The 68862-nt window shown below is 51.3% G+C and overlaps 4 protein-coding genes across 9 annotated transcripts in view; 3 read left to right on the top strand and 1 right to left on the bottom strand.

The window, feature by feature from the left end:
- SNU13 (small nuclear ribonucleoprotein 13) overlaps window positions 1-1159 on the top strand; it is a 6913-nt gene extending 5754 nt beyond the window's left edge. Inside the window, exon 3 of the mRNA XM_002721386.6 lies at window positions 136-1159. Within this exon, the coding sequence (XP_002721432.1) occupies window positions 136-398 (263 nt within the window). The 3' untranslated portion in view covers window positions 399-1159. The remainder of the gene's footprint in view (window positions 1-135) is intronic.
- An 8182-nt stretch (window positions 1160-9341) lies between these two features.
- Window positions 9342-37938, bottom strand: XRCC6 (X-ray repair cross complementing 6). 4 transcript variants are annotated; one of them, XR_016217063.1, is made up of 13 exons: window positions 37884-37938; window positions 37334-37428; window positions 35388-35500; window positions 28801-28939; window positions 28299-28553; window positions 27579-27762; window positions 25875-26061; window positions 22058-22226; window positions 20838-20995; window positions 19377-19506; window positions 13589-13689; window positions 11168-11281; window positions 9342-9726 (listed from the first exon to the last, which is right to left on the bottom strand). XR_016217063.1 is itself a non-coding variant. In XM_051834034.3 (13 exons), the coding sequence occupies exons 2-13, from the start codon at window positions 37410-37412 to the stop codon at window positions 9533-9535; spliced, it is 1827 nt and encodes a 608-aa protein (XP_051689994.1). In that variant the 5' UTR covers window positions 37413-37428; window positions 37884-37938; the 3' UTR covers window positions 9342-9532. The 4 variants fall into 4 exon arrangements, 2 of the variants coding, with proteins under 2 accessions (XP_051689994.1, XP_069909079.1); XM_051834034.3 differs by having other exon boundaries at window positions 20838-20999; XR_016217064.1 differs by lacking the exon at window positions 28801-28939.
- A 169-nt stretch (window positions 37939-38107) lies between these two features.
- On the top strand, window positions 38108-57191 carry DESI1 (desumoylating isopeptidase 1). Of its 2 annotated transcripts, none has more exons than XM_089309015.1 (6): window positions 38108-38462; window positions 49107-49128; window positions 52044-52153; window positions 52224-52230; window positions 53061-53279; window positions 54859-57191. In XM_089309015.1, the coding sequence occupies exons 1-6, from the start codon at window positions 38117-38119 to the stop codon at window positions 54950-54952; spliced, it is 798 nt and encodes a 265-aa protein (XP_089165141.1). In that variant the 5' UTR covers window positions 38108-38116; the 3' UTR covers window positions 54953-57191. The 2 variants fall into 2 exon arrangements, with proteins under 2 accessions (XP_089165141.1, XP_051690001.1); XM_051834041.3 differs by lacking the exon at window positions 52224-52230 and adding an exon at window positions 49940-50009 and having other exon boundaries at window positions 38117-38462; window positions 53157-53279.
- A 10626-nt stretch (window positions 57192-67817) lies between these two features.
- PMM1 (phosphomannomutase 1) overlaps window positions 67818-68862 on the top strand; it is an 11489-nt gene continuing 10444 nt past the window's right edge. The window contains exon 1 of one of the 2 annotated variants that reach the window (XM_070051503.2): window positions 67818-67995. In XM_070051503.2, coding sequence (XP_069907604.1) covers window positions 67909-67995 — 87 coding nt within the window. In that variant the 5' untranslated portion in view covers window positions 67818-67908. The remainder of the gene's footprint in view (window positions 67996-68862) is intronic. The other variant, XM_002721388.6, reaches the window with a different exon arrangement.

Genomic DNA, 68862 nt, shown 5'->3' with positions numbered 1-68862 from the left:
ATCACACCCGGCTGCTCCAGACTTGCTGGTGCCAGGTGCTGTGCCCAGTGTTCTTGGACCTGTCATTCAGTTCCTTGGAGACTGCCCCGCACAAGCCCCACTTCACCCATTCGCCTCTCGTCCCTGTCTCCACAGCCACCAAGACCCTCAACAGGGGCATCTCAGAGTTCATTGTGATGGCAGCAGACGCCGAGCCCCTGGAGATCATCTTGCATCTCCCGCTGCTGTGTGAGGACAAGAACGTGCCCTACGTGTTTGTGCGCTCCAAGCAGGCCCTGGGCCGGGCCTGTGGGGTCTCGAGGCCTGTCATCGCCTGTTCCGTCACCATCAAAGAAGGGTCACAACTGAAGCAGCAGATCCAGTCCATTCAGCAGTCCATCGAGAGGCTCTTGGTGTAACCGCGCCCTCCGGCTGACCGCTCCCCGCGCCTGAGGCCCTGTATCATAGTGTGTGTTAGTGTAGCATTTTCAGCTGCTTTCTATTATAAAATACCGTAGTATGAAACCTGGTCTCTGCATTTTTGTATCTTGTTTACAGGGTTGTTTCTCCCCGTCTCCCTGCCATCCTGTTCCCCCTCGTGAATAATGCAGTGAGGCGGCCCTCAGAGGCCGGAGGGGCAGCGGGGGATCCTGGGAGTGAACACTGGCCACCTTGTGTCCCTGTGCCCGGCATACGGAATCCTTCCATACCTGTTAACATGAGTGAGAAGCCGCCTTTGCTCTCTAGGGGATCGTGTAAGACTGGGAAGAAAGCCTGGATTCTGAGGTTGTTAGGCTCCTGTCCAAGCACTGTGTGCTCATGTACCCCTGGTGTTTGCTCCTGGTGTGACATTGTGTCCTCGACCCTGAGGGTGGCATGGGGCTCCATGTGGCTGGCTGAATGAGACAGGCCTTTGACCTGGGACTTGAAGGAGTCAGGAGTGGCAGAGGGTCAGCTGGTGCTGGAATGAAGGATTCTGGGAACGTCTTGGAGGCGTGGCTGGAAGCCGCAGTGCAGTGGGTGGAATCCCAGGAAACACCCTCTCTGGATGGGCCGTCTTCAGTGGACACGGGGCACTGGCTGAGCGCTCTCCTGCCACCGTGGGCCATGGATTCTTTATCACGACAGCTAACATGTCATTCATTGTGAAATCTTAATAAAAACATGTTCATATTTCCAATTTAAAGTGTGGAAGTGCCTGATTCTTAGTAGATACCCAGTTAATATTTGAATTAAGAAAGGCAGCATCACTAGAGTAAAACTTCAGGCCGGCGCCGCGGCTCACTTGGCTAATCCTCCGCCTTGCGGCGCCGGCACACCAGGTTCTAGTCCCGGTCAGGGCGCCGGATTCTGTCCCGGTTGCCCCTCTTCCAGGCCAGCTCTCTGCTGTGGCCCGGGAGTGCAGTGGAGGATGGCCCAGGTGCTTGGGCCCTGCACCCCATGGGAGACCAGGATAAGTACCTGGCTCCTGCCATCGGATCAGCACGGTGCGCCGGCCGCAGCACACTGGCCGCGGCAGCCATTGGAGGGTGAACCAACGGCAAAAGGAAGACCTTTCTCTCTGTCTCTCTCACTCTCTCACTGTCCACTCTGCCTGTCAAAAAAAAAAAAAAAACTAGAGTAAAACTTCAAACTTTTGCCGAGAGACAACAGAGAAACCACCTCTGAATGTCCTCTCACACAGACTCGGTCACCGCCGTGTGGCCGCCTTTGTAGAACAGGCTCTGCGGCCTCACCACGTGACACCTGGTGCTGGTTAAACCTTTTTATAGGGGCGACCTGTGTTGGGTGTTTAGCAGCGTCCTTGGCCTCTACTCATTAGGTGGCAGTAGAATCACCATTGAAAACGTGTCCAGACATTGCCACATGTTCCCTGGGGGGAGTCACCCACAGTCGAGAACCGGTGTTGCAGATTTCATTCCCAGTAGCCCTTGCACTTGCAGGATTTTTTTTCTTTTTTAAAAATAAATTTATTTGAAAGAGTTAGGTCTTCTATCCACTGATTCACTCCCCAGATGGCCGCAATGGCTGGAGTTGCACTGATCCAAAGCCAGGAGCCAAGAGCTTCTTCCAGGTCTCCCACGTGGGTGCAGGGGTCCAAGGACTTGGGCCTTTCTACTGCTTTCCCAGGCCATAGCAGAGAGCTGGATCAGAAAGGAGCAGCCGGGACTAGAACCAGCGCCCATATGGGATGCGGGTGCTTCTGGCCAGGACTTTAACCCACTGCACCACAGTGCCGGCCCCCATGTGCAGGATTGATATTGACAGCTCCCCTGCCTCTTTTTTTTTATTTTTTACAGACAGAGACAGAGAGAAAGGTCTTCCTTCCATTGGTTCACTCCCCAAATGGCCGCCACGGCCAGAACTGCTTTCTCCGGATCTCCTGTGTGGGTGCAGGGGCCCAAGCACTTGGGCCATCCTCCACTGCTATGCCAGGCCACAGCAGAGCGGGAATGGAAGAGGAGCAACCGGGACTAGAACTGGCACCCATATGGGATGCCGGTGCCGCAGGCGGAGGATTAACCTAGTGCGCCACGGCGCCAGCGCCGGCCCCTGCCTCTTGTTACCTACCTAAGAGCCCGGTAACCTTAGCTGCAGGAATTTCCTTTTACGGTTCAAGTAACAGTACAACAGTGGTCAGATCAGTGAGGATAGATGATATAAATTTGGGCTGTGCACCTGCTCCAGTAGGAAGCACCCTGTCCTGCTGAGGCCTGTGCTGTGCCTACTGGAGCAGTTATATTTACTTGTGGGTGGGGTACCAGGTAGTGTTCTGTTGTGTACATACTTTTATAATCGTAATCCAAAAGACAAATAACTTGGGAGAGGGGAGCTTAAGAATCCATCTTTGGGCCGGCGCCGTGGCTCACTAGGCTAATGCTCCGCCTAGCGGCGCCGGCACACCGGGTTCTAGTCCCGGTCGGGGCGCCGGATTCTGTCCCGGTTGCCCCTCTTCCAGGCCAGCCCTCTGCTGTGGCCAGGGAGTGCAGTGGAGGATGGCCCAGGTGCTTGGGCCCTGCACCCCATGGGAGACCAGGAAAAGCACCTGGCTCCTGGCTCCTGCCATCGGATCAGCGCGGTGCGCCGGCCGCGGCGGCCATTGGAAGGTGAACCAATGGCAAAGGAAGACCTTTCTCTCTGTCTCTCTCTCTCTCACTGTCCACTCTGCCTGTCAAAAAAAAAAAAAAAATACATCTTTGGGGGCCAGCTCTGTGGCACGGGGGGGTTAAAGCCCTGTCCTGAAGCGCCAGCATCCCATATGGGCACTGGTTCAGTCCCGGCTGCTTCACTCCCGATCCAGCTCTCTGCTATGGCCTGGGAAAGCAGTGGAAGATGGCCCAAGTGCTTGGGCCCCTGCACCCACGTAGGAGATCCGAAAGAAGATCCTGGTTCCTGGCTTCGGATCAACTCAGCTCTAGCCGTTGGCAGCTATCTGGGGATTGAACCAGCGGACGGAAGACCTCCACCTCTCTCTCTAACTCTGTCTTTCAAATAAAAAATCTTTAAAAAAAAAAGAATCCATCTTTGGGCCCAGCATTGTGGTGTAGCAGGTTAAGACCAACACCTGCGATGCCGGCATCCCATTTGAACACCAGTTCAACTCCCAGCTGCTTGGCTTCCAATCCAGCTCCCTGCTAATGCATCTGGCAAAGCAGCAGACCCACATGGGAGACCCGGATGACTCTTGGCTTCAGCCTGGCCCAGCGCTGCCTGTTGCAGCCATTTGGGGAGTAAACCAGCAGAAGGAAAATCTGTCTCTTCCTCTCCCTTACTTTCAGATAAAGAAATAAATCCTTAAAAAACGAAGAAAAGAATCTGTCCTACACCTAAATGGAAGCAAGGGCCCACTTATAAGATGTTAGGAGCGGGGGGGGGGGGGGGGGGCAGGGCTCCTGGAATCCGGCCTACTTTTTTTTTTTTTTTAATTTACTTGAAAGAGTTTCATAGAGAAAGGTCTTCCATCCGATGGTTCACTCCCCAGATGGCTGCAACAGCCAAAGCTGTGCTGATCTGAAGCCAGGAGCTTCTTCCGGGTCTCCCACATGGGTACTGGAGCCCAAGGACTTGGGCCATCCTCTACTGCTTTCCCAGGCCATAGCAGGGAGCTGGATCGGAAGTGGAGCAGCCGGGTCTCGAACTGGCACCCACATGGGATGCCAGCACTGCAGGCGGCAGCTTTACCTGCTATGCCACAGCACCGGCCCCCAGCCTACTTTGAGTGTCAGCTCACTTCCCACTGCTCTGGGAGCCTTCAGAGAGGAGGCCATAGATTTGTATTCAGCTCCTGAAGAAACGGCCACAGGGCGCTTTTCCCTGCTTCTAGGGGCCTTCACTGCCTGTCCTGTTGGCCCCCTGCAAGTTCCGTCTTTCAGGGTTTCTTATTTTGTTTGTTAAACCTCCAAACCTGCTGCTGTCTGAAGTTCTTGGTACCTCCCATCCCCTTATTGTACTTGCTTTTCCTCATCCTAGTCTTTTTTTTTTTTTTTTTTTAAGATTTATTTTATTTGAAAGAGTTACAGAGAGGCAGGGGCAGAGAGGGAGGTCTTCCATCTGCTGCTTCACTCCCCACATGGTCGCAACAGCTGGAGCTGGGCCAGCATGAAGCCAGGAGCTTCTTGCGGGTCTCCCATGCAAGTGCAGGGGCCCAAGCACTTGGGCCATCCTCTGTTGCTTTCCCAGGCCACAGCAGAGAGCTGGATCAGAAGTGGAGCAGTCAGGACTCTGAACTGATGACCATATGGAGGCTTTACCTGCTATACCGCAGCTCTGGCCCCTTTCCCCTAGTCTTAATTCAGACATCTAGAATCGCCCATCTCTTTTATCCTAGCCTTGTCACTTTTTTTTTTTTTTTTTTTTTTTTTTATTTAAAAGGCAGAGTTAGGTCTTCCATCTGCTGGTTCACTCAGAGGTTTGCAGTGGGTGGAGCTGGGCCAACCTGAAGCCAGGAGCAGGCAGCTTCTTCCAGGTCTTGCACGTGGGTGCAGGGGCCCAAGCACATGGGCCATCTTCTGCTTTCCCAGGTGCCTTTGCAGGGGGCTGGATTGGAAGTGGAGTAGCTGGGACTTGAACCAGTGCCAATATGGCATGCTGGCACCAAGGGCTGTGGCTTTACCCACTCTGCCACAGCGCCAGCCCCCACATTCTGTTTTTTAGCTTGAACTCACGTCTGACAATTTCTGATCCTTGCCCTTAGCAGAAATGTGTGCAGGGCCCTCGCACCTGTAGCAGTGCTCTGGCACAGAAGGGCAGCCTGAGCCCCTCGACGGCCCAGGCGGGCGGGCGGGCAGGCGGGCAGTCGTTGCGGGCCAGCCCTGGGAAGCATCTGCAAGATTCTGTATTGCTGGAACGGGAGGGACTGCACATTGCGACAGGGATGTGCATGAACTCTGTTGGGGACTCACGAACCAGACGCTTGGCCTGAAGAGCGTTTCTCAGTGGAGTCCTGTGTATCGTGTGTCCTGGCTTTAAGTTTTGGAACGCAGATAAAGTTGGTTTTTTCATTGGAAAAATAAATGATCGCAAGCTGATAGATGGAGAAGGGAGAGTTCTTGGGACTTTGTATCCATTATTCCCTAGTCCCTCTTCTCTGTCAGCGGGGTTGCACTGCACCTATGGCATTAGCAAGTGTATCTGCTTGGGGATAGGCTGGTAGACAAAAGGGGCATCATTGTTCTCTTGGGAAGGAAGGAAGGAAGAAGGGGGCTGGTGCTGTGGTGTAGCGGGTAAAGCTGCCACCTGCAGTGCGGGCATCCTGTACGGGCGCAGGGTTGTCCCCACATCTTCACCCTGCTCTCAGCCCTCCAGGCTGGGTCCTGGGGGCGCAGCTCTGTGGTTAGGGTCGCTCACTCTGGAGCCTGAGTCCAAGCTCCGCCTCCCATTAGCTGAGTGACCTTGAATGACCTGTTTCACCTCTCTCTACCTTAGTGAGGCAGAGTGAGACCACGGAGGAAGAGACGCGACAAGAGTTCCCACGCTCAGAGCTTTGGGGGATAAAAGTTAACACAGATGGTTCTGACTGCAGTGCTACCCATGCAGCATTCTGTCTTTCACTTTCAGTACCGTATTCAAGAAATTACATGAGAGGGGGCTGGCACTGTGGCCTAGCGGGTAAAGCCACCACCTGCAGTGCTGGCATCCCCATATGGGCGCAGGTTTGAGTCCTGGCTGCTCCTCTTCTGATCCAGCTCTCTGCTGTGGCCTGGGAAAGCAGCAGAAGATGGCCCAAGTCCTTGGGCCTCTGCACCCACATGGGAGACCTGGAAGAAGCTCCTGGCTCCTGGCTTTGGATCCACGCAGCTCCGGCCATTGCAGCCAATTGGGGAGTGAACCAGAGGATGGAAGACCTCTCTCTCTCTCCCTGCCTCTCCTTCTCCATGTAACTCTTTCAAATAAATAAATCTTTTTTTTTTTTTTTTTTTTTTTGACAGGCAGGGTGTACAGTGAGAGAGAGAGACAGAGAGAGAGAAAGGTCTTCCTTGGCCATTGGTTCACCATTCAATGGTCGCTGCGGCCGGCGCAACGTGCTGATCTGAAGGCAGGAGCCAGGTGCTTCTCCTGGTCTCCCATGGGGTGCAGGGCCCAAGCACTTGGGCCATCCTCCACTGCACTCCCTGGCCACAGCAGAGAGCTGGCCTGGAAGAGGGGCAACCGGGACAGAATCCGGTGCCTCGACCGGGACTAGAACCCGGTGTGCCGGCGCCACAGGCGAAGGATTAGCCTAGTGAGCCATGGCGCCAGCTCAAATAAATAAATCTTAAAAAAAAAGATTTATACAGCCTGTGGAGAGATGCTAAGACCTCTATCCAACAGCTTGCACCAACTCTGCCAGCTATGGGAATGAGCTGGTCTCAGCTGTACCTGTGGGGTTTTAATTAACAGAGGTAATTAAGGAATGACACTGAGAAGTCAGTGCTACTGAAAGAATATATTAACTGCACTTCCCAAGAGAAGGGGTCGGAGCCACCCAGCGCAGCCTCGGTTTTGAAGGGAAAGACTAGGCAAGACGCCAGACACTTTACAGTTGGTCTGGGTGACTTCAGCAGGCTCCGGGTCATAGGGCTGGTGGGAAATAATGACGGTGTGTGAAGGGAAGTGGATGGCAGCTTGCATGAACTTGAGGCATTCTCCAAGTGAGCGGTTAGCTATTTTTAGGCCTTAGCTGGCCCTGGGAGGGGTTCAGTTGTGGGTCTTAAGGGCCCCTCACAATGTCAAAAAACATCAAGACAGAAAACAAAAAATGGCCAGGGCTGGCATTGTGTGTGAGGCCAACACCCCATGTGGGTACCAGTTTGAGACCCAGCTGCTCCACTTCTGCTCTAGCTCCTTGCTAATGCACCTGGGAAAGCAGCAGAGGATGGCCCAAATGTGTAGGCCCCTGTGCTATGTGGGAGAGCTGAAAGAAGCTCCTCGCTTTGGCCTGGCTCAGCCCGTCACTGGGGCCATTTAGGGAATGAAACAGCAGATGGAAGCTCTGTGTCTCTCCTCTATAACTCTGCCTTTCAAGTAAGTAAAATATGTATTTTTACAAAAAATGGCCAATACAGCGTCCCTGCAAGTGGCTCCTCCGGCCTTAGGTTTTTGGGTGGCCGCAGCCCTGGCCAACGTCTTGACCACATGTGGCAGTTGACTTTACGCCAAAGCAGCCAGCCCGTTAGCTTCCAAATTCGTCATCCAGAGAGGAGGTGAGAATGTATGTTTGAGCTCGTAGTTTTGGGGGGAATGTCACACAGCGATAGGCACTGAGGGGTGGGGACCTTATCCAGATAGCGGCAGTACCTACGGTCCGTGGTTTCCCTAAGAAACCTACGGAAACCACAGGAAAGCAGAGCACCAGGTGCCACTCGCCGACTTCCCAGTGCCCAGGGTGAATCTCGTAGGACTGGCTTTCGTGTATGACGCAGTGAAGCCTGCGAGGGCTGTTCCAAGTTCAGGGGCAGTCTGGGCTCAAGCCAGAAGGGCTGAATATTCCTCCAGCTCCTGCAGCCGTGTGAGGGAGGACGGATCTGAGAATGGAGTCCCTGGACGAGCTGGAGCGAGTGGAAGACCACTTCCTGAGCTGGGGGACCTGCCCTGCCTTCCTTCCAGTTTTTAATAACGTTACAGATGGACACTGCTTGAAAAGTAGAAGGCTCGTCCTCACAGGAAGTCACTAGAGTTGGGCAAGCACCATCCAGACACTCCCTGTGCAGCTGGCCCGGAGGTAAATCCCACAGCCCGGCCTTGCGCAGGTTGGCAGACTGCCCCGTGTCTGCGCCAGTGGGCTTTAGTACCCTGCTTGGCAGTGTGTTCTCATTGTATGTCCACTGCCATGCGCTGTTATAGTGGTGAAGAAACGGGCCCCCAAGTGCCCAGCGTGTTGTCTAAGGTCACTTTATGTATGCGATGGAGTCAAGGTGCCAAGCTGCTGAACCCACGCACTTCCAGGAGCCAGTCAGTGCCAGCTGGGCTTGGGAGCGCATCAGGCAGGAGTAACAGGCCCCTCTCTGACAGCACTTCTCCGTAGGAGCTGCTGCTCATTTGAGTCCTGAAAGACAGCCTGGGAACCCTGAACCCCAAGTCCTCAGTGGGTGCAAACCCTTCCAGATGTGAATTCTTTGGAAGCAGAAGCTGCAGAATGACAGGATAGAAGAGGGATGGGAAGACCCCAAAAAGCAAAATGCTGTCCTCTTCCCCTAATACTGGGGACCTCTCCACACCTAACTTCCTACAGCCCCCCTGAAAAGTAAGATGAGTAACTCCATTCACTTGTCCTGGAGCCACAGCCGCAGGGCAGCAGAACAACGTACTTCACATACGCGGACGTCACACGAAGGGGAACACGAGAGCCGGCTGCTTGTTCATGAACTAAAGGGTACCAGAGTTAGAGAAGTTAGTCTTCAGGCCGGCACCACAGGTTTAGTCCCAGTTGCCCCTCTTCCAGTCTAGCTCTCTGCTGTGGCCCGGGAGTGCAGTGGAGGATGGCCCAAGTGCTTGGGCCCTGCACCCCATGGGAGACCAGGATAAGTACCTGGCTCCTGGCTTCAGATCGGCGCAGCGCACCGGCCATAGCAGCCATTTGGGGAGTGAACCAACGGAAGGAAGACCTTTCTCTCTGTCTCTATCTCACTGTCTAACTCTGCCTGTCAAAAAAAAAAAAAAAAAAAGAAGTTAGTCTTCAGATATCAGATTTTTAGGTTCCAGCGTGACACTTTTAAAGGTAAACGGATGGGAGGACAGAGAATATACTCCTGCCAAGCTGGTCACTCCTGAAGTGCCCGTATGTCATGCTCTCGCCCTCTCCCGCGGGCGTCTGATTTGTTTCCATTGTGGTGTGTGTTTCTGGGGGATGCAAGGCGGACACAGCTTTCTCCTTCACACCAGAGAACAGTAAACCACAAAGCCAGCGCTCTTTATTCAGGCAGCACAGTAAGGCCCGGCAACGCGAGGCTACACAGCCTCCACAGCAGCCTGGGCCCCGCGCGTCAAGTCCCCCAGCTTCTCAGGCGGACTCGTGTAGCTCAGGAAGAACAACCGCTGACCCTGACAGAGCCGGCGGCAGGACGGTGGGCCCCGGTCAGTCCTGGAAGTGCCTGGTGAGTGCGTCCAGCAGCTCCTGCTTCTTCAGCCCTCCCTTCAGCCCGTGGGCCCTGCAGGCCTCCTTCAGCACAGGCACAGTCAGCTTGCCCAGCGTGCCCTTGCTGACGTGGGCCTTCAGCTCCTCGTCAGATAACTCCACCCTGGGCCTTTTGCTTCTAGAACCTTCATCATCTGGAGGAAGAGATCGGAAATGTACCAATGACATCCCAGCAACACGACACTGGGCCCCTTATATGATCTGCACTGAGATGTATACCTAGAATAGCATGGTATTAGGCGGGTGTCTTGATAAAGTGGCTTCATTCAGTATAAAATTAAAAAGGTGGGGACGGCGCTGTGGCACAGTGGGTAAGGCCACTGCCTGTGGTGACGCCATCCCACATAGGTGCTAGTTGGAGACCCGGCTGCTCTGCTCCCGATCCAACTCTCTGCTGTGGCCTAGCAAGGCAGTAGAGGATGGCCCAAGTTCTTGGGCCCCTGCACCCGCATGGGAAACCCGAAGGAAGCTCCTGGCTCCTGGCTTTGGATCAGCACAGCTCTGACAGTTGCAGCCAACTGGGGAATGTGCCAGCAGATAAAAGACCCCTCTCTCTCTCTCTCTCTCTGCCTCTCCTCCTCCCTCTGTGTACCTCTTTCAAATAAATAAATCAATCTTTAAAAAAAAAAAAAAAGGTATCATACCCAGTCCTGTTAGAGATAGGCTGCAAGTACCAGACACCATGCTACGTGGTAAGAATGTGGAGTCTAAGTGACCTAAAGCAATCGCACTTACATGTGTAGTGTATATAGCATGTTCAGGGCTATGAGCTGTTTTCCAGGGAACCACAGGAGCCACGAAAGACAGAAAGCACCATGGCTGCCAACTTGACTTCTCATAGCTCCACTTCCCCACAGGTCTTTTAAACAGCAAGGAAGGCCCACGTTGAGCTTTACTTAACCACAGATAGCCAAAAGGGCTAAACTCTAAGCCAGAACTACTGCAGTAAGAACTGTGGGTCCAGCGGTTAAGAACAAGGAAAATCTCCCTAGAGAAAAAGTGTTCAAGGCTGCTAACAGCACACAAGGAAAGAGTGGTCCCATAAAATTACATCTCGTTCAAAACTAGAGACTTAGAAATCAAAAGGACATACTTTTCCTTGTTAATCTTTTGTGGAAATGTTTAAAAGTAGTATATAAGGTCCAGGAACGGGGAGAATATTGGAAAACATGCTGAGTCCATCTTGGATAGGATACAAATATTTCACTTTTTAGAGAGAACTCTTAGCAGAATTTTAAACATCCGCACCTGACCCAGCAACGTCTCTGCTAAGAATTTATCCTGCGATCTACTCATGCAGGTACGTTTGTGGCGGTGTATCCATCGACAGAGGTCCAGTTAGATGCAGGGGCACGTCTATCCAGTGGAGGACTCTGGGGCCTTGTGGTTTAAAATGAGGTGGATTTCTAAGTTTGGATACTGAGTAACAGAAGAGCAAACCAGGAAACACAGTAAACGCTCTTCAGTTTGTGCTCAAGTCCATACTTTTGTGGAAGCGTTGCCGGAAGGACACCGCCCTCTGCGACGAGACCAGGCAGCTTTTAAAGGGAACCCATTTTCATCCCAGCCACTCACCTTGTTTTCTCCCGGTAGCTTTTCCTTCAGGATTGTAATCCGGTGGGTAGACAAGTTCCTTAAACTCATCTACCAGGGAGCCCAGTCTTTTACTCATTGCTTCAACCTTGGGCACTAGAAAATCAAACACAGAAGAGTGGCCCAGTGAGCCACAAGCCTAGTGTCCTAACCAGTTCCAACCCTACAAGGACCAGAGAGGCTGTTGCAGCCATGTGGGCAATGAACCAGCAGATCTCTGTCTCTCAAACAAATGTTAACAAAAGAAATACAACTAAAGAATAAAAAGAGACACCTGACTTTCTTTTGAAAAGGGAGTGAGGTGAAGGGTCTGCTAAGAGGCGGCTGACCTGGCCAGAAGAACACCCAGTAAAGTCCATCATTTACCTCGTGCTTTTACTATCACACTGACTGAATATTTACAGCCTCAACTTACTATTTCTGTTCAATCTAAGAACCAACAGAGTATGTAAATTTGTCACCTTGTTTCACAGAGGAGGAAATCAGAGGTGGTAAAGGATTTGCCCGCAGCCGAGCAGCTGGAAGTGCTAGAGCTGAGCTTCTGGGGATCTAAACAAGAGTGTGCATCCTGAGTAGGAGGGGCAGTGCGATATAAGACGATGCAATAGCCGGCGCCGCGGCTCACTACGCTAATCCTCCACCTTGTGGCACTGGCACACCGGGTTCTAGTTCCGGTCGGGGCGCCGGATTCTGTCCCGGTTGCCCCTCTACCAGGCCAGCTCTCTGCTGTGGCCAGGGAGTGCAGTGGAGGATGGCCCAAGTCCTTGGGCCCTGCACCCCATGGGAGACCAGGAGAAGCACCTGGCTCCTGCCATCGGATCAGCGTGGTGCACCGGCCGCAGTGCGCTGGCTGCGGCGGCCATTGGAGGGTGAACCAACGGCAAAGGAAGACCTTTCTCTCTGTCTCTCTCACTGTCCACTCTGCCTGTCAAAAAAAAAAAGAAAAAATACAATAGAGCTGGACAGTGCCATGAAAGGAGGGACTGTCCAGAGACATGGAAGAAGCTCCTGGCTCCTGGCTTTGGATCAGTGCAGCTCTGGCCGTTGTAGCCATCTGAGGAGTGAACCAGAGGATGGAAGACCTCTCACCCCTCTCTCTCTCTCTCTGTGTAACTCTGACTTTCAAATAAATAAATAAATCTTAAAAAAAAAATACATCAGTCATCTTTGCAGGTTGTATCCTTCGCACCTTGCTGGGCACGAGGCAGTGCACTGCCTCATTTGCCTCAAGGGCTGCTTCTGCTACAGCCTGCTCTGTCAGTCACCACAACCACACTGGTCCAGTGACCCCTATGTTTTCAGTGCTGGGCCTATTCTGTTCTGTCTTGTAGAAAAGAGGTTATTAATAGCTTGGAAACTAGGCCGGCACCGCGGCTCAGTAGGCTAATTCTCTGCCTTGCAGCACCGGCACATCGGGTTCTAGTCCCAGTCGGCACCGGATTCTGTCCCGGTTGCCCCTCTTCCAGGCCAGCTCTCTGCTGTGGCCTGGGAGTGCAGTGGAGGATGGCCCAAGTGCTTGGGCCCTGCACTCCATGGGAGACCAGGAAAAGCACCTGGCTCCTGCCTTTGGATCAGCGCAGTGCACTGGCCGCAGCGCGCTGGCTGCGGCGGCCATTGGAGGGTGAACCAACGGCAAAGGAAGACCTTTCTCTCTGTCTCTCTCTCACTGTCCACTCTGCCTGTCAAAAAAATAATAATAATAACTTGGAAACTAAGCAGGCCAAACTCACTATTCCAGTCTTTTCACCCTCTGTGAGAACCTTCATTAAACCCAATCTATTTCCCAGTCAATATTTACTTCCATCACCAAACCTGCTGTGTCCTCCTAGGAACGTGTAACGATCAAGGCTGGGAAGGGACCAGCGGCAAGGTCGGAGAACTCAGCCTTGCTTCTCAGAGAGAGCAGACGGACTGATAGAGAAGTGTACAGCAGTCAGAGCAAGGGCCCTGGGGATCCACTGGACTCTAAACCTGACCTACCACTTACTACGGACATAGTTCCTGAAGCAAATCACTCCTCCCTCTGTAAAATAAGGATACTTACAGCCCCTACCACAGGTAGGATGATTCAGTGAATCAACACATAGGATGACAGTGCCTGGCATACAGTAAGCACTCAATAAACGTTATATATTCTATTCAGCTTTCACCAACACCTAGGGACGGAGTGACCTAATTCAGAAACAGGTCTCCAGAGCCTGGCACTTGCTCGTCCTCTCACTGCAGAATCAGCCAAATTTGTTCCCATGCAGCCGAAGCTGCTCTAGAAAATCTGTCACACAGAGACGGTCTGGCAATGAGGTTAAGTCTTCAGAGAGTGCTAGGGAATGCATCCACGTGACTGGGTCAGCATGAAATCAGTACGAAAGCCTCATGCAAAGAACTCAGGTCCAGGCTTCTTACATGTCAGATCTGGCGCTTGCTCAGGCTCCATCAAGTCCAAAGCCAAGGCCTCCAGGTTCCTGAAGTGCTGCTGCAACACTGGGTTCTCAAAGCTGTCACTTCTGTTAAAACAGTGATAACAGCACAACTAAATCAAGCCATAAAAAAGTTAAACATTTAAGAAATAAATAATAAATTAACCTGGGCTAGCACTGTGGCATAGCAGGTTAAGCCTCCGCCTGCAGTGCCAGCATCCCATATGAGTGCTGGTTCGAGTATTGGCTGCTCCACTTCCAATCCAGCTCTCTGCTAATGACCTGGGAAAGCAGTGGAGGATGATCCAAGTGCTTGGGCCCCTGCGCCCACGTGGGAGACCCAGAGGAAGCTCCTGGCTCCTGGCTTCAACTGCCCAGCTCCAGCCACTGCAGACATTTGCAAAGTGACCCAACAGATGGAAGACCTCTCTGTCTCTCCCTCTCTCTGTCTTTAACTCTGCATCTCAATAATCTTTTAAAAAAAAATTAAATAAGCCCAGCTAAGGCTGCTCAGATCCAAAGTCTTGGAGAAAAATACCCCAAGTAAAACAGCTAGAAATCTGGTATCTGGTCTCATATCAACTTTTCTGTCTCTAATTTTCTCTCTCTCTCTTTTTTTTTTTTTAAAGCTTTATGTATTTATTTGAAAGTCAGAGTTCCAGAGAGAGAGGTCTTCCATCTGCTGCTTCAGTCCCCAAGTGGCCGTGATGGCCAGGACTGAGACAGGCCAAAACCCAGGAGCTTCATCTGGGTCTCTCATGTGGCAGGCAGGGGTCCAAGCACTTGGGCCATCTTCTACTGCTTTTTCCAGGCCATGAGCAGGGAGCTGGAATGGAAGTGGAGCAGCTGGGACATGAATCAGTGCTTATATTGGATGACAGTGTTTCAAGCAGCAGCTTTATCCACTACGCCACAATGTCAGCCCTTCTAACTTTCAATTTGTTGTCTGATGCTTAAGATTTAAACTTGCCCACCTGCCTATTGCTAGAAGCAGTGTGTTCAGAAAAAGTAGAAGAGGTGGGGTATTGTAAGTTCAGAGAACACAGACAGGTGAAATGGTGAGAGGCAGGAAGACACTGAACCCTGAGTAAGCTTTCTTCCCATACACTGCAGGAACAGCATGCAAGTAAAAAGTATGAATGTAAGGCCAGACAGTTGTGCATTTAAATCCTGACTCCATCCCCTTCTAGCTAAGTCTGAACAAGCTGCCGCACTCCTCTAAGCCTCAGTTTCTTCATCTGTAAAATGGCACAAAATCTAGGGTGCTTAGGAAGAATAAATGAGATAACGCTGCCACTGTTTCTAGAACAGCGTCTGGTGCTTGGTAGATTCTTACCGCTCCCACCTGCTGGTAAAGGACTATAGCTGGAGGTTACATTTCGGGGAGAATGCTATCATTTTGCCCAGAAACAGGGAAGCTGCCTACAGACAAAAGATGGAGTGCAAAAAACTCCAATGCCTCAATGACAAAAATACTAACAAGGCCGGCGCCGCGGCTCACTTGGCTAATCCTCCGCCTGTGGCACCGGCACCCCAGGTTCTAGTCCCAGTTGGGGCGCCGGTTCTGTCCCGTTTGCTCCTCTTCCAGTCCAGCTCTCTGCTGTGGCCCGGGAGTGCAGTGGAGGATGGCCCAAGTGCTTGGGCCCTGCACCCACATGGGAGACCAGGAGGAAGCACCTGGCTCCTGGCTTCAGATCAGTGCAGCGCCAGCCATAGCAGTCATTTGGGGGATGAACCAACGGAAGGAAGACCTTTCTCTCTGTTTCTCTCTCTCACTGTCTAACTCTGCCTGTCAAAAAAAAATTTTTTTAATTAAATTAATTTTTTTTAAAAAAAAGAACATTAACAACCCAATTTAAAGAACGGTGAAGGACTTGAATAGACATATCTGCACAGACATACAGATGGCCAACAGGCATATAAAGAGATGTCCAATATCACTCTTCATTGGGGAAATGTAAATAAAAACCACATTGAAAGAGTTACAGAGAGAGAGGGAGAGACAGAGGTCTTCCATCTGCTCATTCACTCCCCAGATGGCTGCAATGGCCAGGGCTGGGCCAGGCCGAAGCCAAGAGCCAGGAGCTTCATCCAGGTCTCCCACAATGATACAGGGGCCCAGGCATTTGAGTCATCCTCCATTGCTTTACCCAGGCCATCAGCAGAGAGCTGGATCAGAAGTGGAACAGCCAGGACTTGAACCAGCATCAATATGGGATGCTGGCATCACAGGTGGCAGATTTACCTGCTACACCACAATGCCAGCCCCGAAACTGAACTCTTGTACACTGCTGTGGGAATGCAAAATGGAGCAGACAGGGCAGGAATTTCACTAGCAGTCAGGGTGCCTGGTAAGATGCCTGGAGTTCCACACCTGCCTCTGGCTCCCAACTCCGCTTCCTGCAAATGCAGACTCTAGGAGAGGATGGTGATGGCTCAAGTAACTGGGTTCCTAACAGCCACATGGGAGAAAGGCACTGAGATCCTGGTTCTCAGCGCAGGTCCAGCTGTTGCAGGCATTTTGGGAAATAAACCAGCAGGTGGAGCTCTTTGTCTCACAAATAAGTAATTTTGTTGTTAATGGTACCCGAGCAGACATTTGGTCTAGTGGGAAGGATATCTCTTGGGACATAGGTATCCCAAATCAGAGTGCCTGGCTCCAAGCCCCAGCTCTACTCTCATTTGCAGCTTCCCACTAATGTGTATCCTGGGAGGCAGGATGGTGGCTCAAGTAGTTGGGTCCCTGCCACCCAACCGGGAGACCTGGATTACATTCCCAGCTCCAGCCCCAGCCCTGCTCCAGCCCCAGCCGGCCCCGGCAGCTGCAGACGTTTGAAGAGTAAACCGGCAGGATGGGAGTGTACTTGCTCACTCTCCATCTACCTCTCTCTCTCCCTTTCAAATAACAACAAAAATTGTTTTAAAAATGTCTGCCAGGGCTGGCACTGTGGCGCAGAGGGTTAAAGTTCCAGTCCTGCAGCACCAGCATCCCACATGGGTGCCGGTTCGAGTCTGGGCTGCTCCACTTCCCATCCAGCTCCCTGCTATGGCCTGGGAAAACAGCAAAAGATCCCCCAAGTCCTTGGGCTCCTGCACCTGCGTGGGAGATCCAAATGGAGCTCCTGGTTCCGAACTGGCTCAGTTCTAGCCACTGAGGCCATTTGGGGAGTGAACCAGCAGATGGAAGACATCTCTGTCTATTCTTCTCTCTGTAACTGCCTTTTAAATAAATATTAAAAAAGAGAAGAAAAGAAAGAAATCCAGACAGTAGGATCAGCTGACTCTCTACCTCTCTGTTTCATGATGTATTTAACTATCCTAAGTGTTGGTTTCATACGCTAATATCTTACGCTAATCCTTTTTCTGTGCTGTTGTTACTAACCTAGGTAGCAACAAGAATTTTTATTTCTTAGGGAAGTTTTCTCATGCTTTCTGTTGTTATTGAGTCTTGACTGTTTAGAAGAACTGAGCCTTAAAGGAGCTAATATTTTATCTGCCTATTTTAAATGTGGGAGTGATTACCTTAACCCTGATCATACCTTTGGTTAGAGCACTCAGGTTGAATAGATTATTACTTGTATTTTGACTAAATGATTTGAACCTCTGACACTTCTTTAAATACAAAGTTCTAAACTCAGTCTTCCTGACTTTGGAGCTTTCAGTTGGATCCCTGGAACTCCCAAAAGATGAGACTCTCAACTTGGACAGATTAACAGTTATTTGAGTTAATTTATATTATGTAAAAAATATTGTTGGGTTATAAAATGTTGCCAAACCTACATTGTGCTTTTACAAAGATCTGACGTTTTACACACTGCGGTCAATCTTTCTGATGAGCCATGGTTCCAGAGTGGACCCATCCTACATAGCCTTATATCAGATAGCTTTTTGCATGTTATGTTGGCTGAGTGATGGTCAGGGCAACGGGCATTTATCTTCTCCCTCATTCCAGCATCACACCAGGGCCCAGCTGACAGGGAGCGGGCTGCCCCCCCCCACACACACACACCCAGCCTTATTAGAAATCCTTCTCCCATCACTTCTGGGTACCTAGCACATCCTGGCACTAAGGGTCAAAACCCCAAGGGAAGAAATGCAATGCACCCACAAGGAATCTCTGTTCCCGGGCAGAGAACCCACATCAGGGACAGAGAGGTGTCCAGCAGGCATAAAAAAGGCACATGCATGTTTTTCTGGCCAGCTAAAAAGAAAGGGAAAAAAAAGGGTGGGGGTGGGGGGCCAATAGGTGCTTTTGCCCTGTGCAAACCGGCAGTCCTGGCAAACAGGCCAGATCTTCACAGGGGAACCGACAGGCTCAACAGGCCTAAACATTAAATAGCCAGGCACTGCCAGGTCAAAATATGGATCAAAAAGGGAAGTCCAGCCAGAAGGGAAGATTCCAAGAGACTTAGCAATAGTTGGAGACAGTTATGAGGTAGATACAAATACTAGATAGATGGGTTATGTGGTAGATAAATTTATAGTTACAGGGCCAGTATTGTGGTGCAGTGGGTAAAGCCACTGCCTGAGACACCAGCATTCCACATGGGCTCTGGTTTATGTCCCAGCTATTCCACTTCCAATCCAACTCTCTGCTAATGGCCTGGGAAAAGCAGCAAAAGATGACCCAAGTGCTTGGGCTCCTGTACCCACATGGGAGATCCAGAAGAAGCTCCCGACTCCTAGCTTTGGCCTAGCCTATTTGGGAACTGAATCAGTAGATAGATCTCTCTCTCTCCCTTTCTATAACTCTGTCTTTCAAATAAGTAAATATAAATCTTAAATCTTAAAAAAAAATTTTTTTTAAAGGTAGAGTTACACAGAGAGAGGGAGACAGAGAGAAATCCTCCAACTGCTGGTTCACTCCCCAAATGGCCACAATGGCCAGGGCTGGGCCAGGCTGAAGCCAGCAGCCAAGAGTTTCTTCCAGGTCTCCCCCATGGGTACAGGGGCCCAAGGACTTGGGCCATCTTCCGCTGCTGTCCCAGGCACATCAGCAGTGAGCTGGATCTGAAGTGGAGCTGCTGGATCTTAAACGAGCACCCACATGGGATGCTGGCGTCACAGGTGGTGGGTTAACTAGCTACACCACAATGCTGGCCCCTACAACTGTTCTCTAACAGCCTCTAACGTGACAACAATCAACAAGGCCAAATGAGAAGCTTCTCCTTGCTGAGACTTTTTCTGGGCTTGTTCAACTAATCTGGCTTTCTAAGTATAGCGCAGTCCCAGAGCTTTCAATAAAGGAAGAGTTTTTGCTTTCTATAGCTTTTCAAAACTCTCAGTAATAAGAAATAATCTGGGGCCTGTGCTGTGGTGCAGCGGGTTAACGCCCTGGCCTGAAGCACCAGCATCCCATATGGGTGCTGGTTTGAGACCCGGTTGCTCCACTCCTGATCCAGCTCTCTGCTATGGCCTAGGAAAGCAGTATAAGATGGCCCAAGTCCTTGGGCCCCTGCACCCACATGGGAGACCCAGAAGAAGTTCCTGGCTCTTGGCTTTGGACCGGCATAGCTCCAGCTGTTGCGACCAGTTGGGGAGTGAACCATCAGATGGAAGACCCCTCTCTCTCTCTCTCTCTCTCTGCGCCTCTCCTGTCTCTGTGTAACTCTGACTTTCAAATAAATAAATAAATCTTTAAAAAAAAGAAGAAAAAATCTGTCAGTTAACAACAGTAAAGCCACATTGTCTTGGTCTATACTTAATTTAAATTTCTAACGACATTCAACGCAGCAGCAGTTCCCAAGAAAGCCTGCAAGCAACGCAGAGCTCACCGGTATCTGAAACGGAGCTTCTGCACAATAGCCTTCATCTTGTCCACCTGCTCCGGGTTGGCCAGGACTCTGTCGGTGAAGGGCACCTTCCGCTTGTCATCAGCGTAGGGCAGGAAGACAAGCTGGAAGCCTGAAGAAAGCAGAGATGCTCTGAGCTCCCACTTAGCGGTGCTGTCGTCGCTTGTCTCCCAGCTCCAGATCCATCCGCGTCCTGTGCTGCGGGGGCTGGGACTAGCAGCACCACTTCTGTTAGCATCTGCCTGACGGACTCCCTCCAGAGCCTCTGGAGAGGACGGGATCACCCTTCCTGCCCACTCGCTGTTCTTGTCAGTGGTGCCCAGCAAGGGTCTTCCGCCGGCGGCAGCTGGTTCCATCTCCAGCTTTTGGGATCCCTCCAGTGCCAGGGCACAGGGCCTCCTCCCTGGAAAGCTAAGGCTCAGCTACGAGGCTCCCCGCTGTACTCAACCTTTCCCCCTTTTTCCTCTACCATATGCTAAAAAGAAAAAGATTAGGAGTTACCAGGCTGATCTGGGTCCGGTGACTGGCTAGTTCTAGAAGAACTGAAAAATGTAGCCGCCATAACCAACTGCTGCTGCCAGGAGAAAGGCCCGTGCCGGCAATGCTGACCGCACTGAGCATAACAGCAGAGAGAAAGCCTCTCAGCTCTCCTCTGCCCTCTGTTCTCCGTACCACCAGCTCTGGAAAAGCCCGGGAGCCAGCAGAGTTCGGACAGTCTCAGCCGGAGCAGCAGGGAGCATGGAAGGGTGAATCTGGAGCTGAGAGACCACAGCTTAATAACTGAGCACTGTGGTAAGTGGATTAAAAACAGAATATGCCCAAAGAGTTACTTCATAAAGTTAACATTTATTAGCATGTCTAGAGAAGGAGAAAGACTACCTACCACCTGCCAACTACTTTGTTCTAAGCACTTGTACATTTACTCACGCATCTCAAGTGTAGAACAACCTTGAGGGAAAGCTGTTCTAGAATTCCCATCTTTGTGGATAAGGAATATAAACAGAAAGGTTAAATTATTTGCCCAAGTTGACCAGCTAACAAAGGGCAGAGACGGGTCTGAATCCAAAGGAATCAAAAATCAAGTTTGCCTTCAAAATCCAGTGCACTATACCCCACTGCCTTGGCATAAACAAGTGGGAAACCAAACAGTAATCATTACAAGGGTGCCCAACAATGTTCTAGGAAGGAAAGGTACCAGCAGCAGAGGCCCCATTAACTTGCGTCAGTATCCTGCAAACCTTCAAAGTGTCCCTCTGCAGACCCGCCTTGTAGAGCTGAATGACCATGTGTGGTGGCCTTACCCAACTGTGCAACAAATTCACCTAAGAAACCTTAAAACCACACATTTCCAGGGCTCATTCCTGGAGACTACAGTTCAGTGGTCAGAGCCGAGAACCCAAAGGATGGGCAAGGTTCGGAAGCCCTAGACTCTCTGCCACATACCTGGAGGAGTCAACTGGATCTTCTGGTCATCCACCTCCTCTTCTTGTGGCACCAGAGCCACAAAGTACGGGGGGACGTTCTTGCGAGGAGTGTATCTGCACACCGCCAGGACCTCCTTCTCCAGGCACTTGGTGAGCAGAGCGCTGAACAGCGTCGAGCTGCCTAGAAAACAAACATCCTGTAGCCTACAAGCCAGAGCTCTCCTCCCTGCCTCCCTTCTTGGCCCATGCTCTAACCCTACAGTCTCATTTTCTTCTTTATGATACCTCAACAGGTAAGGGACTCAGCACTGAGGGAAAGTGGGGGCAACAGGCACAGACAGCAGGGAGAGGAAAGGAATGCAAGGTCTGGAAGCCTCAGCTACCGCTACTTGAGGAGGGGGAATTATTAATGTCAGTCACTCTTGCTGATCTCAGGCTAAGGACGAGCCCAGGCACCAGTGGAAACAAATCAGACCTGGGGTTCATGAGCTATGGTTTGGACTAAACAAATAAGCACAATGGCAGTGCACACATCATCTTTAATTGCCAACACTAGCAAAAAAAGCTGTGAGGTCTTTTGTTTGTTTTTTGCTATCTGATGCCTCAAAGACAGAATTCCCTAGGAAATACATTAAGAAATGCTAACTCCAAATTCCCTCCTGGATACTTACAGTGTACCTCAATATATCAAAGGTACTGAAGAACTCTCTTTGTCTAGTCTCAAATTTCCAAAACTTGAACATGAAATACTTTCAAAATGCTCCATTAAAATCCACACAGTGCCCAAGCAGCACACTTTGAGAAAACACTGCTCAATAAACTGCATCCTGGGCCGGCGCCGCGGCTCACTAGGCTAATCCTCCGCCTTGCGGCACGGGCACACCGGGTTCTAGTCCCGGTCGGGGCGCTGGATTCTGTCCCGGTTGCCCCTCTTCCAGGCCAGCTCTCTGCTATGGCCCGGGTGTGCAGTGGAGGATGGCCCAAGTGCTTGGGCCCTGCACCCCATGGGAGACCAGGAGAAGCACCTGGCTCCTGGCTTCGGATCAGCGTGGTGTGCCGGCCGCAGTGCGCCGGCTGTGGCAGCCATTGGAGGGTGAACCAACGGCAAAGGAAGACCTTTCTCTCTAACTCTCTCTCTCACTGTCCACTCTGCCTCTCCAAAAAATAAATAAATAAATAAATAAATAAATAAATAAAAATAAATAAATAAACTGCATCCTGTGTCAGTCACCCACTTACCATTCACCATGGACTCCTCAGGGTACACAAACAGGGAGGGCCTCAAGAAATGGTGCTTCTTCAGCAGTACCAAGGGCTTGAACCCAATGAGAATCAAACCTGGTTCATCAAACCGCTTCAGCTCTTCTGTTTCCTCTTTCTCCAGGACGATCTGACGACTCCCATAGATCTAAGGGGGGGGGGGGGGACAGTGAGGGCTACATAGACGCGAAACAGTAACAAGTAAAATCAGAAGATGGCACACCAGGGGCACCCTCCTCCTCCAACAGGGAATTAACATCCACTAAGTAACGGCCAGGTACTTTACACTTGTCATCTAACCTATCTTCTGGAACATTCTAGGAAGTAGACATTAAAATCTGTTTTGTGTGTGCGGATGGTTTTTTGTTTTTTTGAGTTTTTTTTTTTAATTTATTTATTTATTTGAAAGTCAGAATTACAGAGAGAGAGAAAGAGACAGAGGGAGAGAGAGAGGCCTTCCCAGATAGCCGGACTGGGCCAGGAGCTTCTTTCGGGTCTCCCACATTGGGGGCAAGGGCCCAAGCACTTAGGCCATCTTCTACTGCCTTCCTAGATCATTAGCAGGGAGCTGGATCAGAAGTGGAGCAGCTGGAACTCTTCATTGCAGACAGCAACTCTACCTGCTACATCACAACACCAGCCCCTAAAATCCATTTTTAACAACTGCTTACATCTGTTAAAATCTGTTTTTAACATTTTAACAGAGGAATGAACTGAGGCTCCATTCTTGGGTACCTTGCTCCTGACTGGGCTTTAAACCCATGCTTGTCTGGTGCCCGGTCTCATGCTCTTCAGGCACTTATTCCCTCTTCCCCCGTTTACCACGTCCTGACTCCCAGAGTCATCCCTGATACCCACAGGACACTCAAACCACATCCAGTGACTGAGTGCGAGAAACTCTGGCAAGTGCTGTGCTAGGTCTGTTAGTGTAGGGGCAGACACAAATACACATCTAAGTATCACTTCCAAACATTAATGTTTGCATTTTGATCCCAGATATGTGACTAATGACAGAAGTTAGTTGGGGGGTATTTGGTACAGTCATTTTTTTTTTTTTTTTACAGGCAGAGTGGACAGTGAGAGAGAGACAGAGAGAAAGGTCTTCCTTTTGCCGTTGGTTCACCCTCCAATGGCCGCCATGGCCGGCACGCTGCGGCCGGCGCACCGTGCTGATCCGAAGCCAGGAGCCAGGTGCTTCTCCTGGTCTCCTATGGGGTACAGGGCCCAAGCACTTGGGCCATCCTCCACTGCACTCCCGGGCCACACAGAGAGCTGGCCTGAAAGAGGGGCAACCGGGACAGAATCTGGCGCCCCGACCGGGACTAGAACCTGACGTGCCGGCACCTCAAGGCGGAGGATTAGCCTATTGAGCCGCGGTGCCGGCTGGTACAGTCATTAAGATGCTACTTTGGAGACCCACACCCCACACTGGAGTGCCTGGGTTCCAGTCCTGGCCCTGCTCCCAGTTCTAGCTTTCTGGTAACGTACACTCTGAGAGGCAGCAGATGATGGCTCAAGTGCAGTCCCTGCCACCCACATGAAGACCTGGAAGTTCCTGGCTCCCGACTTCATCCTGGCCTAGTCTGGAATTGTAGACATTTGGGGAACGAACCAGCAGATGGAAAATTTCACTCTTTCTCTCTGTCCTTCAAATAACATTAAAAATTTAAAAATATTAACAATTTAATAGCAGAGTCAAACTGGATATATGAACTAGAAAAAAAGAAGCCCTCCACATTTTTACAGGCACACTGAATCAAAAACCAGTTATGAAAAACCAGTTACTTCCAAAATGGAAGAGGAAATTTCATAATCATCTTCTCCTTCAAAAAGTAGGGTAAGGGGGGGCCTGCACTGTGGCGCAGCAGGTTAAGCCTCTGCCTGAGGCACTGGCATCCCATATGGGCACAGGTTCAAGTCCCAGTTGTTCCACTTCCAATCCAGCTTCCCTGCTAATGGCCTAGGAAAATCGCTGAAGATGGCCCAAATGCTTGGGCCCCTGTACCCATGTGAGACGCAGAAGGAGCTCCTGGCTCTGGCTTCAGATTGGCCCAGCTCTGGCCATTGCAGCCATCTGGGTTTAAACCAGCCCATGGAAGACCTCTCTGTCTCTAACTCTTCCTCTCAAACAAATAAATCTTTTTTAAAAAAATAAGTAGGATAAGGGTGGGCGTTTGGCTCAGTGGTTAAGACTCTACTTGGGGGCCGGCGCCGCGGCTCACTAGGCTAATCCTCCGCCTAGCGGCGCCGGCACACCGGGTTCTAGTCCCGGTCGGGGCGCCGGATTCTGTCCCGGTTGCCCCTCTTCCAGGCCAGCCCTCTGCTGTGGCCAGGGAGTGCAGTGGAGGATGGCCCAGGTGCTTGGGCCCTGCACCCCATGGGAGACCAGGATAAGTACCTGGCTCCTGGCTCCTGCCACCGGATCAGCGCGATGCGCCGGCCACAGCGCGCCGGCCGCGGCGGCCATTGGAGGGTGAACCAACAGCAAAGGAAGACCTTTCTCTCTGTCTCTCTCTCTCACTGTCCACTCTGCCTGTCAAAAAAAAAAAAAAAAAAGACTCTACTTGGGGTGCCTGCATACTAGCTAGGATGCAATGTCAGCTGTTTGCAATCCAGCTTCCTGCTAACAGACACCCTGCAAGCAGCAGGTGACAGCTCAAGTACGTGGGTCCTTGCCACTCATGTGGGAGCCTGGAAATGAGTTCCAGGCTCCTTGCTTTGGCCTGACTCAGCCCTGGCTGTTGAATGCACTTGGAGAATGAAACAACAAATGGAAGATCTCTGTTTCTGTTTCTCTGCCTTTCAAATAAAATAAAAACAAATAAATAATTTTAAAAGTAGGGCAAGGGGATAAGCCAGTGCCGCAGCTCACTAGGCTAATCCTCCACCTTGCGGCGCCGGCACACTGGGTTCCAGTCCCGGTTGCTCCTCTTCCAGGCCAGCTCTCTGCTATGGCCAGGGAATGCAGTGGAGGATGGCCCAAGTGCTTGGGCCCTGCACCCCATGGGAGACCAGGATAAGTACCTGGCTCCTGCCTTCGGATCAGCGTGGTGCACCGGCCGCAGCATGCCGGCCACGGCAGCCATTGGAGGGTGAACCAACAGCAAAAGGAAGACCTGTCTCTCTGTCTCTCTCTCACTGTCCACTCTGCCTGTCAAAAAAAAAAAAAAAAAAAGTAGGGCAAGGGGCCAGCATTGTGGTTTAATGGGTAAAGTCACCACCTGTGGCACTGGCATCCCATATGGGTGGGGCTGGACCAGGCTGAAACCAGGAGCCTGGAATGCCATCCGGGTTTCCTACATGGGTACAAGGGCCCAAGCACTTGGGCCATATTCCTCTGCTTTCCCAAGAGCATTAGCAAGGAGCTGGATTGGAAGTGGAGCAGCCAGGACTTGAACCAGTGCCCACATGGGATGCTGGCATTGCAGGTGGCGGGCTTTACCCACTGCCCCACAACGCTGGCCCCTACACATAACACTTTCTGTAGCTCCTCATCTTCTTAGTTAACTATAAAGCATTTTCTGCCATTGAACCTGAGCAAGAAACTAGACTGCTAGACCAGGGCAGTGTGCACTGAGGGATCATAGACTGAAGCTTCATCAATACCTCTTGCAAACACTAGTCCTGTTTAACCTGGCTCACAAGACAGCTCTGATCCACATGCCATGGTTCCAAAGAGTAATGACTCTGATTTAACAGTGTGGCCAGAGTCACAGAAGTTATTTAACTGATGAACTCATCAATGTCTCGTCACCATGTTAACTCTTCAATTGACTAAGAGAGTCTAGTTACCTACCTGAGACCTCTTGGTGTCACTGGGCAGAAGCAAGCTGCCTGTGTTGACATTAAATGTCCGGGTCTTGGTTTTCACTGGTTCATTTGTCTCCCGATACAGCCTCACTGGCATAGGCTTGGTGGCCTTCTGGACCATATTATAAATGCCCACAGAAAATACTACATCTTTGTTGAGCTTAAACTTCAGCCTGAGGGACAGAAAAACAAGCATGGACTAAAAGACTGTACTTTAGTATCTAAAACTGATTTATCTTGTTTTATTCTCTCCAATAGTACTAAGCTCTTAGAAAATAAATAATAACTAACATTTACTGTGTTTCTGCTGCATAGCAAGCTCTGATTTTTTGTTTGTTTACTTTTGTGCTATTTTTCTCTCTAAAATATCTCTTTACTTTTAAAAGCCACACACTTGGGTTTCTCCAATGGAGGAAAAACATCTCTCCATGCCTTCAATCTAACCATGTGACTGCAATCAAGAGACTTGACACCATATATTCCAATTCCTTTAATCAGTTCAAGGGCTCGCCACTCCTTGGGCTGCAATTCTGGTAACTGCACTTTAGACATTTCTCATGGCTACTTTATTTAAGTAAATATGCTTTTTAAAAAAGAGCTTATTGATTTTCCTTTTATTTGAAAGTCAGAGAGACAGAGAAAGGTCTTTCATCTGCAGGTTCAACCCCCCGAATGCCTACAATGTGAAGCCAGGAGCCCAGAACTCAATCCGGGTCTCCCACATTCGAGGCAGACACCCAAGTACTTAAATCACCCTCTGCCGCTTCCCGGACTGTGCTTCAGCAGGACCTGGAACCAGAAGTGGAGCTGAGCCTCCGACCAGGCACTCAACATGGGATGCAAGCAGCCCACGTGGTGAGTTAATTGCTTTATTGAACACCCACCTCTTCATGACTACTTTAAATCTATTACCAACTTTGATGTAAATTTCCATTATTGGTTTCATTAGCGAATCAATTAAACATACGTGAAGGAGCAAGCATTGTGGCACAGGGGTTAAGCTGCCACTTGGGATGCCCACATCTCACACTGGAGTGCCTGGCTCACAAGTCCCAGCTACTCTGCTCTTACTCCAGCTCCCTAGATACAAGCAGAGGCAGCAGATGATGGCAAGTACCCGGGCCCCCGCCACCCATGTGGGAAACTCAGATGGAGTTCCTGGATCGTGACCTCAGCCGGGCCAGCTCCAGCTGTTGTGCACATCTGGGGAGCAAACCAGAGGATGGAAGTTCTTTCTCCATCTCTCCTCTGTGTCACTGTGCCTTTCAAATAAATAGGTAAACTGTAAGAAATAATAAATATCCCTGGCAATGAATATGAAGAAGTTATTGCCTCTTTATTAATGACCTGCCAGGCTCCATTTTATGGGTGCTTTTTATTTACTCCTCACAATAACTAACTGACAGGTACTACTGTCACCCCAATTCACAGAAGAGAAAGCAAATACTGCACTAGTGAGCACAGCTAAGGCTATTCTTAGACCACAAGGAAATGGAGGGCTGTATAATTTTAGAGAAATACTGTATTAGCTCCTACCAAAGAAAAGCAAACACCATAAGCTATCCTTAAACAAACCAAGTGTTTTGGAGGAACACAGTAAGGCAGGAGCATGGTTCCAAGTTCAGTAGCCAAGGAGGTCAAAGGACTGCTCTGCTTATAATTCGTTTGCCGGCTCAGGCTTGGTGCGCACCTGCTGAGCACTCGCTTTCTAGTCTCCTTGGCACGGACCTTCCTCAGCAAGTCTTCTAGCTTGCTGGATTCCTCAAAGTAAACCCCGAGCTCCTCATCCTCTGCAATGCTGATGATATCTCTGTAGAATAAAGATATGTCAAAGCCCCCTCGTTTCTTCAGGTGCATCAAGTCAAGGTAGATACCTGGTACAAGGAGAGACGAAAGTGAGGAGAGAGAGGATAACTTTTAGCAAATGACAATTTTTTTCAGTTAAATTCAACTATGCTTTTAAGAGCTCCTCCCAAAACTATAATGATTACTAATATTTTCAGAGCTTAGAGAAAATGGATCAGGAAACCATCAAGACAACTTGATGGAAACAACTGCCACTCATGGGCGCGTGAAGGGGAAGATAAGCTTGCTTGGTAGTCCCGTAGATGGCTGGTGACATGGCCATTTTCAGTGTCACTGTTACACCCGTTTCTTCCTGATTTCATTTTATTCTTTCCTCTTACACTGAGTAGTGAAAAGCAAATGCTTGATACTAACTAAAAAGAAAGCAAAGAAAAGCTAAATGCCAATTTAAAAGAACAGGGAAATGGCCCAGCCCTGGCTATTACAGGCATTTGGGCAGTGAACCAGTGAAGGGAATATCGATCTCTCTCTCTCTGCCTTTCAAATAAATCCAAATAAACAAATGAACTTCCAACAAGGACAGAAGGCCAGGGAAAATGTCCACCTGTGTCCCGGAGATCACTGGCTTTGGTCCTGGCCCGGCTGGCTTTGGCGCTGTCATCGCCGTGGGGGTCGTCTTCATTGGTGAACAGCATGATCCTCTTGTGGCTCATCTTGAACTGCACATCGCTGAAGAGGTTGGCACAGACCCACAGTACTTCACTTAATGAGTAGTCAGACCCATGGCCAATGAGGTCTTGAAAATGTTCTTTTCCCTCCTGCCCCTTAAACCGGTCAAGCTCCAGCATGCGCTTAGCACCTAGTCAGAGGCAGGGAGTCAAAGGGCAGAAAAACCAGAAGACTGCAGTGGTTACCCTCACCACAGGCTAGAGGGGTCAGGGTCCCCTTCTCCCCCCAGAGCTGTTTAACGCTTGAAGTGGAGCTCTGCATCCAGCAGGACCCCCTTGCATGAAAGCCTGTTCTCAGACAAGAGGGAACCTTCACAGCCCACACACGGCAGTGACATTCCTAGGCAATGGAAAAGATGAGCTTAGAATGTCACTGACCTGGGTTATCCAAGTCTTGTAAGACATAAATATTTTTGAAATTCACTGAATTTTTATCTTTCTTGGTACCATAGAACACCACTGCCAAGAGGTCACGATCACTGCTTATTATCTTACTGGTGTAAACACTCTGGATACACTGAAAAAGAAGAACTCAATTAATATCACTTCCCGCCTAGCTTAAACCCCACAAGTGCCTGGCACAGAGCAGGTACTCAATGCGCACCTGCAGAATTTATACATGTACTAGGATAACACATGATCCTACTCAGGAAACTCCTAAGTAGTGAGAATTAGGACATGTAGGTCAAGTCAGAAGAAAAAGTAGACTGAAGTATATTTACTTATTTTTAAGATTTATTTATTTGAAAGTCAGAGTTAGAGAGAGAGAAGGAGAGGCAGAGAGAGAGGTCTTCCACCCACTGGTTCACTCCCCAACTGGCTGCAATGGCCGGAGCTGTGCCAATCTGAAGTCAGGAGCCAGGAGCTTCTTCCAGGTCTCCCACGCGGGTGCAGGGGCCCAAGGACTTGGGATATCTTCCACTGCTTTCCCAGAACATAGCAGAGAGCTGGATCGGAAGTTTGAGCTGGGACTCAAACCGGTGCCCATATGGGAAGCTGGCACTGCAGGCAGCGGTTTTACCAGCTATGCCACAGTGCCAGCCCCTGAAGTATATTTATATAACAGAAATATAAGCAGTCCCTACCATAAGAAATCAGAGAAATGGAGCAGGCATTGTGGCTTACCAGGTTACACCACCACCTGAGATGCCAGCATCCCTTAAAAACTGGCTGCTCCACTTCCAAATCAGCTCCCTGCTAATGTGCCTGTGAAAGCAATGGAAGATGGCCCCTGCACCCATGTGGGAGAAGCTCCGGGCTCCTGGCTTCTGCCTAGCACAGCTCTGGCCATTATAGTAATTAGGGGGAGTGAACCAGCGGATGGAAGATCTCTCTTTCCCTGTCTCTCCCTCTGACTCTGCCTTTCAAAAAAATAAATAAATAAATAAATAAATAAATCCAAAAAAAAAAAAAGAAATTAGAGAATTAAAAACATAATATATTCTCATGAAGAAGGCTGTGCTATGTTGGGGGAAACCCACCACCGCAATATGAAAGTCTGCAGGTGAGTTCCTCTGATTTCCCTTACTTAACTGGCTGAGTTAGGACAGGTCACTTGATCTTTCCTCAAGTATACTAATGTACCAAGAAACAGAATTTACATCCATAAAACAATTACAAGATTGTACATGTGCATGTGGTCCAAAAATAAGCCAATAACTTCTAACAATAGCCTTTGAAATAAAATCAGTTACTTACATATAAGAAAAGCTATCAGTATTTCAGTCACAAGCTAGGCATTTAAATGGATCTCAACATCTGGTAAATCAGTTATCTGGGGACCTGACAAAATTAAATATCTGAATCTTCAAAGCTGAGGGGTAAACTGCCCATTGTGACCCTCCGTGTCCTGCCTGAGCATGTAGCTGCCCGTCCTCTACAGCAAGTCTCTCCTTAAATTAAGAACTTACATTAGGGCTAGCCACTGACAATCATTCACAGGGCAAGTAGTCTTTTTTTTTTTTTCTTTTGACAGGCAGAGTGGACAGTGAGAGACAGAGAGAAAGGTCTTCCTTTTGCCATTGGTTCACCCTCCAATGGCTGCCGCACTGCAGCCAGCACACCACGCTGATCCAAAGCCAGGAGCCAGGTGCTTCTCCTGGTCTCCCATGCGGGTACAGAGCCCAAGGACTTGGGCCATCCTCCACTGCACTCCTGGGCCATAGCAGAGAGCTGGCCTGGAAGAGGGGCAATCGGGACAGAATCCGGCACCACAACCGGGACTAGAACCTGGTGTGCCGGCGCCGCAAGGTGGAGGATTAGCCTAGTGAGCCGCAGCACCGGCCTTCTTTTATTATTTTATCAATTCTACCTCACCTGTGAATGTCTCCTTTATTTGCTATGTAATACTACATTTTCTTCTAGGATCTTCAGGCTTCCAGAGTTCCATGAACTCTTTGAAATTTCATGCAGAACTGCAGTGCTATCTTTCTGTGGGCAGAGGGTATGTAGCTGCATCACATCCTCACAGATGTCCATGATCAAAATGGGTTAAAGCAGCACCCCTCATATAGTAGTCTATAAATAAGTACATCAGCACCACATAGGGACTTAATTGAAATCCAAATTCCTGATCCTGCTCCAAACCAAAAGAACCAGAAAGGGGCCAGCACTGTGGCATAGTAGGCTAAGCCTCTGCCTGCAGCACCGGTATCCCATATGGGCGCCAGTTCATGTCCTGGCTGTTATTCGTCTTCTTTAAAAAAAAAAAAAAAAAAAAAAAAAAAAAAAGATTTACTTCTTATATTTTAAAGGCAGAGTTACAGAGTGAGAGAGAGAAGTCTTCCATCTGCTGGTTCACTCCCCAAACAGCCACAATGGCAGGAGGTAAGGCCATTGAGTCCCAGCTGCCTCACTTCCAATCCAGTTCAATCCTACTGCACCTGGGGAGGCAGCAGAAGATGGCCTGAGTACTTGGCCCCCTGCCACCCTTATGGGAGACCAGAATGGAGTACCAGGCTCCTGGCTTTGACTTGGGTCTGCCCTGGCCATTGCAGCCATTTGGGAAGTAAACCAGCAGAGGAAGGACATCTCTCTCTTTCTCATTTCTTTCAGTTCAAGTACTGGCTGCTCCACTTCCCATCCAGTTCCCTACTAATGCACCTGGGATAGTAGCGGAGGATGGCCCAAGTGCTTGGGCCCCTGTACCCACGTGGGAGATCTGGATGCCTGGCTTTGGCCTGGCCCCACCCTGGGAGTTGCAGTCATCTGAGGAGTGAACCAATGGATGGGAGATCTCACTCCCTCTCTCTCTGTAACTGACTTTTTTTTTGAGATTTATTTATTTATTTGAAAGAGTTACAGAGAGACAGGAGAGGCACAGAGAGAGTGAGGTCTTCCATCCAGTGGTACACTCCCCAATTGGCCACAACAGCCAGAGCTGTGCAGATCCGAAGCCAGGAGCCAGGAGCTTCTTCTGGGTCTCCCATGCGGGTGCAGGGGCCCAAGGACTTGGGCCACCTTGTGCTGCTTTCCCAGAACATAGCAGAGAGCTGGATGGGAAGTGGAGCAGGAAGGTCTTAAACTGGCACCCAGATGGATGCCGGCGCTTCAGGCCAAGGTGTTAACCCGCTGTACCACGCACCGGCTTCTTAGTAAATGACTTTCAAAGTAATAAATAAATCTTTAAAAAAAAGAAGAACAGGAAGTACTCAAACCAGCATTGTGATAAAGGATGCATAGTATTGCAAGCAATCCACTATGCCACAATGCCAGCCCCTGTACCTCATTTTTTTTCAAATATTTATTTATTTATTTATTATTTGAAAGGCAGAGTTACAGAGAGGGAGAGGCAGAGATAGCGAGCACTAGGCCAATCCAAAGCAAGGAGCTAGGCACTTCTTCCAGGTCTCCTATGCACGTGCAGGGCCCCAAGCACTTGGGCCATCCTCTACTGCTTTCTCAGGCCATAGAAGAGAGCTGGAGGCCGGAACTGTGGCTCAATAGGCTAATCCTCCGCCTGCGGCGCCAGCACACCAGGTTCTAGTCCTGGTTGGGGCACCAGGTTCTGTCCCGGTTGTCCCTCTTCCAGGCCAGCTCTCTGCTGTGGCCAGGGAGTGCAGTGGAGGATGGCCCAAGTGCTTGGGCCCTGCACCTGCATGGGAGACCAGGAGAAGCACCTGGCTCCTGCCTTCGGATCAGCGCAGTGCGCTGGCCATTGGAGGTAAACCAATGGCAAAGGAAGACCTTTCTCTCTGTCTCTCTCTCACTGTCCACTCTGCCTGTCAAAAAAATAAATAAATAAAAATAAAAAGAGAGAGAGAGAGAGCTGGATCAGAAGTGGAGCAGCTGTGGGGGCCGGCGCTGTGGCACAGTAGGTGAATTCTCTGCCTGCGGCACCAGCATCCCATATGTGAGCCGGTTCTTGTTCCGGCTGCTCCTCTTCCAACCCAGCTCTCTGCTATGGCCTGGGAAAGCAGTAGAAGATGGCCCAGGTCCTTGGGCCCCTGTACCCGTTTGGGAGACCCAGAAGATGTTCCTGGCTCCTGATCGGCGCAGCTCCTGCCTGCGGCCAACTGGGGAGTGAACCAGCGGACAGAAGACCTTTCTCTCTGTCTCTCCCTCTCACTGACTGTAACTCTACCTCGCAAATAAATAAATAAATCTTTAAAAAAAAAAAAAAAAAAGTGGAGTAGCTGGGACTTGAATGGGTACACATATGGGATGCTGGCACTGCAGGCAGCAGCTTTACCCACTATGCCATAGCACCAGCCCCTCTACACCTCATTTTAAGAAACAAAAATATTTAATCCTCACAACAATCTGATGAGGTAGTAGTAGTATCCTCTCCGTTTTACAGATGTGGAAACAGGCACCAAGACTTTCAACAACTAGTGCAACATCTGCAGTTTGTATTTGGCAGAATCAGGATTTGAGTACCTGTTTTTATTCTCCTGATTATATATGTAGGGGTGGGATTTGAGTCACATGGTACTTCTGTGTTTTTAACTGTCAGGCTGTTTTCCACACAGCAGCTACAGTATTTACATCCCCACCAGCAATGTGTAAGGGTTCCAGCTTCTCCACAGCTAACATTTATGTTTTGTTTTTTTATATATTATAGTGAGCTCAGTGGGCGTGAAGTGATATCTCATTGTGCCTTGGACTTGCACTTTCCTAATGACTGAAGCTGCTAAGCCTTTTTCATGTGCTTGTTGGTCATGTGGATATATTTGGAGAAATATCCATTCAAGTCCTTTGCCCATTTTAAAATTGGAGTAATATGTCTTCTTGTTGTAGTTATCTTTTTTTTTTTTTTTTTTTTTTTTTTTGACAGGCACAGTGGACAGTGAGAGAGAGACACAGAGAGAAAGGTCTTCCTTTGCCGTTGGTTCACCCTCCAATGGCTGCTGCAGCTGGTGCGCTGTGGCCGGCGCACCGCGCTGATCCGATGGCAGGAGCCAGGTGCTTCTCCTGGTCTCCCATGGGGTGCAGGGCCCAAGCACTTGGGCCATCCTCCACTGCACTCCCTGGCCACAGCAGAGGGCTGGCCTGGAAGAGGGGCAACCGGGACAGAATCCGGCGCCCCGACCGGGACTAGAACCTGCTGTGCTGGCGCCGCAAGGCGGAGGATTAGCCTAGTGAGCCGCAGCGCCGGCAATTGTAGTTATCTTTTTACAGTCACACGTTCAACTCCCACAGATCATGTACATGAGGAGTCTTCAAATCATAACTGCCAGAAATTCCCTTCTGCCTTTATACTCCCATCTCTGGGCCGGCGCCCAGAGATGCAGTGGGTTAATGCCCTAGCCTGAAGTGCCAACATCCCATATGGGCGTCGATTCTAGTCCCAGCTTTTCCTCTTCCGATCTGGCTCTCTGCTGTGGCCTGGGAGAGCAGTAGAAGATGGCCCAAGTCCTTGGGCCCCTGCACGCACATGGGAGACCTGGAGGAAGCTCCTGGCTCCTGGCTTCAGATCTGTGCAGCTCTGGCTGTTGCGACCATCTGGGAAGTGAACCAGCTGATGTAAGACCTCTTTCTCTGCCTCTGGCTCTCTCTGTAACTCTGGCTTTCAAATAAATAAAATAAATCTTAAAAAAAAAAAAAAAAAAAAAACCTCCCATCTCTGTAGAATGAGGAGCCCACCTCTACCACCAGTGCTAACACAAAAGGTGGAGGCCGTGGATTCCTACAGCCTTAAGTCCGAGCCAAGAACAAAGTGAGTGTTCAACACTCTTATGTCTCTTCAGTTCCAAGTATAGACAGCCGTCCTGGAAGGCTAACAACCAATTATCACTTACAAAGCAACGTTTTTTTTAAGATTTTTTTTTTATTTGAAAGTTAGAGAAAGAGAAGCAGAAACTGAGAGAGATTGTCCATCTGCTAGTTCACTCCCCAAATGGCCACAATGGCCAGGGCTGGGTCAGGCCAAAGCCAGGAGCCAGGTGCTTCACCCAGGCCTTCCACATGAGTGGCAGGGCCCCAAACACTTGGGCCATTTTCTGTTGCTTTTCCCAGGCCATTAGCAGGGAGCTGGATTGGAAGTGGAGCAGCCAGACATGAACCAGAACCCATATGGAATACCAGCACCCCAGCCAGTGGCTTTATCCCCTACACCACAATAGGCCAGCCCTACAAACCAACTTTTCAGAGTTGGTATTTTATTTATCTATCTATCAATCTTTTTTTTTTTTTTTTTTTTTTTTTTTTTGAGCAAGCAAGCATTCTCACTTGCTGGTTCACTCCCCAAGTGTATGCAATGGCCAGGACTGAACCAGGCCAAAGCCAGAAGCAGGGACTCAATCCAGGTCTCATACATGGGTGGTAGGAACTTAGATTTGAGACATCATTAGTGCCTCCAGGGTCCACATTAGTAGGAAGCTGGAGTCAGGAGCCGGCTTGGAACTCAAGTGCTCTGATACGAGATGTCAGCGTCTTAACTGCCAGCCAAACACCCAACCAGGGATCCATGCATTTTTAAGCGGTGCTTAATACTTTATAAAAATAAACAAAAAAGGTAGTCTTACCTGAATGCTCATATCAAAAGGAGTCAGTTCATCTTCACTCTGAGATTCAAACATAGCCCTAGAAGCATCAACCAAAAAAATCAAACTATCTCTTCCTGAGTATTTGTATTCTCCTATGGGGGAAAAAAAACGGAAAGAAATGTTTGCCCTTGTATTCGTATTTATCATGTTTACCATGCATACAAAACATAGAGAAAATCCTATAAAGCGGAAGTATAACATAATGAATTACTATAAGGTAAACAACGATTTTAAAACCACCACCCACATCCAGAAACAGCCTCGTCAGCCACCCAGGAAGTGCTTTCTATACTCTCCCAATTACAACACCCACTTGCACCCAAAAGCAACTTCTATCCCCGACTCTGAGTCACTACCTTACTTCTTTTGTAACAGTTTTACCACCCGAGTGTACATCCTAAACATTAGCTGACTTTCAAAGTCTTCAAAGCATCTTAACCTACAGATAACCCTCCTTCCCATTTTCCTTGTGATTTACTTGCTGAAAAAGCAGGATGCTTTGCCAACTACACTTTCCCACATTCTGATTTCGCTGACTTCATTCTTTTTGGTAGAGATTAACATAGTCCTCTGTCCTAAGGACCTATAGAGGCTTTATCAGATTCAAGTTTTCTTTCTTCTCTTTTTGGTGTGTCTCATAGGTGATATCATGTTTTTCAGAAAAACATGTAACACGCGATTGACTCCCTTTTTGACAGTTGCTTCTTAATAGAATAATTTTAATTAGCTGCGTTTGGGAAGGAACAAGATGGTAATATGTGACAAGAGCTTCAAACAAAAGCTCTACCTTGACCCAATGAATTCTACCTCTCAGCATTCTATCATAATAAGATATGGAGGGGCCAGCGCTGTGGTGCAGCAAGTTAATGCCCTGGCCTGAATCGCCAGAATCCCATATGGGCCGGTTCGAGCCCTGGCTGCTCCACTTCTTATCCAGCTCTCTGCTATGTTCTGGGAAAGCAGTAGAAGATGGCCCAAGTCCTTGGGCCCCTACACCCACGTGGGAGACCTGGAAGGAACTCCTGGCTTTGGATCAGCGCAGCTCTGGCCATTGCAGCAAACTGGGGAGTGAACCAGCGGATGGAAGACCTCTCTCTCTGCCTCTCCTTCTCTCTCTGTAACTTTGATTTTCAAGCAAAATAAATAAATCTTGAAAAAAAAGTGTAAGCACTGTAATTAAAAGATAAAAATTAGATACAAAGAGAAACAGATATGTATACTTAGGAAATAAGACTAATATATTTGGAAAATATTGAAAATGTCAAAATGCTGGTAGTGGCTGTGTTAGGGCGGTAGATTATATAGAGTGCTTTAAATTTTCTCTTTTACTTTTTACAAGTGTATTTCTCATAGTGTGTTTCCCACTTTCAATAAAAATCTTTAAAAATTTCTACCCATGTCTCTCCCTCTCTCTATAACTGTACCTTTCAAATGAATAAACTTTTTTTTTTTAAAGAAAAAAATTTCTACCCAGGAGTTAAATTAACTAGTAGTCAAAGCACTCCTGCCCTGTTTTTCTCTTCCTTTGCCCCAACTGTTACCACGATGCCTGAACTTACATTGCCAAACCCGGAGGCCACCCGGAGGCAATCACTCTTGTGATGTGTTGCTAAGATTTACTCTTCCACTGTCCCAGTTACTGTAGGCCAAAGGACATTTCTGGGCGAGGAAGAGGCTCACCTGGGCCATTTACGCTAACAAAGGACACCTGTGACCAGGGTCATTTCTTGGGGCTCAACAGATGTCAATCTAGCAGTGACCCAGAAAAAATATTAAGGATAGAAATATCCCGTAGACTAGAAGAGCTGGACGTCAATAAAAGAGGCTGGGGTAGCTCTGCAAACTTCAAAGGCAGGAAAGTATTTCCGATGGCCCGGGAAGAGCAGCCGAGGGCATCGGGCAGCACGTCCCTCCCGGTCACTCACCGCCCGCTTCGGGGCTCTCCTCCTCTTCCTCCACTTCTTCATCACCCTCGGTTTTGTAATACGATTCCCAGCCCGACATGGTGGTCACTGCTCCACTACCAGGGCGGAGAAGTCAAGATCGGTAACAATGGAAACAGAGCAGCAACAGCACTCAGCTCGCAGGCTCTTTCGAGCTGTCCCAAAGGCTCGGGCTGACACGCCAGGAACGTGGACGGGTCCTCACGGGTCCCCTACGGAGGCCCGGGTGGCCGCTCTCAACCGCGTCGTCCTGGCCGTCCCGCCCCGCCTTCGACGCCATCTGGTCTGGGGGACCCCCAGCTCCGGGGCACCCCGTCCTCTAACGGGCGCCCTCCGGGATCCCGCCCAGAAAGCTGCCCCAGCCCCTCAGCCGGTCCCGGCCCGGCGGTCCCAGGCGCCGGTGGCCGCCCCCGCCCAGGGGCTGCCTCTTTCCCCTCAGATCTGCACACTTCCGGCTGACGCCGCCCTGACGGAGCGGCTGACACGCGGAGCCTGCGAAGGCCGGCGAGCCACGCACGCCTCGTCCGCCTACCTCAGCCGCCGCTTCGGAAGAGCGCCCTGCGCAGAGGCGGGAGTCGCGCGCGCGCGGGTTCGCGCTCGCGCTCCCCGTCAACGCCCCTGCGTCATCACGCACAGCGCGCGCTTCTTTCCCTCAGGCCGACACACCGGCTTCTACCCACGTGCCTACCAGAGGCCGACCCCGGCACCGAAAGCCCCGCCCCTTCGCCAAGCCCCGCCCCCGCCGTCCGTCAGGACGATGCGCACATGCGCGAAAGTGCGTCCCCGCCCCCGCCCCCTCTTCCGTGCGGACCCTTCCCGTCCCCTCTCTGTCACCTCACAGTAGTCGTTGCCGGTAGCGGGTGCGGGGGCGCGAGCGACGCAGGGCGGCCTCTCCCCCGCCCCTCAGGCCGGGCGCCGGGCTCGGTCCCCCCGCTCCCTCCGCTCCCGCCCGGGTCGGGTACGGGAAGGTCCAAGCCGCCGCTGGGTGCCCGAGGGCCGTCGTGGCCGCCGCCACGGGTCCCGATGGAGCCGCCGAATCTCTATCCGGTGAAGCTGTACGTGTACGACCTGTCCAAGGGCCTGGCCCGGCGACTCAGCCCCATCATGCTGGGTGAGGGGCCGGGGTCGGATGGGAAGCAGGGCGGGAGGCGGGAGGAGGTTGAGCCGTCACGATTTGGGGCGGGGGGCTCCGGGAGCCGGAAGAAGAGGCCCCGTGGAGAGGGGAGGGGTCTGGGGTGTAGGCACCCCGAGCCCCGCTTTCCCACCTTCACTTCGGAACCCAAGGAAGTGCCAGAGGCGTCCAGCCGGCCCCTCCGACCCGGAGTGGGGTGAGCGGGCGCTGGGAGGCAGCCGGGAGCCCTCCACGCCGCCCTCCCTGGGCGAGGTGTAGGGGACGCGGTGAAAGGGACACTGCGGAGAATCTGGGGTGGCCCTCGCAGCCTTCCCTGGGTGGCCGCCGGCTTGGTGGGGGGAGCCGGAGCGGCGACCCCCGGTAGAGGTCAAGTCCGGTCGTGCGCGAACTCCGGGATCCCCCAAGTTCGGTCTGACCACGCTGACCGCTCCCCGCGCTTTCCAGGGTCAGAAGGCAGTTCTGGGGGAGACCTGGATACTCTTGTGTCGGTAAGGGTCAGTGAGGGAAGTATCTGGGTCGTACTCGGTGTAGCTCGAACCTCAGGTCAACCCAGATCCCAGAATGCCTTGTGTAACGCAGGACTTGTCAGGCTGGGGTAGGCATGAGCAGGAAAGGCGTCCAGAAATTGAAAACTGAATCGTCTTGGTAACATCCATTTGAATAGCTTCCGTGGAGACGCTGGAGGACGATTTTAGTTCATAGTAAGGCAGAGGGCCGAGTGTCAAGCGAGCTAATTTTTGAAGACATCTCTTCAATTTCTTTGGGTTTCTACTATGTCATAGCTAAACTTAATCTCTGAACCCTGGACGGAGTGGTTTCTGTATTTGGTGTCATCTCAGAACCACCCAGGGTGCTTGTTAAAAATACAGACAGGTGTCTTCATTTCTAACATATATGGTTCCATGGGATTAGAAAATAAGTTATCCGAGGACATGGCAGGTTGAAAAAAGAAGCAAGCAAGCATAGAACAGTTCTTCAAATACAAAAGTGTGCTCTACACCAGAGGACGTATATGTGCTTGCCTCGGCAAATGATTACCTGAAGCATTCGCAAAATTGGTAACAGTGGGAATTTATGGAAAGGGGAACCAGGTGGGGGGCAGGAGTGGAAGGGATGTTTCTCTGTAGACATTTTCTTACCTTTTGAATTGCATACTGCGTATACATATGAGCTTTCCAAAATAAGGAAAGTAGGGGTCTTCCTCTCTTGGAGCCCCCCTCCTGATGCTGTGGCAGGGGGTTTCTGACTTGAATAATCTTGCTTTGCTCACTATTTAAAAAAAAAAAAGGAAGTATTAAATATCCGAGAGTCTTATTCATTTCACAAGTTCTAACTTGGAATCTCCTGGAATTTTGATCTAAAAATCTGTATTTTTAGTCAGACAGTTACTTATATAGCCTACCCATTCTTAGATGGAAGTTTGTAGGGTTTAACACACCCACCAAGGGCCAGGAAGGGATCACCCGTTGTTAAAATGAGTAAGGCAAATCTGAAAGCAAAAGTTACAAAGTCACTGAGTAAGGTGCTGTAGTCATTAGTAGAGGACGTCACTCAAATTCTAACTGCATTTCCTGATAAGGAGCCATTTGTTTAATTTGACCATAGTGATGTGGCACTTAAATGGTTTCCCGGACACAGAAGGTGAAAGCCTCCCCCTTTTTTGTCCCTTTATCCAATAATTATTGTTTTTAGCCAAAGGGACCTTAGGCAGCATTGTTTCACTCACTCAACAGACATTTATTGTGTGATATTATATTATCTCATATTATAGCCTACTATGTGCGGAGCTTAACTGGAGGTGATATGATGAACACAGATGTTCTCTGCTGTCAAGGACCCGTCTAATGGAGGAGCAAATGAAATAGTTAGAGATGTGCGCCATGCTGTGCAGGGAGCAAACCCGGTGCTGAGGCAGAAAACCGGAGACCTACTTTAGATAAGGGTATCAGGGCAGTTCTGTTTAAGCTGGGGATTTAAGATGAGGAAGAAGCAGCCACAGAAGGGTGGTGAGGGAGTTAGGTTGTTCCAGGTAGAAGAGAAATCAACCTGCCAAGGCCCTCGGGCTGGAGGGAGCCTGGGCCAGTACTAGAACTGAAAGAAGGTCTTTGTGGCGTAGAGTAGGTGGAGGGGACAATGCCTCAGCTGAAGGTGTGGTAACAGACCTGCATCCTCCCTAGCCCCTACACTTGTTCTTTAAAGATTTACTTATTTGAAAGAGTTACAGAGAGAGGTAGAGACAGAGAGAGGTTTTCCATCCACCGGTTTGCTCCCCAGATGGCCACAATGGCAGAAGCTAAGCTGATCCGAAGCCAGGAGCCAGGAGCTTCTTCCAGGTCTCCCACATGGGTGCAGGGGCCCAAGGACTTGGGCCATTTTGTGCTGCTTTCCCAGAACATAGCAGAGAGCTGGATGGGAAGTGGAGCAGCCGGGACTCGAACCGGCACCCATATGGGATGCTGGCACTGCAGGCGGCTGCTTTTCCCACTACTCCACAGCGCCGGTCCCAAGAGTTAAGAAATTTGACCCAAGTCCAACAGCTGGTTGGTGATAGAGCTGGGTTATGAGTACAAGCAGTCTGACTTGCAGAGTTCATGTTTGCTGTGCTTCAACCCGTGTACCATGTGATGTATTCTCTTAAGTGACTGGTATAAAGTAGGGGCCTAGTTCAAGTCTGCAAAGGTATTCTTAGCCAGGTGTCTCAAGTTTGGATGAAGAAAGAAATCTGGGCTCAGTATGTGAGTCCCATTCACAGTATTCGAGATTTATGATAATCCCTCTGACCCCTCATCTTCCTGAATTAGATTCAGGAAATGTAGTTCTGTGACCTGGTCAGCAGCATCCTTCCAGGCATCTGTAATGTCAGCTCCCTGTGGCTGAGACCTCGTCCTGTTCTGTTACAGTCCGCAGTTGCACTAGATAAAGCCCAGCGTGTCTCGCCTTCCCCTCAGAACCATGCGGACTCCACAGCTTTACCTTGTCCTGTTTTCAGTCTCCTACAACAGCCTCCCGTGAAGGTTTTCCTCTTCCATAGTTCTCGACTGGCAGTGAAAATGGCCCCATAATTATCCTGAGCATTCTAATTGGGCAGACAGCCTGAGTGCACTTTTTTTCCCCATAGTCACTGTTTGTCTCAGGTAATTAGTTATTATAATTGTCCTTCAGTTCCTCCCCCTAATAATTTCGACTGCTCTTTAAATTTCTCGACCTCTTTTTGTGCCATAGAGATAAATGCAGAGGTGTGGGTTTTGTGTGCGTGTGCAAGACGTGCTTCATACCTGCGTTTTTCTTATCTGAAGTTTTATGAGCAGGCTTCACACTTTTATTTGCAAGCCTGTCTCAAAATTGTTCTAAAAGTTAAAGACTTGGAGATACATAATATAGGTATTTCTTGGCAGAAAACAATCCAATGAATACGTGGGATTTTTACTCTCAATTCCTTTATTCTATAGTATAATAGTTTATTTCCCTAAAAGTAACATATGTATGCATACAATATTTGATATATCAATATAAAAGAGATTATAATTAGATGCCCAAGTGAGTAGGGGGGCAGCAGCTATTTCAGGCTTTGGAATAAAAGAGGCCATGCTAGACTGGATGAGTGGAGGCTTCAGCATGAGCGTTGGGCTCCCGGAGGGCAGGAGCTCTGACCAGGGCAGGGGTGCAGTAAGTATTGATTAGAGGAGTGATTGGGACTTGAACTAACACTTGAAAGTTAAGTAGAATTTATTCAAATCTGAGGAAGTTTGTTTTTTAATGTTTTAATGCCAACTATTGTGCTTTGTTTTAGATTGCGTGAACTGTTTGATATTCCTCATGAGTGAATTTAGTAATCCTGCAGTTATGGCTCACAGGGCCCTGTGTGGTCCTGCCCTTGCTGTCGCCCCCTGCCTCACCTGTCTCATCTCATGCTGACCACACCCCACCCATGGGTTCAACAAGTTAGTTCAGCCACAGGGAAGGGACTGGAGTGACCGTTTGCCCACTTGTCCCAGGAGGGCTTCACGTCTCGCAGGAGCATGGTAGAGAAGGGCTGCTGGACACCCTAACAGAAAGGACGGCTTTCAGTTCACTGGACTCCACAGGCCATGCCGCCTGCCTGGGTGCTGTCTCCACATGTCTTGGCCTGGCAAACTGCTGCTCTCCCTTGAGGTCTCAGCCATAACTAAGACTTTCCCTGGCCTCCACTCCCCGATCTTGTTCATGTGTCCCTATGTGTGCTCATAACAAAATGTACTTGCTTAATATCATTCACCAATCTGTTTTTTGATTGTTGGTTTTCTCATCTGTGTCCATAAACCCCCCAGCTCCCAACCTCTCACTGGACTGGGAGCTCCCTGGAGGTGTCATAGTCTCACAGTCCAGTGTGGTGCTTGGCGTTCAGTCACCATTAGCTGGATGAATTATGGGGTGTTTCAGACTTACCCCAAAGCCTTGCCACAAGGCCTGTTACAAACAAGCAGCAATCAAGAAGGGAGTCTCTCAGAAATGAGGAAGAGAACCTGCAAGTCAGTTCTTTTATGCTGGGAAAGAATCCTGTACTGAGTCCCAGAAACCCCAGTGTAGACTGTTGATTTTAATCAGCCTTGTTAAGTAGTGATGTACCTGTCAGTTTTCAATAATGTATTGTATTTGGACCTTGTGTTTATGTCTCTGTGCCCAAAAGTGGGGCAAGCCCTCCTGAATAATGCAGTATTGGCTGCAGAGGTCCATTTATGTTATACACGTATTTCCTTTGACATGTTCCTACCTAGAGTCAAGGTTTATCTGTGACCCCGGAGAATAAGTTGATGTTCAAAGTGAACACTAAACCTCTCCTATTGCAGGTAAACTGCCAGTTAAAGGGATGGCATTTGACCTCGTGGTTGAAATGCTGATTGGAACCCCCACATCCTGTATCAGGCCTCCACTCCTGACTCCAGCTTCCTGCTAATGCTGATTCTGAGAGGCACCAGTTATTGTTCAAGGGACTGGGCTCCTGCCACCCACATGAAAGATCTGGGTTGAGTTGCAGCTCTCAGTTTCTGTCTAGTCAAGGGCTGTTGCAGGCATCTGGGGAGTGAACCAGTCAATGAGAATGGGACTGCTCTCTCCCCCCTCCCTTCCCCTCATCTCCCCTTCTCCCTCTCCTCCTCTCTGTCTGTCTGTCTCTCAAATAAAATTAAAAGGAAGACTATTATTTTATTATGGGGGTAGGAATATGTGAGGTGAGCTGGAATTGCATTAGATTTCTCCCAATAAGCTAGCATTTTGTTTCTTTGCCATCTGAGGCGAAGTGCCACCTGCACCTAGGCCCCTGGCTGTGGACCCCATCCCCGTCATCCATTTTGTGCTTATTGGTAGACATTATGCAGCATCAGCAGCATAGCAGGCACTGATCTCAATACATCCTGTAACCAACACATATGTGTCTGTGTACAGGCGCCATCCTTCTAAGTCAAGGAGAGGTGGATGTGGGGCTTTCTCGGCTTTACTATCCTCACTATTGTTTCAGTCAATGGAGGACTGATGAACTCAGGCCTCACCCTACTCTGTAATTCCTGATGAAAAACAGGCCTGATGTCCATGTCTTCCCTTCACGTCCCATGTTCACCCTTCAGCGGCCTCAGCAGACTTGAGGCATGCGGCCATCTGACCAGCACTCGGCTTGCTGTGGACATCCCGCAGGGAAATTAATCTGCTTCTGTAGTGTGCTGATAGCCATTGAACCTGATTCATGTCCCACAATGACCTTGCAAACTCAGGCTACCTCACCTGCTCCCACCCTGATAAGGCCAAAAAAAGTTCACAGTTTATTAATTTGAAAGAGAGAGAGTGCCCACCTTCTAGTTCAGTCCCCAGATGCCCACAACAGCCAAGGCTGGGTTCAGGAGCTAGGCACTCAATGCAGGTCTCCCGTGTGGATGACAGGAACCCAATCTCTTGAGCCATCAGTGTTGCCTCCCAGGGTCTGCAGTAGCAGGAAGCTGGAGTCAAGAGTTAGAGCAAGGTATTGATATGAGACACAAGTATCTTTGCTGGCATCTTGGCTACTAGGCTAAAAACTTACCCCCAAAAAAAGTTTAAAAATTCAGTGCCACTTTCTGGTATCTGTCATCCTGTCAAGGTCATGGCCCTCTCATGAATGGACTAGAGCTGCAAACATTACATTTTTACCTAAGCTTCTCTAACAAACTCATCATCATGTCTTGCTTTTTTGTTTCTAAATAGACAAACCAAACCACGCCATCCTTACCTGCCTGTTTGTAAAGTGATATTAATGAATACTTGCCCTCCCCTACCACTTAAAAATGTTGTGAAAATAAGGATAACTAAGAAGGATGTTAGATGACTGAATAAAAGAAAGAATGAATCAGTGAGAGAATCTTTTTTCCATAATCCCTATCACCACGCAGCGGATGGAGGAGATACTAAGCGTACCTCGATCAGTTGGGTAGGGAGGAGGTGTGGTGTCTGCCTTACAGGCAGTTAGTGGAAAATAAAGGAGAAGAAAGCAAGGTTTCTACTGTGCAGCTCCTGAGTTGTTTTTCAGGTATGGAATCACCAACGGGGCTGCTGTGGCACAGTGTGTTAAGCTGCTGCTTGTGATGTGGCATCCCATTTTGGAATGCCAGTCCACGTCCTGGCTGCTGCACTTCCAATGCAGCCTCCTGCTGATGTGCTTGGGAAGGCAGCAGAAGGTGACCCTAGTGCTTGGGCCCCTGCCACCCACCTGGGAGACCTGGGTGGAGTTCTGACTCCTGGCTTCCGCCCAACCCAGGCCTGGCTACTGCAGGTGTTTGGGGAGTGAACCAGTGGATGGAAGATCTCTCTCCTTACCCTCACCTTTCAAATAAATAACAAATTTTTTTTTAAAGATTTATATTATTGGCCGACGCTGTGGCTCAATAGGCTAATCCTCCGCCTGCGGCACAGGCACCCCAGGTTCTAGTCCCGGTCACTCCTCTTCCAATCCAGCTCTCTGCTGTGGCCCGGGAGTGCAATGGAGGATGGCCCAAGTCCTTGGGCCCTGCACCTGCATGGGAGACCAGGAGAAGCACCTGGCTCCTGGCTTTGGATCAGCGCGGTGTGCCAGCCCCAGCACGCTGGCCGCAGCAGCCATTGAAGAGTGAACCAACAGAAAAGGAAGACCTTTCTCTCTGTCTCTCTCTCTCACTGTCCACTCTGCCTGTCAAAAAAAAAAAAAAAAAAAAAGATTTATATTATTTATTAGAAAGGCAGAGTTACAGAGAGAGAGGGAGAAAGAGGTCTTTCATCTTCTGGTTCACTCTCCAAATGGCTGCTATGGCCGGGTCTGGGCCAGGCCTAAGCCAGGAGCCAGGAACTTCTTCCAGGTCTCCCACGTGGGTCCAGGGGCCCAAGCACTTGGGCCATCCTCCACTGCTTTCCCAGGTGCATTAGCGGGGAGCTGGATTGAAAGTGGAGCAGCCAGGACTGGATCCAGCACCCGTAAGATATGCTGGCACTATAGGTGGCAGTTAACCCGCTATGCCACAGCACCGACTCCTAAATATTTTTTTAAAATAGTAACTGACAGGGTGATCTTGGATACCCCTTCCAAAAATCCATCATTTCAGTAGGGCTGGATTTGAGCTGATGCATCTGCACCTGCCAGGCTGTTCTGGGTCACCAGGCTTGGGCAGCTGGGAGGGCAGTAGCAGACCTGGAATGCAGTGTGTCAGGGTTGCAGAGTCATTTGAATAACAAACCAGGGCCGCCTTAGCCTCCTTAGCACTATGTGTCAACCAACAGCAGTAACGAAACAAGATAGCACATCTCAACAGATGTTCATGTTGCTTCTCAGGTCTGGGTACTTTGTTAGGTGCTACAGTTACAAAGATACATACACAGCTAATCTCGTCTGAGGCAACTGTGTTTCACTGGGGAGAAAGACACGTATAGGTGTAGTTTCAATAGGCCAACACTATGAGAGCAGCTATAAAATTTTCCAACTATAAAGCCTAGAAAACATAAGAATTAGCCTTTATTGGGCATGTTTCATGTGCTAGACCTGTTTCACATGTCATTTCTTTTAGTGTTGGAAATGTTATAAGGCAGAAACTCTTAATGTCTGTTCTTTCAGAATAGGAAACTCAGGTTTAGACAGTGCTGTCCAATAGAACTTTTTGCAGTACTAAAATGGTCTAGCCCTGCACTGTCCAATCAGTAACCACTAGCCACGTGTGGCCATTGAGTACTTGAAATGTGATTGGTGCGATCCAAGGACTGAATCTGTGCTTTTTATTTGAATAACCACCTGTGGCCAGTGGCCTCTGTACTGGACAGCCCAGGCTCTACAAGGTTCTGCATGATCTGGCCATCTAATGCCTCTGCTCATTTCCTGATATTGTTTTCCTCACTCACTCATTCTAGCCACACTGAGCTCCTTCCAGTCCTCAGATACACCTAGCGGACCCTGCCAGGGCATGGCTCTCCCTTACCCCACCCAAGTTTTTGCTGAAATGTCACTTTCAGGAGGGGCATTGGGCCTAGTGGTTAAGATGCCCCCCACCCACACTGGAGTACATGGATCCAGTACCAGCTCTGGTTCCTGGAGCCAGCTTCCTGTTAATGCAGCCCCTGGGAAACAATGGTGATGACTCAAGTAATTGGGTTCCTGCCACCCACATGGGAGACCTGGATTGAGTTCCCAGCTCCTGTCTTTGGCCTAGCCCGGCCTTGACTATTGCAGGCATCTGGGGAATGAACCAGCAAATGGGAATGCTGTGTTAATGTGTGTGTGTGTGTGTGCGTTTGTATTTGTCTCTACCTGCCTGTCTCTCTCTCTACCTCTCAAAAAAAAAAAAAAAAATTAACATGTCACCTTCTCAAAGAGGTTCACTGTGACCACTTCCAGTCTCCCTACTTTTGGTTTTTTGTATCATTCCTATTGCTGGCATGTTCTGATTTATTATTATCCTCCCCGCCTCTATCTGGTGTCATGAAGATTTTTTTTTTTTCTTATCTTCTTATTTATTGATATATATCCCTGGTATCAAGAATAGTGCCTTGAAAACAAGGGGTCTTCAAGAACTTTTTGGAAATATGTATTATGAGAAAACAATGCCTGGACTTGAAACTTTTTTTTTACATCAAAACTTGCTTTTAAAAAAAAGATTTATTTATTTGAAAGTTACAGAGAAAGAGAAGGAGAAACAGAGATCTTCCATTGGATGGCCATAGTGGCTGGAGCTTTGCCTAGATCAAAGCCAGGAGCTTCGTCCAGGTCTCCTACACGGGTGGCAGAGGCCCCAAGCACTTGGACCATCTTCTGCTACTTTCCCAGGTGCATTAGCAGGGACCCAGAATGGAAGTAGAGCAGCCAAGGATCGAACCCTGTACCCATGTTGAGATATAGACACTGCAGGCAGTGGCTTAACCACTGCACCACAGCATAGGCCCCTGACTTTTTTGTTTTTGTTTTTTAAATACAGTCAGACAGCCAGGGATCTCCACACTGGATGGCCAGTGTTGTGGCATAGCATATTAAGCATCCCATACGGGCACCAGTTGGAGACCAGGCTGCACCACTTCCGATCCAGTTCTGTTGCTGCTTTTTGTGTGAGTGTAGTGTTCCTCCCAATGTGAATAAAAGAAGCTTTATTTGAAAGTAAGAGGCAAGAGAAATCAATTTTCCCTTTTCTGTCCGGTTTCACAGAATTGTTACTGCTGCCATTTGACAAAATGCTGTTTTCTAAAGGCAGTCCTGTAGCACATCAACTCCACCTAAAACGCTGTATATAGAGTAAAGAGGAAGAGGAGACTTTGTGTGATCTAGACTTAGCTGGAAGGGATCAGAACCCAACTCCCTTTATCATCTTAGAGCCTGGCAGCGCCCGGCACCGGAAGTCACTCATCCTAAATGGATTTCCACTTGCCTCTGCCATCCAGATTGGTTCTGATCAACCTCTGTGGAATGTCGGGTCAGTCTGGCTAAGGGCAGAGTCTGCCTCCTGTTCTCAGGCTCTCTGCACAGCTGTGTGCCTGTACCTAGGTGGCAGTGTCCACCCTGCCACACTCACTGGTTACACTGAAGCTCCTCGAGGTAGTTGTTTTTTTTTTTTCTTTATTACATACCATTACATACTGCATCTTTCTCTTACCACTAGCATAGAGCTCAGCATTTGTTTTAGTTAATTATTCACATCTGTATGTCTCTTTCCAGTTGACTTTGAGCTTGTTAAGGGCAGAGCAGGGATCTATTCCTGTTTGTATTTCCATACTTGAGATGTTGTTAGCCCAAGGACGTATAGAATGAATGTGCATCAGCTGTTTAAATGGATGGCATTTGCAAAGTTTTTATTATATTGTTTTCTGAAATGAAGCAGTGGGTAACAGCTTTTCTTGCTTTCCCATAGTCTTACTGCAGATGGGACAGAAATCAGAAAAGCAGAGTTGAAAGGAGAGCAGGCTTAAGGTGATCAGGCACATTGTGTGGTGTTTTCATCGTGTGTGCAGATAAAGGGTTCTGGTCACTTTTCAACTTACCTAGGGCAACACCTCCAAGTCCCCTAGGAGGCTTATTACGGGTTCCCCTGGGTTTGAGTGACATTCTGAATTTGCTCAGGTAGAGGGGCCATTTAATCTGCTCCCAAGTGGCTAAATCTCTTCTTTTCTCCACAGGGAAACAACTGGAAGGCATCTGGTAAGTTGGGTAGAACTCCTTATGTGGACTGGTTTAACATAAAGCCACACCTTTTGCATTGCAGGTTCCAGGCTGGCTTCCAGCTTGAAATCTAGCTCTCTGTGTTGTAAATCTCCAAGCCCTAACGCAGAGGTTCTCCACCACCCCCCGTGATACTTGGCCACGTCCAGAGACATTTTCAGTTGCCACAACTTGGGGGAGATTGCTGCTGGTGTCTGGGGAGCTGGGGGTGTTGCTTAGCATCCTTGAAGGCACAGGATAGCCCCAATGACCCAATGACAGAATGACCCAGCCCCAAGTGCTAATAGTAATAATGCTAAGATGGAGAAACCCTGGCTTGGGGTACAGTCAGCCCTCCCTCTACACGAATTCCAAATCCACAGAGTAACTAACTGCAAATTGAAAGTATTTGGGGGGGAAACTGTGACTGCTCTGAGTCTCTACAGACTTTGTTTTTCTCTTGTCATTATTCCCTGAATAATATGCTACAACTGCTCTTTACGTAGCATTTACATCGTCTTAGATGTTCCCAGTAGCCCAGAGGTGACTTAAAGCATCTGGGAGAATGTGAGCGGGCTCTCTGTAAACTCTACTCCATGTTGTGTAAGGAACTTAGGCATTGGCGGCTATAGTGTCTTGGGAGGGGGCTGGTCCCAGAACCAATTGCCCACAGATACCAAAGGGTGACTCCTCTGTCTAACTCCTGACTGGCCCACAGTCATCCGCTGGCAGAAGCGATTCTCCGCAGCGTGGCGTTAGCTTTCTGTCCCGTGGTGCTCCGTGTTCTGGCTCACGTGTCTCTCTGTGGCAGGCATACCTCCATAGTTGTGCACAAGGACGAGTTCTTCTTTGGCAGTGGTGGGATCTCCAGCTGCCCGCCGGTGAGTGTCTCCCCGTCCTGCAGCCTGGGGTTTCTGGGCTTCCCGTAGACCAGGCACTTCCCTGTGCTGGGCACCCGTGGCCTCTGGGAGTGGCCTTGGCACAGCTCCTCATAAGTGTCTCAAGTCGGGCTCGGGAAATCCTTTCCCAGATGCCTCAGCCAGTTGCCCTGTGGGTGCCCTTCTCACCGAGCGTCTCCAGGAAGCCATGTGTAAGCTGCTTTCGAGCTGAGGCTGCCCAGTGCCAGGCTCACATGGGCATTTTGTTGACGTGGGGCTGACGGATGAAACAGCAAGTGAGCTGCCCAAAGCCGCACAGGCAGTCGGTGGCCCCAGAGCCAGGACTCAGCTCTGTGTCTCTTCTCTGTCAGTCTGTCCTAAAGTTGTCACAGGTGCTCAAGCAAAAGCCAAGCAGGTGTTCATACTGATACTGTAAATGGGAAGTCATTCAGTTTCTTCCTCTCTGGCTGCCCCTCTTGCCCCACCTCCTGTGACAAATCCCTCTCTAAGGCTGGTCACTTCTCCCTTGTAAATGTCTCTGCCTCTCTAGTCTCTTCCCGTTTCCCCAGAGCTCCCACCTGAGTCCAGGCCATCCGCACGTCTCTCCCTGGCAGACTGGGAAGGTCACCTGCCGTGTGTACGGGTGGCTTTCCCAGGGAAGCCTTTCCTTGCAGCTTAATTGTGCACTGGCTAATGGGATGTTTTTGTCAGCCTTTCCTGGTGGATCGTAAGCCCCATGAGGGCAAGAATCTCCCGGTTTGGTCCACATCACACCCCCAGTGCCTAGCACAGGCACAGCACAGAGTACGTCCTCAACACGTGTCTGTTATACGAGTGAGTAATAGGGCGTCGAATGGTGATCTCTGAGTCTCTCAGAACTCTGAGATCATTCTCCAGCTGCCATAATTGCCAGTCCTGCTCACCACACCTTCCCCCATGCCTAGAGCGGTATCAGCCACTTAGGAGGTGCTGAGGCTGGAATCAACCCGTTCTCTGGGTGCACTCCTCCCAGGTGTGACATCCACAGTACCCCCATTGCTTCCCCTTTGACTGGTCCCCACTTCACTGCAGCCTCTCCTTTAGTCCCCGGGACAGTCTGTTAGTCCCATGGCCAAGGGTTTCCTCTGGGGTCCAGGCCTCCCATTCATCCCCGTGCCCCACCAGTCTCATTACATTGCTCAAAGATTTGGCCGGCGCCGCGGCTCACTAGGCTAATCCTCCGCCTAGCGGCACCGGCACACCGGGTTCTAGTCCCGGTCGGGGCGCCGGATTCTGTCCCGGTTGCCCCTCTTCCAGGCCAGCTCTCTGCTGTGGCCAGGGAGTGCAGTGGAGGATGGCCCAAGTGCTTGGGCCCTGCACCCCATGGGAGACCAGGAAAAGCACCTGGCTCCTGGCTCCTGGCTCCTGCCATCAGATCAGCACGGTGCGCCGGCCGCGGCGGCCATTGGAGGGTGAACCAACGGCAAAGGAAGACCTTTCTCTCTGTCTCTCTCTCTCACTGTCCACTCTGCCTGTCAAATAAATAAATAAATAAATAAATAAAAAAACATTGCTCAAAGATTTAAAAACAAACCCTGAACTCTGGAAACGGTGGCCACGTGTGGGCTTCACACAGGGACATCAAGTGTGTCACAGAACTCTGGCCGGGACCTTGTGAATGTGGGCCCTGAGAGACGGCCTCTCACGTCTGCGCCTTCTAGCTGTCCTGCTCTGTGCCGGGGACAAGAGAACGCTTCGGCTGAAAGAGTGGCGCGCGGGAGCAGTCGGACCTGCAGGGGAGGCAGCCTCCCAGGCCCCACGGGAAACAAGGAGGCTGACTTCTCAGCCGCGCTGCCAGCACTCGGCGTGGGGGTGGGGTGTACACCAGGCAGCACTGAGTGAGTGGGCCCTCCGTGCCACCAGCACTGACACCCTTCACCTGCCCGGGTGCCCTGAGCACTAGTGAAAGGTGAAGGTGCTGGAGCAGGGCCTGTGGTCTGCAGTGGGAACTCCGCAGGGATGGTGACTTAATGGCTCTCTTTGGGTTGGCTGTTTCAGGGAGGGACGTTGCTTGGGCCCCCAGACTCTGTGGTTGATGTGGGCAGCACAGAAGTCACAGAAGAAATCTTTCTGGAGTACCTGTCCTCCCTGGGGGAGTCTCTGTTCCGGTGAGTGGAGACGGGGTGGTGGTTGCTCGTGTCTGTCTCCCCCACTAGCTAACCCGCCCCTGGGGGATAGCCACCGTGTCTGATGCCCCAGAATTCTCAGCACGGACCTGGCCCAGTTTTTGCTGAAAGCATGTGAAGAGAAGGACGTTATCATGCTACCAAAAAAAAAAAAAAAAAACACCTCAGCCTGTTCCCGGGCAGATAGCCCGTCCCTGCCTGCTTGCCGCTGAGACTTTCAGATGAAAGGGCTGCCCCTCGCTTTCAGTTAGAATCGGCAGGTGCTGCCCTCGGCCTCTGTCGGCAAGCGCTTTGTCCTGCGCGTCAGAAGAGGGCTTGCCGGGGCGGGGGTGGGGTGGGGTGGGGGGCAACGCAGGACAGACTGGAGCAGATTCGCTCTTGAGCAGCTCGGGTTGCTTTCGGTAAGGGCTGAACTCTGACCCCGGAGCTGCCTCCGTGAGTAGAAGGCGCTGCTGAAGCCACAGGCGTCCACTGCTTCATTCCATCTTTCTCTTAAAGTCACTTTTTAGGGGTGAGCACTGTGACACAACAGGTTAGGCTGCCACTTGGGGTACCCGCATCCCGTATCAGAGTGCTCGTTTGAGTTCAGCTACTCAGGTTCCAACACAGCTCCCCGTCAGTGTGCCTGGGAAGGCAGCAGATCACACGCTCAAGGGCCTCAGTTCCTGCTGCCCACGTGGGAGACCCAGCTGGCGTTCTGAGCGCCTGGCTCCGCCCTGGCTGTCGTGGGTATTTGGTTAGGAAATCAGTAAATGCAAGATCTCTCTCTGTGTCTCTCCCTCTCCCTTTCTTTTTTAAATAAATAAGTTTGTTTTTTTTAAATCACTTCGTAATGGTCCAGAGTGGCAAACCAAACAGTCCTTTTGGCGTGTATGAGGGGCAGTCACAGACCTCCCTTTGAGCTGTGCTCACTGCCACCTAGGAACTCCACGTGGGTGCTTGCTGGTTCCTCATATCTTCTCCGATCCTCTCTCACTGTGTCCAGAGGTGAGGCCTACAACCTCTTTGAACACAACTGTAACACCTTCAGCAACGAAGTGGCACAGTTCCTGACGGGGCGGAAGATCCCTTCTTACATCACTGACCTGCCCTCTGAAGTTCTCTCCACGTAAGTATAGCTCTGTCTCGGCCCCGGTCTCAGCCAACTTTGAAAATCCCCAGTCGCAGTCAGCGCCCCTCCTCTGGCCCACGCCTGCCCTCCCCTGATTGCGGCAAGTCTTCCCGGCCAGGCCGTCCAACACAGATAGCCACCAGTCTCCCCACCCACTGATGCACACCTGCATGGCCTCCACCTCCTCGGGTTAGACCAGCTCTGCCCTGGCCAGGGTGCAACCATAGAACCTAGAAACTCACATGACAGCAGCTTCAGTGTTTGTACAAAGTCCTGCCGTCTGTCTTCCCCATTGTGCACAAAGCATGCCTCCTGCCAGAAACACCCATTAGATGCAGGGTTGGGTAGAAGAGAGCAGAGGGCAGGGCGGCTTGTTCTGGGACCGTGGCTTCCTCCCCCTGCACCATGAGCCCTTTGACTCCCTCCGAAACCGCGTTCTCCGGTGGCGCCGTCAGCCCTCGGTAGACGTTTGCTTCCCCTGATTTGGTCTCCATCATCCAGGCAGCGTCGCCTGAAAGGGCGCACCCGCCTCCAGAAGCCATGTTTGCTGCGTGCTGCTGTCAGACAGCCTCTGCCCACTCCAGTGCCGTGTCCATTTGCTTAGACAAACTCTGACTCGGTTTCTCCCAGAGTCCTGTCCAACAGGGATCCCAGCAGGTTGAGCAGGCCTAGCAAGGTGAGATGTTTTCACACCTGGGGAGGCACCTCTCAGGAAAACTAGCACAGAACTCGAAGCTGGTGAGGAGTCCCGGAGTCCCAGCCTCCCAGCCCTGGCCCTGCCCTCTGGCCCTTGGTGGGTGTTAAACCCCACAGCCCTCCAGAGCTATCTCAGGGGTCCCTGAGCACACCTGAGTAGCTGGAATGTTCTTGCTGTTACTAGCTGCTGGGTGGAATTCGGGGACTTGTCTGAATTAGAGTTGACAGCTCAAGGTTCTGTCTGTTTACACTCTGGGGCACTTCATTCCTTTTGACCTTGGGGATGATTTTCAAAGATAAAGTCTCCACCTCCGCCAGTGCTGGAGAGCTGTGTGGGCAACCTTGGAAAGTCTCTGGCTCCACGGCCAGCAGCGCTTGTCCCAGTTAAGTTAGTATAAGAGCAGCCTGGAGCCCTTCAGAAAGTGACACAGTGCCTGCCGGCAACCCGGCATCTGTCGTCTTTCCTGAATAGTCCCTGTAGTGCTCGGAAGACCTCGGTTCCTGGAAAAATCCAGTGCTGCCCTCCTCACCTTCTTTCCATCCTCATCCTTGTCACGTCCTTTTCCTTTGCCTCAGCTTCCTCACTTCTACTTCACTTTTGCCTTCTTGTTCACAAGAATTAAAGATGCAGGTACAGAAAGCCCAGTCCCACCTGTAGCCAGCCTGTTCAAACCAGAGCTGACCAGCTTCTAGAGGCGTGAGAAGCGAGAGGGCAGAGCTCACTGGGGCGGACTCGGGATTGAGATTAGAGCCGGCCGCGTGTGTCCGAGATGCCCTCTGAGAAAGCTGGTGTGGGAGGTGGTTGCGAATGCAAAACTCCCGGAGTGGCAGCTGCCATCCTTCTCCCCTCAGCCCAGCTCACGGCTCTGTCTCCCCGCAGGCCCTTCGGACAGGCGCTTCGGCCCCTCCTGGACTCCATCCAGATCCAGCCTCCTGGGGGGAGCACCGTGGGCAGACCCAACGGCCAGAGCTAACAGGACCGCATGGGACCGCCCTGCCTCACCAGGGCTTTTCCTTTTTAAACAAAACAAACCCTACCAGATTTCTATTTTATAATTTTACATCAGAGCTAACAACCAGGGGACGGCTTTTTAAATATCCCAGGGAAGGAGATCACCAGGCTGCACATGGGACAATGCTGCTAAGGAACAGAACAAAATGCCACCCCTTCCAATAGTATTACACTAATTTATTAAGGCTGTCTTGTCTGTGAGTTCACTTTTGACGCTGTTTCCCAAGCGTCCTCCACACTGGAGAAGGGGGGTTGGTTAAGTAGCAAGCAAGAGGCACAATGTGGGTAGCCCCAGCCTGGAAGTTCTTTCCAGAGAACACCCATGCTGCACCCAGCTTGCCGGCACCCGTGGGAGCCAGGTGAGTCCAGCCACATCCGTGCCCCAGGAGCAGTTAAATGAACCAAAGGATTTGGCGCACGGTGACTAGCCCAGCCTAAGTGAACTCAGCTACGCCCTCGCTCCCTTCCCTCCCCAACCCCAGCAAAGCTGTGGGGCCAGAGCTGGAGCAACCAGCACCTCAGGACTGAGGGAGAGTGACAGCAAGGACCAGAGCAAACAGGACAAAGCCATTCCTCCCTGCACTGAACTGCTGGCCAGGCCTGGACCATCAGTTCTGGAAAACCTGTCCGGCCGCCCTCAGACCACTCGCTGGCACAGCTGGCGAAGGTCTGCGCTGCAGGGCGGAAACCAGGCCTTGTGCTGCAAATCCTGGTGCAGGTCATCTGTAGCCCCTGTAACCACCCGTCCAGACCGATACGCAGGCTGCAGCTAGGGACCAAGAGGGCTGACGCCCAGCTCTAGGAAAACATCTCTGACGTAGAAAGAGTTAACGGTGCAGAATCCAGGTGGCAAGAAAGCTTAGAGCTGTTTCCGCTGGAAACTTGACCCTGTCCTGACTGTCCCGAAGCACCTGTTATCACGTTGTCATTCCGACTCAGGAAGCACGAGTGGGCATTCTCCCGAGGACTTGTGCTGGGAGTCTCTGACCTGAAGAGACCCTCGCGTTCCCGCCTGTCACGTGAGCCTCCCTCCCGTCAGTCGGGCTTGGAGGAGGATGTGAGGGGACAGGACCCAGGCAGCCCGAGTCAGCCCCGGCGTGCTCACGCCCCTCCTGCTCGGCCCCTGCCCTTCGCAGACTGCGCTGCTCCTCCCCGGAAAGCTGCTGCCAGCTCTGGCCCGTCCCCTGCCGCCTTTGCCATGAGCCATAGCGGTTGGCCTCATCAGGGGCTCAGCTAAAGGAAGGGGGGGTGCCTTCTGCCCTAGTGTGGCTGGGACCTCACTGGGGGCACGTCCAGCCGGGACGTCAAGTGACGCTTTAGAACTGTAAGGTCGGAGCATCTTTAGTTTTTCTCAAGATGCAGTCACTGATTCAGTGTGCACGCAGTGATCAGCTGGAGCAAACGCTCCAGGGACCGTTGTTTGTTGGTCCTCGTAGCAGGCTCGGTCCCCAGAGGGTGAGTTTCAGAGGCTGGGTTTCCTCTGGGAGGGGCAGGGTGTTGGTTGAGGCCATCGCTCTGCTTCCCACCAGCTTCTTCCTTTTCCAGCGTTCCTTGTCCGGCCCCTCGCCCCCAGCCTCCTGCTCCAGACCTCTCCCCTGTCTCCAGAAGGTGCTGGGCTTTCTCCTCTCCCACATCCAGGCGCAGCCAGTTGGCTCCTTCCTGCAGTCCCTCAGACCCAGCGCTGTTCTGAAAAGTCAGCCCAAGTGACGCCCCTAGAGAGTCGGAGTCACCCCTGTTCGTGCCCAGCAGCATTCGTGCCAATGCCTGTGCCCTGGGGCTTGTGGGGAGACGGAGGGACCATGAGCAGTCTTGCCAGGGCTTTGCAGGAAGGCAGGCCCCGCCGTCGCTGACTGGAAGCCCAGGCTCAGGCTCCGACCTCCCCCGCCCCGTCCTCACCTTTCGCTGTCTCGCCCAGAACCTCAGGAGCGTGCTCATTGTGACCAGCTAACTCCGCATGGGCGTGGACAGGCAGAGTGGAACGGGGTCACGTACTGTGTCAAGTGGACACCTCCGTAGAGGTCCGTTGGTTAAAAGGGACAGGGAGGAAGGAGGGAGGAGGCCGCACCCGTTCCCTGAAATAAAGCTTGCACCTGAGATTTGTTCATGCCCTCGAAGTCAAACTAATAACTGTGTCTAGTATGGAGGTGTTTGCTGGTTTCCTTTGATGTTTTTTCTAATGCAATAAACTCATGTCTGCCTGCTGCGTTTGTGTAGTGCTGAATCCAGGCCGGAACGCTTCCAGCATGAAGCTGCTCCGGCTTTCTAGGTGTGCCTCCCACTGAGTCTGGGCGTGCCACTGCCCTTGACTGTGCGCCTTGTGGTTAGGAAGTGAGGACGGCAGGGACGGGTTGGTAAAGATGGAGATAGGGCCCAGAGAGAAAGCTGCTTGTCCAAGGCTACCTCGTAGCTGGTGGAGTAAGACTCGAGCCTGGTCTGCTGACTCAAACTCTAAAGTCTTCCCTGGAGGACCTCGGCCATTGAATAAGTGTCTGACCTCACCAGGAAGTGTTCAACTTTAATTCCAACCTGGCTATAGGTTGGGTCTGTGGCTGGGGGACCTCTCCCCACCTTGCTACCATGACCAAATTAAACAAATATAGCTCAGTTCTGAGCACACCCTGCTGCTGCCACATGTGCCAGCGTTTGGGACCAACGCCTGGAACCAAAACTTGATCCAGACCTCCCACATGGGTGGCAGGGACCCAGTTACTTGAGCCATCACCACTGTCTTCCATCAGCAAGAAGCTGGAATAGGTAGAGGTAGGACACCAGGTGGCGCTGTGGACTTGCACACCTGGCCCAACACACTGGCGAAGTTTGAGTTTGCATTACCCTAGACCCCCCCCCCCCCCACTAAACCTGCTGTGCTCCAACACACCAACCCCTGTGTGGCCCCCAATTGTCCCCATGGTAACAGCCAAGCTCCTTACCCTTCTATGACTTGTACTGGGTACCCTGGTGCTATGTGGCCACCCCAGTCTGTCGGGGCTCCCCCTTGGGGTGTTTTCACCACCTCCACTCCTATTTGCTCCACCTGGGTTCCCTTTCCACGTGGCACTGCCTAACGTGCCTAAGGACCCAGCACCAGCCTGTCCTGTACAAGCTTTGCCAGCTCCTTCCAGCCCAAGCTCCCCAGCAGGCCTGCCACAGGTGGCACCACTGAGTGTTAGGGACGAGGTACCTCTGGACCTGAATTCAGAGCAACCTGGGCTGAGCTTCTGCTCTGAGACCTTGATCAAGGCCTTCCGCTCTCAGGACCCCAGGTCCATCATCTGTAGAATGGATTCCTCCCCTACTGCAGCTTGACAGGGGAAGAGACCCCACCAACCCCAGGCCCCGGGCACCGGAGGTGGGCAGGGCCATCTCTGTCCCCACTGATTTCCACTGAGGGAGTGTCCCCAGGGAGCCTGAGCCAGCCCAGCAACAGGCTCCACCCCTCATACCAACACTATCTCTGGGTTTGTTTAATTCAGAGCACTTGTTTACTGGGAAGACAACTTAAGCTCTCCAGGCATTTTGAAAGGAAAAAACCAAAACAGCCAACATGGCGTCTCCCCACCTGATGTTCACAGAGCCTCTTTAACTCCGCTGCATCCCCTGTCCTCCCAACAGCCCCCTGGCAGGGCTGATCCCATTTAATGGGTGAGGAACAGACACTGTGTCGAAGAGATCTGCCCAGAGTCACCTGGACAGAGGGACAGTCCCGGGAGCTGTCCGTGTGACTGTTGACCGCACTACACAGAGGCTGCCCCTACACCAGGGCTGCCCACCCACGAAAGGCCACACCCCAGGCAGAAACAAGGGGGTCAGTAGCTCCCGTACCCCAGGGACAGCATACTGCTGCCCGGCCTTTACCAACAGCCAGGAACTGGGGGACAGCACAGGCCTCGGGGGAACTGTGCTGTGTTTTCCTGGGAAGGTCACTGCACTCTCTGGTGCCAATGCCTGTCTATGGAAACCACATGCACACCTTAGAGGGCTGGGTGTGGGGTGGGGGAGACAAGTGCAGTGTGCAAGGAGGGAATTGCACAGCCCAAACCCGAGTGCGAGTCACTGACCTCCAAGCCTCAGCCTCACGTCTGGCCCAGAAGCACAGGGTCTTCCTCCGCAGCATCCCGGCAGGCTGGGGGTCCCGGACTGCTGCCCTCAGCCCCGGCTTCCTCTGGTGTCCTCAAAGCCGCCCCTCTGGCCAGTCCTCCCCCAACCCAGTCCTGCTCCTCCTTTTCCCCAGAGCCTCCCCAGGCCCCATCTGAGTACCAGTTGCCAGGGCATGAGCCCTCCTCTTAAAGGGACACACTGGCATCCCAAGGGCTTCCCCCTGGTCCTCCTGGGTCTGTGCGCAGACCAGCCGCTTCCCTCTCTGGCTGTGGTGGGGGCTCGGGAGAGGCGTTGGGAAAGACATCTTCAAGGGGCCAGTTCTGAGGCTAAGGCGTGGTGGGGCTGCTTTCGGACAAGGGCACTTACCTCTGTCTTTGCAAAGCCCCTAGGAGACCAAAAGCCATCCTGTCCCGGGGGCCACAACCCACAGCTTCCAGCTCCAGGCCAGGAGTGGGGCTGGGGAATCCGCAGTTAACCAGCTCCCTAGGAACTGCGAGGCAACGCAACAGGCATGGCTGAGGTATTAGGGAGCAAGTCTGGCTGCCTGCAGCGCCCCCCTGAGCACTGGATGAGCTTGGCCCTGGGAGAGGTCTGGGCCCCGCCAGCACCCAGAGTGACAGGGGCCAGGTCGGGGTGGGGCAGGATGTGCAAGGAAAAGGGTTGATCTTTTGCTCCCACCAGGAGGGTCTGGAAACGATGTTCTTTCTGCACCCAACAGAAAACAGAAGCGCCTTGAGGGCACACCCTCGTCCCCTGGCCCCAGAACACAGGGTCTGCATGAAGAACCTGTCTCCACTGTGGGCCTGGAGGTGATGGCTGATTTCTCCTGTGGCCTCACACTCCAGTATCTCTCCTCTGCACAACCCTGGTAATCTGTCTTTGACATTTTGGATATGTTGTTAGATTTGGGTTTTTTATTTTATTTTTTTAAATATGTATTTATTTATTTGAAATCCAGAGCAGCAGAGAGAGAGATTGAGAGAATCTTCCAACCACTTGTTCATTCCCAAGATGGCCACATGGCTGAGGCTGGATCAAGTAGCCTAGAATTCCATCTGGGCCTCCCACATGGGTGCAGGGGCCCAAGCACTTGGGCCATCTTCTGCTGCCTTCCCAGGTGCATTAGTAGGGAACTGAATCGGAAGCAGAGCAGCCAGCACTCGAACCACATTCCTATATGGGTGGCTGGCATTGCAAGCTGCAGCTTAACCCACAGCAATGCCAGCCCCTAATTTACTTCTTTAAAATGTTTATTTATTTAAAAGGTAGCATGGGGGATGGCATTGTGGCGCAGAGGGTAAAGCTTCTGCCTGTGACACCGGCATCCCGTTTGAGCAAGTTCAGTGTGCTGCTCAAGTTCAGGCTGCTCCACTTCCGGTTCAGCTCCCTGCTGGTGTGCCTGGGAAAGTGGCGGAAGACGGCCAAGTACTTGGGTCCCTGCCACCCACATGAGAGACCCAAATGAAGCTTCTGCCTTCTGGCTTCAGCTTGGCCCGGCCCCAGCCATTGCAACCATTTGGGGAGTGAACTGGCAGATGGAAGATCTCTCTCTGCCTCTTCCACTGTCTCTGTAACTCTTTAAGTAAATAAATAAATCTTAAAAAAAAAAAAAAAAAAAAGAGCGACAGAGAGTGGGGGAAAGACAGTAACAGATCTTCCAGAAGCTGGCTCATTCCCACCAAGAGTCTGGGACTCATCTGGCTCTCCCACCTGGGTTACAGGGGTTCAAGTACTGGAGCCATCTTCTGATGCCTTCCCAGATGAATTAGCAAGAAGCTGGATCAGGGCCGGTGCCGCGGCTTACTAGGCTAATCCTCCACCTTGCGGCGCCGGCACACTGGGTTCTAGTCCCGGTCGGGGCGCCGGATTCTGTCCCGGTTGCCCCTGTTCCAGGCCAGCGCTCTGCTGTGGCCCGGGAGTGCAGTGGAGGATGGCCCAAGTGCTTGGGCCCTGCACCCCATGGGAGACCAGAAGTACCTGGCTCCTGCCATCGGATCAGCGCAGTGCGCCGGCCGCGGCGGCCATTGGAGGGTGAACCAACGGCAAAGGAAGACCTTTCTCTCTGTCTCTCTCTCTCACTGTCCACTCTGCCTGTCAAAAAAATAAAATAAAATAAAGAAGCTGGATCAGAAGTGGGGTAGCTGGGACTCAAACAGGCACTCCAGTTTGCTGTTGTACCACAGTGCCCTCCCCCCCAACCCTTTATTTTAAACGCAGAGAGACAGACAGACACACACACACACACACAGTGCTTCTACCCTCTGGTTTACTCCCCAGATATCCTCAGAACAGCTGGGGCTGGGCCAGACCAAAGCCAGGAGTCAGGAACTCAATCTGTGTCTCCCACATGGATGGTAGGACTCAACCACTTGAACCATCATCAGCCGCCAGGAAGCTGGAATCGGAGCTAGAGTCAGGAATCCAACCCAAGCACTCCATCTAATGCAGCACGTGGATGTCAAAACCTCTAGGCCGGACACTCACTCTGGGAGAGAGGTTTTCATAGACAAAAAGAAGGCTGAAGAAAGCAGACTCAAAATCAAAAAGTGCCCTGATCGTTTCAAAGCTACACAGGGCTGGGGAGACAGAGCAATGGAAAAACAATGGGTTGATTAAGTTGCTTTTTCTGTGTAGGGACTAAAGCAGGGGCCAGCATTGTGGCATGAGGGGGTTAGCCACTGTCTACAATGCCATCATCCCACATGGGCACCAACTGCTCCACTTCCAACCCAGCTCCCTGCTAAGGCCTGGGAAAGCAGCAGAAGATGCCCCAAGTCCTTCGGCCCCTGTGCCCATGTGGGAGACCTGGATGGAGCTCCTGGCTCCTGGCTTTGGCCTGGCCCAGCCCTGGCCGTTGTGGTCAGTTGGGGAGTGAACCAGTGGGTGGAAGCTCTCTTTTTATCTCCCTTTCACTCTGTAACTCAGCCTTTCAAATAGAAAAAAAATCTTGGAGAAAAAAAAGGGTTAAAGCAAAGGAACTTTCATAGTCATGTTAATCGAAACTGGCCTGTTTGGGGAAAACGGCTGTTATCTCTCTAATCCTGATTTCTCCAAAGATAAGATAAACAGGTTAGTTTCACCCCGTTGACTGGAACTTTAGTATGCATGACTCCATTTTGATTTTTTTTTATTTATTTGAAATTTAGAGTTACAGAGAAAGAGGAGAAGTTAGGTAGGAAGTTAGGTATGAGCTTATGTGTGTATGACAAAGGCCTAAAGAGAAGACTTCTACGTCCAGCATATGCATCTACATCTCAAAGTCATCCCGATAATGTTTCAGGGGCAGCCCAGTGTTCCTATCCTGCCTGCCCCCTTCTACCTGATAACCTGCCAGGTGGGGGGTCCCCACCCCTTCTGCCTGACAAATTTTCCACAATCTCCCAGATGCAGCCCAGTATCTGCATTTCACTTTTTTTTTGACAGAGTGGACAGTGAGAGAGAGAGAAAGGTCTTCCTTTTTCCGTTGGTTCACCCTCCAATGGCTGCCACGGCTGGCGCACCGCGCTGATCCAAAGGCAGGAGCCAGGTGCTTCTCCTGGTCTCCCATGGGATGCAGGGCTCAAGCACTTGGGCCATCCTCCACTGCACTCCCTGGCCACAGCAGAGAGCTGGCCTGGAAGAGGGGCAACTGGGACAGAATCCGGCGCCCCGACTGGGACTAGAACCCGGTGTGCCGGCGCCGCTAGGTGGAGGATTAGCCTAGTGAGCCGCGGCGCCAGCCACAGTATCTGCATTTCAAACACCCTGCTCCGGATCCCCATTCTCTAGGGGGTCCTGCTCACCCTTCCTCAGAATCCAGGATGGCGCCAGCTGGGCTTCCTCCTGTCTGATACCTTCAGGGGAAAACTCAGATAGGAGCTTCTTAATATTTACAGCCATAAAATCCTTTGTTTCAGGAGGAAATGTGTGAAGACAGAGACCCATCTCCTTAAAAACCCCCGGCCTAAAATGGACGGCGCGCTCAGCCCTCTGCCTCTATGCTGAGTGGCCTGCCTGCCTGGCCAGGTGTAATCTCTCCACTCAACCATGTAACCTTGCTCCTTCCCACGTCCGAGCGACTGCACTCTCTCTCAGGTCCTGTCTGGAGAGGTGCCCATCCGTTCTTGCGGATGTCCCTACCCTAATAAACGTTGCTACTTCTACTTTTTTTTTTTATTATTTTTTTTTTTTTATTTTTTGATAGGCAGAGTGGACAGTGAGAGAGAGAGACAGGTCTTCCCTTGCCGTTGGTTCACCCTCCAATGGGCGCCGCTGCAGCCGGCGCAGTGCGCTGATCCGATCCGATGGCAGGAGCCAGGAGCCAGGTGCTTTTTCCTGGTCTCCCATGGGGTGCAGGGCCCAAGCACCTGGGCCATCCTCCACTGCACTCCCTGGCCATAGCAGAGAGCTGGCCTGGAAGAGGGGCAACCGGGACAGAATCCGGCGCCCCGACCGGGACTAGAACCCGGTGTGCCGGCGCCGCAAGGTGGAGGATTAGCCTATTGAGCCACGGCGCCGGCTCTAACTTCTACTTTCCACTACTCTGTCTCACGCCTGAATTCTTTCTTGAACGAAGACAAGAACCCTCCAATTTCTCCGGTAACAGTTTGTTGGGGCCTAGAGTAAGGCCGCCACAGAACACACCAAACATTGGAGTTAGAGGAAAGGTTTATTGTCGGGTGGGGGGGGTGGGCAACAGGCCTGGGGGAGAGGGCGAGAGAGTAAGAGAGAGCAAGAGAAAGAGAGCGAACTGTTCAGAAATAGCTCCTGTTAAACCTTTGCAGGGGGCGGGCAGGGAAGTAGGAGCAGTGAATTCCATCAGGGTGGGGGTGGAGCTGACACCTGTGGTTGGGCCCTGGGGTCACCTGACTTCCAGCAATGGGGGGGGCGTAGATTGCACCACAGGTAAGACCGCACCATTTTGTTAACACATAGCACAGCTCAGCCCAAAACAATAGCAGCCTATAATTGTATTTAACACCGCCGAAGTGGATCCTCAGTGTTGGATGGTAGGAAAAGCAGAGGTGCCCACACAGGGGCACCCTCTAACTGAAGAGCGACAGCTGGGCGCAGAGAGGGGGTGGAGGGGAATCCCTGCTTTCTGGCCACCCTAGGAGGAAGGAATGGAGCCAATGCATTTCCAAAGGGGAAAAAACGTTTAAATTCACCAGACACAACCAGGCATTTAGCCTAGAGGTTAAGACCCCGTGGCACATATTGGACAGAGCATCTGGGATGATGCCTAGCTCAGGCTCCCAGCTGCAGCTCCCAGCTCAACCTGGGAGGCACCAGCGGTGGCTCAGTCTGGCCCCTGCCACTCACACAGCAGACCTGGAATAAATTCCTAGCTCCTGGCTTCCACCTGGGCCCGTCCTATCCATCACGAGTGAACCAACAGATGAGAGTTCTCTTTCTGCCTCTCACATTATGTATAATTTAACACCCCCCAAAAAGTGGGATCATGCCTTATCCATGCTAAACATTCTGCATAGCAGACTTTTACCTTATAAACGGACCTCAGTTCATTTAACCAGTCCCGGGTTTTTCTAATTTCTGGAAGTTGCATTGCTGGCTCAGAGAATATGCATGTCTTTAAGATTTTGAATGCTGTTTAATCAGTAAGGGTGTCACCTGTAAGGTGTCCAGCGCGCAACAATATGACATCATGGGCCTAAGGTGTTCTTAGGAAAAATACAACTGTAAAAAGACACTGAGTTTGAAGGAAGAAAGCCACAGAGGCCTAAAGAGTTGAATGTTCTGTAAAATCCTACAGCTGCTTTCAAAAATGCTATGTGCAGTAAGCACGTGCCTCTTGCTGAGTTTATAATGAGTTTATATATATATATTTTTTTTGACAGGCAGAGTGGACAGTGAGAGAGAGAGACAGAGAGAAAGGTCTTCCTTTGCCGTCGGTTCACCCTCCAATGGCCACCGTGGCCGGCACACCGCGCTGATGCTAAGGCAGGAGCCAGGTGCTTCTCCTGGTCTCCCATGGGGTGCAGGGCCCAAGCACTTGGGCCATCCTCCACTGCACTCCCTGGCCACAGCAGAGAGCTGGCCTGGAAGAGGGGCAACCGGGACAGAATCCGGCGCCCGGACCGGGACTAGAACCCGGTGTGCCGGCGCCGCTAGGCGGAGGATTAGCCTATTGAGCCGCGGCGCCGGCCGTATGAGTTTATAATTTTAAACGTGACAACTTAAAGTCTTTTGTCATCCACAGTTTTATATATCAGATTTGCTGCTCACAAAACTAAAGCGTTGTTGGTTCTGTGCTTAGCTGCTCTCCTATAGGTTCTCATGGACTTTTTCCAGCCACTTCTATTGTACTCAGTACTCTGGGATGGCACTGTAAACAGATGAAGCCAATAATGTATTACAGGTACCAACTGAGAGAAAGCATGGTTAGCTGAGGTTACTAAGAGCAGAAAGTAATTCGAATCGATTGGTAAGTTAAAAAAACAGTTAAAGAGTTTTAAAAGCTAGTATTGAAACTGCTATATTTGTTGTCTAATGATTGAAACTGCTTTCTAAGTTTTCATTTGATATTGCTATTGTCAGTAAGTGATCTGGGACTGGCACCCCCTTGACTTGCATCCTCTGGTCTGCTTTAACAAAAACCAGGAGGAAGAGAAAGCCAGGCATCAGAAATGTAAAGATGGGTGGCAGACCTATTAATAGCTGTTCTGCACAGTGATCTGCCCTCAAGGAGACCCAACAGGCCAGTCCACTGCAGTGGCTTTCAGTGTGGTTAGCCTGGGCTTCAGCAGAAGTCAGCTTATGAAGAGCCCTGGCAGCTCTGCCAAGAGTTGGATCACTGGAAAGGACCTGCCCTGGAGTCGAAGGACTTCAGGTCAGAGCCACGGATCTTGCTGGCTCTAAGCTGAAAAGCCCTTCACTCAGCCCAGCTTCCAAAGTGACCACCACAGCTGAGGGGACGGCCAAGTAGGGTCAGCAACACTGCAGGCAGACTGTGAATTTCCTGTTAGAGATGCCACCTGCCTTTACCTGGCCAGCTCTCCTCCCAGGCCAGCCAGGTAATGGAAGTCAACAGGGTGCCTCCCCAAGGAGGTTCACACCTCCCTTAGGATGTACCCTATGAAGAGATAGGTCTGGGCCTCTCAACTTATAAGGCCTAAAGCCTACCAGATTATTATCAAGCCCTTTCTGTCAGGTTTTATTTGCCTCTCAATCAGCAAACTTAGTTGTGGCTTAGACAGCACCTTTCTTGGGTCCCCTAGTAATGATTCTGCCCTTTGTTCTAGACCCTGTCTAGCCCACTTGGGTCTCATTCCTTTTTAATCATAGCCTCTACTCAAACATCAGTGGCTCTGCTACCAACCTGTTTGTACTGATGGTCCTCTCCTCCACTTAATTTGCATGACTATTCAGAATTTCGCTACAGACAAACCCCTCTACCTGCAAAAGTTGAGTGGCCTTTCTCTCGGTCTTGGCTGGGATCAGATTTAAACCACATCCATCAAACTGTCCTCACAAGGGTCCAGAGACCCCCCTCATTTCCTCTCCTCTATGAAATCCTCTCATTACCTGGTTAATGTCACTCTTAGGATCATTGGTTGCTATTCTCACCCTGACTTGTATACTACAGTGTCTGTTAAAGTGTTTATAGCAGGTGATAATGGAATGAACCACAGACTTCAGCAACCAGGCAGACGCCTCTCCATCCATACATGCCTGTCCCTGCGGAGCCCCAAGATACCCCCAGTGGGCCCCTGTAGACAACGTCCCCAGTCAGCAGGAAGTAGCCAGAGACTCATCGTCGCCCCCTTTCCTATCATCAAAAGGTCGGGATGATAGCTTTGGGATCCGCATGGAAGGAAGGACTACACTTCCGGGAATGGAGAGGCCCACTTCCAGGGAAGAAAGTCCTTGTCAAGGTCCCTGCAGGTGCCTAAAGGTCAACCAATGAGGATCAGACCCGCCTCAACCTTTAACCCCCATGCCCTGAATCTATAAAAGGAGCCCTCCCAATATCTGACTTCCCTGGCCCCCCACTCTGTTGCTCTGTTGGGACTGGGGAACCTCGCCCGGGAGCGGAACCCCAATAAAAGCCTGTGAATTAATTGATTCGTCTGCCTGGGAAGATCTGTTATGCGCCGGACACCTTACATCAACTCCTCCTTTAGGGTGGGCTCTTAAACATTTATTTAGCTTCATACGCAAAGTCAGGGTCAGTACAGTCTTTCCATTCTATAGGCGGAGACACAAAGCCTCGGGGAGCGGAAGAAGCACAAAGTGGTGGAGCTGAGAAAGACACCGAGAACTGAGTCCTTAGTCAATGCGATGGTGAAATAGCTGAGAATAGGGCCTGGGTAGGCTTCTTGGGGGAGGTGGGCGTTGAACTGGGTCTTGGGGGTGGACAGACTGACATCAGGAGTGAGGCCAGCAAGAGATTATTTAAAGCTCTAGATTTGTAGGGCAAAAGGATTGACCTACAATCCTGGGAGAGTGGAGGGTGGCCCCGGCCCTGAGTCCCGCCCCAGGCCTGCCCCTCCCCGAGTGCTGCGATCCCTACAACCGGCCAAGGTCCCACCCTGGCCCCGCCCCATCCTCCGAGTTCAACCCGTCACTCGCCCGCCCCGCCAGGCTCAGGCCCCGCCTCTACTCGGGCTGGAGCAATCGGACGGGCCCTGGAGAGCTCCGCCACGCCCCTGCCACGCCCCCTTGCCGCGAGGTGCAATCAGATCCTCCCTTCCGCATCGGCTCAGGCCGCGCCCCGGCCCCGCCCAGATCGCGCCCTGGCCACGCCCTTCTCCATTTGGCGCAATCAGGCCGGGCCTGCCGGCCCCGCCCGACCTCCGCCTGGCGCGCCGAGCCGCAGCCATGGCGGTGACCGCCGAGGGCGCCCGCAGGAGGGAGCGCATCCTCTGCCTGTTCGACGTGGACGGGACCCTCACGCCGGCTCGCCAGGTAGGGCCCGGACGGTCGGAAGCTGCCCCTGGGAATGTCACACGGACACCCCGAGGCCGAGTGTGGGACCGTCGCGGGGTGACCGCGGACACCCCGGGACTGAGCGTTGGATGCAAGCGCTGGGGGCGCCCACCGGAGTGATGGGGACCTGCCGCGATCCCCGCCATAGCTCCCCGAGCGTGCGCGCCCACGTCTCCCGGCAGCTTTGGGGCTGGATCTAGTTCTGGAGGGGGGAGGCTGCGAGCGGGGTGGGGGGCGCGCCTAGCCGCTCTTCTCCCTCCAGAGGCTTCTACAGCGCGAGGCCTGGCTCGAGGACGCCCCCGCCCCGCATCCCCCCGCCCCGGGTCTAGCCTGGGGGGTCCACCGCAGTTCGTTCCCTGGGACGCGCCGGGTGTCCCCAGCTGGCCTGTATACGAGGTTCCGAGCACGGCTCGGCGCGCACCCAGGCGTCAGAGTCGCCATCTGGTGGAGATCGGCGCTTCTCAGCGCCACCCTTCGCCGCCCTTTGCAGGCTTGGGCCTGGGTCTAGCTTCTGGAGCCCCTCACCCACTTACCCTCGCAGCCCCAGTCCTGGAGAGAGACCTGGGGCTGCTATGAGGATGCGTTTGTGGGCTCCGGCTGCCTGGAAGTGAGAGGCTCCCAGCCTAGGCTGAGTACAGTGGCGCCGTGGAGCCACCGCCGGGGTGGAGGGTGGCTTTCCTCCTAGGGGCTTCTCTACCACTCAACCTCTGCTCCACACCCAGTTTTTCTCCCGTTGGAGGATCTCATCCCGAGGGGGTCCCTAGAGCCACCATCACCAGCTGGATGGTGAATAAGCAGGTGTCATCCGTGCCCAGCTGTGGCTACTCCTCCCGCTGGCCTGGGCCC

This window comes from Oryctolagus cuniculus, chromosome 11, assembly GCF_051225735.1.
Source record: "Oryctolagus cuniculus isolate XC-2025 breed Fujian yellow rabbit chromosome 11, ASM5122573v1, whole genome shotgun sequence".
Taxonomy (NCBI): Eukaryota; Metazoa; Chordata; class Mammalia; order Lagomorpha; family Leporidae; genus Oryctolagus; species Oryctolagus cuniculus.
The sequence above is the reverse complement of the archived record's forward strand: the minus strand, read 5'-3'. Positions and strand labels throughout refer to the sequence as shown.

What these genes read in the sequence shown, in the direction of transcription:
- XRCC6 (XM_051834034.3), bottom strand. Translation starts at nt 37,412, where the DNA reads ATGTCGGGCTGGGAATCGTATTACAAAACCGAGGGTGATGAAGAAGTG. An exon ending in AAGCTCCGTTTCAGATACCG is followed by an intron (nt 13,690 to 19,376) that starts GTGAGCTCTGCG and finishes CTGTTTTAACAG; the next exon opens with AAGTGACAGCTTTGAGAACC. An exon ending in GCAAGCGCCAGATCTGACAT is followed by an intron (nt 11,282 to 13,588) that starts GTAAGAAGCCTG and finishes TTGATTTTCTAG; the next exon opens with TGCCCAAGGTTGAAGCAATG.
- DESI1 (XM_089309015.1), top strand. Translation starts at nt 38,117, where the DNA reads ATGCGCGAAAGTGCGTCCCCGCCCCCGCCCCCTCTTCCGTGCGGACCC. An exon ending in AAACAACTGGAAGGCATCTG is followed by an intron (nt 49,129 to 52,043) that starts GTAAGTTGGGTA and finishes TGGCTGTTTCAG; the next exon opens with GGAGGGACGTTGCTTGGGCC. An exon ending in CCCTCTGAAGTTCTCTCCAC is followed by an intron (nt 53,280 to 54,858) that starts GTAAGTATAGCT and finishes GTCTCCCCGCAG; the next exon opens with GCCCTTCGGACAGGCGCTTC.